Source organism: Phragmites australis, chromosome 1 (assembly GCF_958298935.1).
Source record: "Phragmites australis chromosome 1, lpPhrAust1.1, whole genome shotgun sequence".
NCBI lineage: Eukaryota > Viridiplantae > Streptophyta > Magnoliopsida > Poales > Poaceae > Phragmites > Phragmites australis.
Window position 1 is genome coordinate 19924473 of NC_084921.1, and position 72089 is coordinate 19996561.

Sequence of the window (72089 nt, forward strand, 5' to 3'; positions counted from 1 at the left end):
TCTCCCAGCAACAGTACAAGAGGAAGCCGCTAAAACCGTCTGCTCCCGGCGCTTTAGAGCTTTTTAACTCCAGTTTCAGAAAATTCCTTACGCAAGTATGAAATGCTAGCTAGTTTGGGGGAAGGCGGGCTGCGGAAGTTTAGTGCATGTAGGGTGGATCCAAGGAATGGGTGAGAGGGGAGGGGGGAGCAATTTGAGGGAGGGAAAGAAGAAAAGAGAAAGAGAGAAGAAACGAAGGAGGAAGAAGAAAAGGAAGAGAGGTGAATGACCCACCATGGCTCCTTTGCATGGGTCACTGAGTGCCTGCAACTCCCATAATATCGGTGAAGTGCTGGAAACAAAGGTTGTTTCGTGTACCTCCTCTCGGGTTGTTTTGCAACCCCCCTCATGTTGAATCTCAGTGATGAAGCTCTTCTGCAGTCGCCGGCTTTTAAGTTTTAAGTGGAAATACCCGGTCTGGGCATCTTTATCTTTCAGTGCTCGTGAGTTTGACGTGCACCACATGAACAGGATGCACGGAATCGCCTCACCCATTACGTCATTAACCGGCCTCCTCTTTTGGCGTTGCCGACCAAACCAAAACCTGAGACACATACAGGAAAGCTTGTGACGACAAGGAGGCATGCTACAACTGGCATAAACCACTTGCTTTCAACAAGTTGGCTCTTGGACGTGAGGTTGCCTCTTTTGTCCTTGGGATTCCAGTTGGGTCACGTGCTATTTAACGCGAACTCTCCCCCTCGCATTCTTTTGGGTATCAGATTCATGGTTTGTATATTTAAGGTTGTATTTGGTTAGAGTATAAGGTTAAACAAGATATGAATATTTATGTTTTATTGGATACAGGTCAATCTAATTTTCTATTTGATAGTATGATAGCATGATTAAAATTCTTATTCGATTGAACGGATAGAACTTGCATATAGGTAGCTAAAATTTGTGAGAATCGTTTGCTATATATTTATTTTTTGACAAAATATAAGCATGTTGTTTTGTTAATTTAATGGCAATAAATACAATGGTATAATCTGATTATAAATCAGATAAATGGTTTAGGAGATAATATTATTTAAAACATGCTAAAAAAAATTATATATAGACTCTATTTGACAGAGCTTCAGCTCCATGTCACATCTTGCGTTTGTAGGCTAAGATTAATTGTTTTAACTCTCTATTTTGAAACTAAAATTAAAAAAAAATAGCTCACTTAAACACACTTGATGTATCCACTTGTTCAACTCTATAAATTTTTAAAGCTAGAAACACTACTACGGAAATATGGATCACTGCCGGCTCCAAACCCCTTCATTACTGTCAGTTTTAGAATCGGTAGTAGGTTTCAGACAGTGATAGTCCTCTCAACTCGGCAGTGTTGCCCCTTCCAAAGCGCAAATAAAAGAGGAAGCGAGCCAATTCGAAATTGAGCCAGCTCGGCTGACGCCACACCGGTGCGATCCGCCGCCGCCACAGCCACCCAAAGCGCAGCCTTCCCAGGTGAAGCTCCTCGCCCTTTTGTTCACATCGAACACAAAAAATGACTCGAAAAAGAAAACTCAACACCTGAACAGATGAACCCATTCCCCTTTTGTTCACATGGAACACAGAAATTATAGAGGAGAGCATATATACAATTTATACATTATCTGTATATATACAGAGGGCAACAAGTAAACAAGAACAAGACACAATTTATATATCATATATACATATACAGAAGGCAACAAGCAAATGTGAACAAGTCTGTGTAGTTCTCTTTCTGCATCAGTGCACACCCCAGATTGCCTGCACAACAACCATGACCACAATGAATGAATCGAACAGGAGATGAGTTGAAGCTTCGATCCCCAGGAAACTACAAAAAATATGGAACTTACAAGGAGCCTAGTCGCTTCTTGCTCAAGGATGACCTAGAACTTGTGGCCCTGCGACCGCGTCGTCTGGGTCTGCTTGCCATTGAAGGCATGGCTCTAGTGGATCAGATGCAGCTTGTGCTTGAGCAGCGAGACCTGGTCATCTAGCCGCTCGCATCTCTGCGTAATTAAACAACAAGAGCGCACTCAAGTTCAGTCCCGTCTCAGATGTTCAGATGCATCAATCGAATACATACATGCGCACACAGAGTTCTGATATGCCAACACGAAGCAGTTGGAGGAGGAGGACGACGGCGAGATCCAGTTTCAGAGAGATAGAGAGGGAGGGGGGATAAGGCTCACTCGATCTGCCACAGAGAGTGGAGAGGATGAGGCTCACTTGAAAATATATCTGGCGAGCTGATCAAACGCGTGGACCTGACAAGCTAAAATTAGATTGGACGGCAATTTCGGGTTAAAAACCAGTAGTGTTGTATTATTATCGGTTTTTAATATAAGCCAGCAATGATGATCCTTATTAATGTCAGTTCATAAACTACGCTGCTTGACTTTTCTCACGTGGCTTGTGAATCAGCAGTGACACCTCAGCACTGCTAGTATATTAGGAACCGATACTGATGGACTGGTGTAAAAAATCAATTTTTGTAGTAGTGAAATACCTAATTCTTGGAGCAAGAGCTCTGCTAAACAGATAATTACCGTAATAGGACACATCAGCAGAGATAAAATTCATCCAAAATATGAATGACAACGTTCAACATTTTTTATAGGCTCATCCAAAATCTAGGATAATATTCTTTGAAGGTGGGCCCGCATCCATATATGCTCGTCAAACCATACAATTTTGAAAATTGAATGGACAGATCTCATCTAAAAATATCACTCGACTCAAACATAACCTAAGTCAACTATTTATCTATCTATATAGATAGATATATAGAGTAAGTACTATTTTGTTTTGCAGAGTATAGTTTGTGGCGTGGATATCAAGAACATCGGATGCTCACAAGGCTTGATATACCAGAAAGGTCTTGATTCAAAAGGGTGGATTATTGCTCTAGGAACATAATTCAATTCAAATTTATACAAACCTTACGGTATTGGATCCCAATCGCCCTGTACAAACAAGTCCAAGCTAACAGTTCTAAAAGGCATCAAGTTCAAAATTGCCGTATTTATATCCTGCTAGGTTCCATTGGTTACGAATGTTCTTTTTGTTTCGTTCAGAAAGTTCATATTCCTGTTTTCAGAAATTGAAATTTGGTCACACGCATTGTTACATAACACCACATATATAACATCTTATCAGTATCAATTCAGCAGTAACCGCTACTGAAAATGTATCAGTATTAGTTCAACAATAACTATCAATATCAGTACCGATTCTAACCACAAATCGGTACTAATATATCAATATCTGTTCTAATAACGAACCAGCACTGATAATTAGTATCAGTACTGATTCTAGTCATGAACCACCACTGATAGTAAATATCAATATCGATTCTATCCACGAACTGTCACTAATGATTGTTAGGTTATCTTAAAAATTCATAACTCTTTTTTACGAAGTTTGATGGGAAAAACTTTATATCAAAATTGTAGAACACGATGGGATCTACAACTTTGTAATTGAAAACTTTTTAATTTGAGCTCATTTAAATGCCTAAATTATCATAATAAAGTTTCAGCCGACCGTAGTGATCAATTGACACCTTATCTTAAAAAAATCATAACTTTTTTATACTAACTCGGATGGACAAAAACTTTATATAAAAATTATAGCTATCGACCAGATCTACAACTTTATAGTTGATTACTTTTTGATCTTAGATCATTTAGATGTCCAAAGAGTCGTTCAAACAATCGATTAGAATATGTTAAAATGATTAAGTTTGCTATTATAGTCGAGAACAAATGATAGGTGAGATGGTTAGAGGGTCACACGTGCGAGATAGGAGCTGATGTGAAGTCACGAGTTTGAGTCCTGAGAAGCGTATGCGAGCAAAAATTGTGGAGCTACTGTGAGGTTAGGTGAGCAATGACTGGGTGAGCGCCTCTAGTCGCGTTTTTTTCCTCTCAAAAATGTTGAATCGGAGACCGACTATCAGTGCTGATTAGAGTCACTCACCGATGTTGATGGGGATTTCAGTGTTAGTTCCATGACCGACACTAATAATCTGTGACTATTAATATCGAGTAATTAATGTCGTATCGGTTCAAAATCTGTCACTAATAACGATTTTAAACCGACACTGATGAGGATTCCTTCAGTAGTGATGTGGTAAATATACATTTAATTTGTGAACTACAGTTACTCAAATAGTCAAAATATTTGTTGAAGAGCATCTTTACTGACTGTACAACATTCCGTGCCAACCGGCCAACATTTAATTTTGTAAATAGAAGCAACCACATAAGGGCGGATCTACCGGTGCTAGGGGCTCAAGCCCCACTACCACTGGCAATCCCATTGGTGAGATGACGAGGACATTACTTCGTCAGATACAACCCTTATATTAATGCAATATCATATGATATGAGCTCATGCAAGTTAATTAAATCATAAGTGAGCTTGTTTCTCGTTGGTATGTTAATTTTTGTGAAAATAGGATATTATTAAATTATTATGATATTTTGATATTTATAAATATGAGGGTAGCACCTGTAACACCGCCACTAACCCGTCATTAATTATTGGCGTATCTTCTATTTGCGCCAAATCCCATCGGCTACCTCTATTGGCGCACTTCTTGAAGGACGTCATTGTCTCCTAGCAACCACAACTTCACCTGAACATCACCCCACCTATGACAAGTTAAATTGGACTCCAAGTTGCCGTCCATTCATACACCGAGTTTGGTTCAGATTCAAAAAGCATTATATTAAATTTGTCATATCTCCATTATACGAAGTCCAATTAAGATATTTGTATTCATTTAGTCAAATTCGGTGTGAAAATAGTCGAAACCTTCAAAGAAAGGTGTTGTGTGTTTTTGGCCATATTGGTCTTATAAGCATGCCGATATACAAGCCCAAGTTGTATACACCCCTTGGCCGCACATAGCCCTAGCACAACCCTCTCACGTCACTCCCTCTCATATATTCAGTAACTGCCATCTTAGACTCTTTGAGTTCTGCTTACATCTACACACTTGCTTGTGAGATTTTGCTTTTGTACCGGACCGTCTAGGCTGCTACATTGGTTTGTGGAACCCGACTTCGAGTGCTTAATTCTATTTGCAATTATTAGATTGTCTCTTCTGTATTCTTGTTTATGTTCTCGATGCGCTTGCAAAGATTTAGTCTTATTGAGAGATTAACCACGTTCGTGCATAGTTGATAACCAACATAGATGTGGTGTATTGATTGTGAGAGGATCGATATGTTCTAATCAGAGCCTTGAATCAATAATGTCGAGTTCTCCACCACCTACATATAACTATTCTACAGATGATCGAGCTAATTCTCCCATTATGAGAGGAGTTGGAGGAGTAGGAGAAGAGAAGAAAAGGAATAAAAGGGATAGGAGTGGAGAATGAAGAGTAAGAAGATCAACCCTCCCTACTTTTTAACGCTACGTTTGTCATTGGATCCATAGGACAGTCAAGAATATAATTGGTTTATCCAACTTTTATATGTTGTGGTAGTATCTCCCTACTCCCTCACTCTACTCTCGCCGCTGCAGCCAAAAGGACAGTCAATAATACAATCGTTTATCAAACTTCTGTATATTATGGTATTGTCCACTTTGGAAGGTTTTTGCCTCTCTATTTTTCTTTTTTGCGATATCGACATTATTAAAAAACTTTAGATGCTTTTGATATAGATTTTTGTATTGTATGCACATTCAATAGCGAATCATCTCCTTTTCTGAGTTTAAGTCGTACATGAACGTACATGTGGACACATCTAAACTAGATTAGATACTTAGCTTAATTTATATAGTGCATACAGGCACACACTTACCTAACACAATTAGGTGTGCATGTATTATTCCTATCCAAAGTTTAGTTTGAAAGAAAAAATAACACACAGTGAGTTTAGGACTCAAACCAAGTGAACAAGATCCAGCGGCATCCGAAACCTGACTCAGCAATGAATCATCGATCCGATGCTGAAGTGGTTGCAGCCTCAAGCGATGACGCGGTGACAACCTAAATTGACCGGGACCCTTAGCAGACGCGGTCGCACGAGTTTTGTTTAGAGGCCGACCAACCCCACTCGCAGCCCGGCAGGTGCTTGCTACACCTCGGAAGCAAACAGGCTATGCGTACAAGTGCAGAAGCAACCATTAAATTGTTCCCATTTCATTTCGTATTTTTGCAACGTCGTGAATATATCATATTCAGTACATGTACATTTTAATATCTAGGGTTCATAATTCTTTTCATATGTATTCTCTTGTTGGGTTCAAGTTTTCATGACATTTCCAACAGTAAAGAGATCATGTTCAGTTTACGTATATTTATAGCTACATATTGCAATTTATTCATATGTACTCTGTCTTGTTGTATTCCATTTTCCCTTAATGTTTGCAACTATAGCACGGAAACTTCAACAGCATGTAGAATAGAGTACTCCCTCCATTTAAAAATTCAAGGCATTTTTTGAAATAAATTATAAGAAATTTGTAGGATTTTGGTAGTAAAATATTTTAATACATACTGCAAACATGTTGCAGTGAAAATTGATAGTCAAAGATTTATTGGATATTGTGCCTTGCCAAAACTCTCTCCTAATTATAAATAGAGATAATAAATTAAGATCAATATTTCAATGAGACATTGAGTGAAAAATATCAAATACTGACGATATAATGAGAATCCTTAAATCCCCAAATGACTAAAAATGTCTAGTTGAATTAGAACGGTTGAGTACCAAAGCATGGTAGATGGCTTGAAACTACCTAATCCATGTAGTTACTTAGGCAATTAATTACTAAAATTGAAAAAATAATTATACTAAGTTAATTTGTATATCCAAAATTCACAATATAAGCCTTAACAGCATACTACTTATTCTAGGTTGTAGCTAGATAAACGATCGGAATCTCTAAATGTAGCCTACTTATTTTTTGACTAGACACCTTGAATCTTGCAATATAGCCTCTGTTGTTCCTAACTAAAACAAATAAACATTATGATGAAATTTCGACGAACACAGAAACGCAGCGACACTGTTTTGCACAGCTTACACAACGAAACAAACAAAAAAAAAACTTGACAAGAACTCGGGTACCCGAAGCAGCACGGTCTTTAGCCAGACCGACGCGAAGCTGCCCCGAACCGATCAAAGCGGGCGAGGAAGCCGTCGAAGTCCACCGCCCCGTCGGAAGCCGGAAGGCAAAGCAGGCAACGCGTTACGCGTCTACCGAATCCATTTCCCGCTAGTCCGTCCCTATAAAGACCCTTCCACCCCAAACCTGGCGAAACTGTGAGAATCGCAGCGATCATCAGCATCCAACTAACTTTCCTCCCCTCTCCTCTCCTATCCTTTTTCTTGCCTTCGCCATCGATGGCCACCGAGGTGCTGCGCGCACACAACATCATGCTGCCGCCGCAGAGGATCCGGGCGGCGCACCGTAGGCCTAGCAACCCCGGCACCAGGAGGTCTCCGCCGCCGGCCGCCGGCCGGAGGAACCAAGGCAGCAGGAAGACATCGGCTTCGGTGAGGCCCGCCGCGGAGGTGTACGCCGGGCCGGCGTTCTCGGCGTCCCCAGAGCCGAGCTCGCTGCCGATGCCACAGTTCCCCGTCAAGAAGGCCGTCGCCGTCGTCGACGACTCCGCGACGCGCGACCTCAGGCGCATCCTGCGGCTGGATATGTAGCTAGCTAGCTTGCTCGCTTGGGGATGGTGGTTGGTGGCTTTATTCGCCCGCTCTCTGTTTTAGTTTGTTGTTAGTAGTTTGCAGTATCTTAACTCTTAAGCTATCTCTAGCTACCCTAGTGGTGACTGGCGCACCGCCGCGGCGAGGCCTCCGGCTCAGTTTTATTGTGTGGCCGGCGGCGAGGCATGCGGCGGCTGTGGACTAGTCCAACCGCGACGGCGGTGTAGAGCGAACGCAGCGCAGTACGTGGCCGTGATGTAATAAGTAGAAACGTATAGGCCGGGTAATTAAGGCGTTCCTCGGTATACAAGAGAACACCGCGGGTAACAAGTCAAGAATGTAATTACGATCTCGTAATCGTCTGTGTCTTAGTTAGGTATGCTACTTTCTCGGTCTGTTCATCGATAGAAATTACATTTCTGTGTGTTCAATCATGCTGATTTGAATTTAGCAAAGCACAAAATCATGTTAAAAGTTGAATCAGTCACGCTCACACCAACCGGCAGCTCGCCCGGCCAGGGGCCAATCATCGACCTAACGCTAGCTGGACAGCATGTTTTTTGAGAGCCCGCGACACAATCATCGTAATTTATTCAAATTACCAAAGTCAAGCAGCCTTCAGGTACAGCATCATCTGATCGTCTGGCAATAGTTGTGCTGGCTCTAGTTTTAGCTTATGGAAATTAATTAAAAACTCTCCTCTAAAAAAATTCTGTCTCTAGTGAATCTTTTATGCAAGTTTCGATCGGTCTTGCACTGCTAGTTACCCCTCTGTTGCTCCGAGGTTAGGGCGTTAAGCATCATGTATCTTCCAATTTCCAGATCCTTTTGCATTGTAAGCTACCTGATTATCATTTCTGTTTCATTCCCCCTTCGCCTTCACGTCTGAGTGGATGATGATGCAAGTTAGAAGATATGCGGAAAACAATAGAGTGGTATTACCACGATTCTTGGTACTCGAACGGTGCAATGACGTTTTGAGTTAATCCGAGTGAGATGGCAGCTCTTTGCGACACCTCATGTGAAGTGTCAAAGTTTTGAGATACCTCGAGTGCTATACCCTAATTAGGGATAACCACTCATTTCTCTATCTCGACACTTTATGATACATACGATATTAAGGGTTTCTCCATAAAAACCTTGGAATATAGTGGAGATCATTAGAAAGCTATCCCTTCTCGGGAGGTATTGTACTTCAGTCTAATAAAATGCAATTCAAGCTTCTTAATCTCCGAAAGGTATGCGCCCATGGTCATGTTAGAACATCTATATTCCTTCTTAACCTAATTCGTGACTAGTTGTGAATATCCATTCACAAGAAGTTGTCAAATTCATAGCAAAACAGCTGCTCGGAGGCTAGCTAGCGATCTTTCATATTCTTGCCTCGTTGTTCGTGTCAGGAAAATCAATCTAAAGGACATACCTTAGGGTTTGCCATGTCGACGATATCAAATTACCCCAACCCCGAGCCTTCGAGTGTCAATGAGCCATCAAAATGCATTGTCCATAGTTCCTAGACTTCATGCTCGTGTTTGCAAATAGGCTAGAGTTTAACAATTCTACAACAAAGTTGACTAGCACCTGGGATTTAACCGTTGTTCGGGGAACAAAGTGAAGGTTGAACTCCTCAAGTTTTACTAACTACTTAGTTATTCTCCCGATCGCTTACTGATTATGGAAAATATCTCCCAGTGGGAAGGTAGATGCAAAAATAATCTTAAGTGATTGAAAACAATGTTTAAGCTTACGAGTAGTCATAAGAATAGCATAGAGAATTTTGTGTACCTGAGGATAACATAAAAAAAATTCCCTTACGTAATATATCGGGCTCTGAACAAGCTCCTGCTTCTCGATCATCCCCCATTTCATCACGAGAACTGCATTGACGACTTGTGGCATGGCCATGATATATGAAAACTCGACCTAAGGGGAGAGATATTCCGAAGGTATTGCATTAAGGTTGAGAAAAGACCCTGAAAGCCGGCTACAATCCGCACGCTATCGCTGAATGACCGGGCCACGACCACAAGAAACACACAACGATGGGCTTTTTTTTTGCGAGAACTAGGGTTCAAACCCTAGTTTGGTAACCTCATACCTAAGGTCTTACCATTGTGCTATCCACATGTTCATATGGCCATTATATATAGTAACATCTCTTCTCTTATATTAGGTGAGGTTAGCATAAGAGGAGAAAAAATATATCTCTTTAGGTCTTGGAATGTTGTTTCTGCTTGCTCGGTTCACATGAAACCTTCATAATTCTTTATTAAGCTTATAAAAAGGCAGTCATTTTCGCCTAACTTAAAAATAAAATGATTTATCAAAACCATGCAACCTGTTAGCCTTTGGAATTCTTTTGTTGTGCTTGGAGATTGCATATCCTCGGTAGCTTCTATCATTTTGGGTTTGGCCTTGATGCTTCGACTGGATAGTAAGAACCCGAGCAGCTTTCTCAAGGAAATTTTGAAAACACATTTCTTAGGTTTCAACATCATCTGATGTTTCTATGGTTATCTAAGGTTTCTCGCAAATCGATGAGTAGATACTCTTTGAGCTTACTTTTAATAGCTACGTCGTCAACATATGCTTCGAGATTCCTTCTGATTTGATTATCAAAAGTACTCTGAACACACATTTGGTAAATACAACCGACACTCTTTAAACCAAAAGCCATATTTACATAGCTATAAACTTCGAAAGACATGATGAAGGAGGTCTTCTCCTCATCTTCTTTACATATGCTAATTTGATGATAACCCAAGTACACACGTGGAGGTTGAGTCAACAGTCAGTAGATCCTCAATAGTGGAAAATGATCCTTCAGTCAAACCTTGTTTAGGTCGATGAAATCCGTGCACATTTTCCACTTGTTGTTTGCCTTCTTCACCATAACATTATTGGCCAAACACTCAGAGTGAATGACTTCTCATAAGTATGCATTCAAGAGCTTGCTAGTTTTCTATTGAATTGCTATCCTGTGCTTGATCACCCCTTTGGAATTTCGAGCATGTTAGATCAGTAGAGGATGCATTGACACTATAGTCATGCATTCGTCTATTGATGTATGGAAACCCTAAACCCTATGACTTGATTTTTCAAATATGTGGCTATTTGGTATCCTAGCCTTTTGAATTGGATCTTGATACTGACAAAAGTGTCTAATGTCTGGTATACACACTACGAACCTCAAATTATGGATTCTAGTTGTAGATATGGCTTTGGATATTGAGAATTGATTTATACACTTAGACACTTTGTTTCAATTTTGGCTTGTGGGAGCAGAATTTACTATCGATCCAAGATAAAAACGAAGTGACCTAAACTGAAACGAACGAAGAACTCTTATAACATAGAAAAAAATTCTATGACACCGGTGCTAGGCCTGAATTCATGCCGCATGCTATTTTCACCGGTGCCACAAATTTTTGAGAAAATTCCTTATTTGCTATCAAATGATAACCTAGTGCCCTATTTGCCACTGGAAAATTTTGAGTTTCCTTATTTGCCATTGTTTCTAACTTTCATCCCCTGCATGCCATTGCTGCTTATTTCGTCAGCTACTGTTTGCATTTTAACCCTTTGACATGTCAATTTTTTATGTTAATGGCCATACTAACCTTGCTCTCTTACACTGACTGACTGGTGGCCCCCTCCTTCCCAAACTGTTGAGAGGTAACAGCATCCAAGAAGAAAGCAAGCACAGGTGGCTGCTCCGCGAGTTCATGCCCAACAAGATCTTGGATGACCATCTGTTCAACGGAGCCCATCCTCCTCTTTCCTGGATAATGAGATTGCAGACCATGATAGGCGCTGGGTGGGGTGTGGATTAGGAGTGCCAGAAGTTCATGTTTCCTCGAACGCATTGCTCTTTTTGAACCAAGCAGAACACAATGGTGGACGCGATGGCAAGTAGCAGAAGCACGTCAGCCTTGCGCCGGTTGACCAGTCGCATCGCACGGTGCAACATCTGCATCCACTCCTCCCCATGCCACGCCCACCCCTTGGCTCTTGCCTTCCTTCCCCGTAGCCGGCGTCGCTGCCCGTGACGGACGCGAGGGAGCCATAGCTCCCAGACCATAGCCCCATAGATGTTTCGCCGAGCTGCTCATCGCTAACGCCCCCTTTCATCCCAATCTCCCAGATCGCGCCCATGCCTACCCGAGGAGCGAGATCCGCACTATGAGCACGAGATTCGATGATGACGGCCTCAGCATCGGCTAGAGGCAATCATGCAGGGGGAATCAAATCAAAAGGGAGCTGATACAGATATGGGCAGGAGGGATGCGACGCGTGGGATCAGAGGTGAGTGGGGGTTAGAAGCGTGGCGCGATGAGCGGCTACGTGATTTTGCTGGTTCAGAATTGGAGCCAAGGAGAGGGGAACATGCGCCTTACAACATAGAGGCAAATATGTTTTTTACACTACCACTTCACAGCATCTTAGGGCCAAATAGATGATAATGACATGTAAAAGATGAAAGTTAGAATCAATGTCAAATAAGGAAACACAAATTTTTCAGTGGCAAATATGACATTAGGTTATCATTTGATAGCAAATAAGAAATTTTCTCCATTTTCCCCCCTTGTAACCGTGCATTCTCATTTAAATGAAAAAAAAACACTGCTTCTCTACCCTCAGTGTCTCGTGGGCCCATGCGACAACATGTCCCACAGTCCAGACCTGCGATCAGGCCCAGTAGAGACGAGACACGAGGCCCTCCAAACCGGAATCAACCAATCGAATGGTGAGCGAGCGAGCCATGTCCACACGCTCTTGCTGCAAACCCCCCTGTCCCAACCAATCTTCCCCAGGAGAGCAAGAAAGAAAGAGGAAAAGGAGAAAACAAACATAAACTCATCCCACCCAACAGATCTCCTCGCCGCCGCAATCCTCACCAATCTCGTATCTGTCGCTGGCGCGGAGGACAAGCGCTCTCGATCCGATTCGTGCCCGCGCTTGAGATGCCGGCGGCATCGGACTAGCCGAAGGGAAGAGACAGCCGCCGTCCCGCGATGGCGCAGCGGACGGGCGGGTGCGCCGGCAGCTTCCTTCTGCCGCTGCTGCTCCTGGCAGGTGCGTTTCCTCCCTCCCCTCCGATCCGAACCCTTTGCAAAATGTCTAGCCGTGCCTGCTGAACGGGCCACTCTGTCGATTGGGGGAGGGTTGCGGACTTGCGGTGCTGCTGCGCGGTGATCAGCTAGTTGGGAATTGCTGATGCCGATAGGGCAAGATTAATAAGTTTAGTAATGTAAAATGTGTGCTAGGGAAGTCATTGACATCAGAAAATGTGTGCTAGGGAAGTCATTGACATCAGCATGCTGATGGTTCATGTTAATATGGAAAACTCGGTGCCTATTGGAGAGAGCATAATTTCTTTTGTTTTGTCACCAGTCATTCTGCAGTGATTCTTTTAGTACGCGTTGCATCAGTGTTTGGCACTTCCTGAAACATCTGTCTTGTTCTGAACATTTCCTATCCATACATGCGGCCATGTCTAGGATGTCTGCCGGAGCGAAACGTGGCAATCTATTTGTATGTTTAAAATGTATAACTTGATAACTTCTTACTGATGTGAAATGGTATGGCACACTTTACCAGCATGACACTGATGCAGCTGTGCCATGACTTCTACGTTCTAACACTACTGTGCTGAATTACTGTCACGTCATGTGACACAGTTATATTGTTGATGAGAAACTCAGAGAAACTTGGTAGATGTTGATACACATAAAACTTGGTAGATGTTGATACACGATTATATTATTGTGATATAATCATGTAATGCTCCAGGAATGACATATGTATGCACCACCATCACTGATAATCTTATTTACTTCATGCCTTCGTGGACCTCTGGAACTAGTTTCTTATCATCTGTTACTCACAAACTTGTGTTGTAGTTTTTCCATTGATCAATTGAATCTGGATGCATGAGCAGGATAGTTTCCCCCCCAAATGACATGTCAATAGGATTTGTTGTAGTTATGTGACTAAAGAGTGCAGCTCCTGAAGCCTGTTGGGAAAAAGGGGTATGGTAATACGGTGCTCAGTATGTTCAGAATACATGTCTGTTTCAATCTGTCCTGTGCTTTATTCATATGGCCAGAGAGGGGAAAATAGTATAGGTAGAACGGTACCCCCTCAGAGGTTACAACCGTAGGGGTACTTTGGGTATTTCCCATGGACTATCTCTAGGTGGAAGTGGAACGGAACACTATTTTTTTGGTCTGGTGGACTGGGTACACTACAGATCTAGGATGTGACCCATTGGGCTCCGGCCTTTATGGACTCCAGGAATGGAAGCTTTGGCAAGGACCCACATGCCAAAGTGAATGAGACCCTTTGGCTGGTTGGCCCTCATGCCCTACGGGCTCAGCATGGCTTGGGTGATGGGAATGCGATGGCCAAAGGGTGCTACGGCTGGCAACGGGTCGGGTTGGGGTTGGGTGGAGCGAGAATGCACCCGACCCGAAACCCGACACCTCAAACCCGACTCGACCCCGAAATGGTTACCGGGTCTAAAAGAAGCCCCGACCCCGACCCCGTTAGGGACCCTAGACTCGCTCGCCAGTCCGCGATGTGGGACGGCGCAAGCAAGGCGGCAACGGCGGAGCGCGGGAGGGTGATAGAGCCATGGTGGCGGCTGGTCGACCAGTGGGGGCGCGGCGCCTCGGGCTCGGGCAGTCTAGAATTGGGTTGAGCCCATGGGTCATGGCTGTCTCGAGGCTCGTGGGGCACTCACGGGTGCTGAAAATCAGCCTCGGCCCCGAACCCGGCTCGGGTCGAGGCCCCAGCTCGAAGGTCCCGCGGGGCGATTTCAACACCCGCCCCCACCCCTGCCGGGTCCGAAACCCGCAGGGCCCGACCCCACCCGGCATGTTGCTAGCCTTAAAGGGTATTGAGTGATTCTATCCCTTCGGCCTGACAACCCTCTTGACCTAATGATCCTGAGTCATTGAGGCTTCATTGTTGCTTTAGATGGCTACTTTCCTGAAGACGAGGCCTTGGATTGATGTATTTCATCCTTGTTTGTTTGTTCCCCTGCTCTGTATTATACTATAGCAATCGCAGGCTGGTCCATAAAGCTGTTTGAAGCTATCTTTCTCAAAGCACTAAAATTTGACCAGTTTTTTTTGGCACATGTTCCTATTGATCTAACCATTCACTTCACATCCATTTTTTTTGCAGCTTCTTTACTTGATTGGAGTTTGATTTGTCTAAGTAATATGATCATCCTCTTTGCTATTCGATTTGTTGCTCCAAGAAGAGGTATGGCTGTGATATCTTATTTGTGCATTCTCAAATGTCAACTTTATTTGTCCATTAAAGCTAGTCTGCTTGGTTGGGTTGATATACTATTTGAATGTCAACTTTATTTGTCCATTAAAGTTAGACTGCTTGGTTGGGTTGATATACTATTTGAAAAACTAAGTTGATTTTACCAAACTGAAATGTTTCACTGTGCTCCTTAAAACTGTGACGTAGGGTTCAACCAAGTGATTCTGGTCCCATGGTATTAAGTATTAAGTATTTAGTTAGCTGAGTTTCCATCATGTGGTATTACTTGGCTTTGCCTCTACTGTTTTTCTGAGTCTCTGTTCTACCTGGCATGAATTTGATTTCTTATCGATATTTAGGGACCATGATTTATAAACAATTAGGAGTACCGCCGTGTGTTGTTGCGGGTCCGATGGTACGGTCAAACTGTGTTTGAAAATTTCACCGGGATTTGGGGAACATTGGGGGAATTTTGGGCACAAATAGGAGAGCGAGAGATAAATTGGCTTATTGGCTAGTGGCCAGGAGGCTGGAGGCGTGACGACTGATTAGGGTTTCCCCTTCTAATAAGCTTGAATCTTTATTGATGATCCTCTTTTCTTTATATATAGAAGATTAGTAGATTCCTAAGAAAACTAACAGATTGAATCCAATCCTAACAATGTGGAATAGTCTAGAACCTCCTAATCTAATTCTATCTAACTTAATGGGCAAACAATCATGCTATGGGGGCGCGGGCTCAGCTTTTTGATGTGGATGAATATGAAGCTGAAACAAACCCTTAACTTGTTCATTAGGTCAAATGGCTATTTACTAAAATTCCGAAACCAGATAAGCTCAAGGAAATTTACTGATAGTTATTATCGTGAACTTTGCCTTAAATTTTGGAATGATTCTTATTGCAACTTATACACGAGAGATTGGTTCTCCTAGTTGTATTACTAACAATATGCACAATATTTATCAAATTATTTATGTAAATTATAAATGACTAATGTTCTTTTCTCATTTCAAAGGGTTTCGTACTTGGAGGCTGTACCTTTTGCTGTGGTGTACAATTATTTACTCTGTGCTTGCCATTTTAGCACAAATTACATTTCATATACTCTGGTACATTGAAGGAAGGGGATGGTCTGTGGCTCATTCTTGGTGGGCGAAGCTGGTTGGTTTAGCAAGGTATTTAAGTTTTATGCATCAGTGCTTTTCTTCGTATCGATTCTGTATTCTCATGTACATGCACATATCCATGCGTCCACTCATTTGTAAATGCTTCCTATGAAGGCACATCTGGATTTAACGCTAATCATGGCAGTTGATGCAGGGACCAGCCTTCGGAATCACCATCAGTTCTCTATTTTCTTGTCATACAGCTATCTGCTGCTGCTGTTGCTTTGGTTGAAGTCCTTGGAACTGGGCTTCATCAAGATTCATGTTGGCTCAACTTCTCCTTTGGGGTTGAGCAAATAGGTCAGTTTGCTATGCGCTTTGGATCAATATGGACTAGAATAAAAAAATTGTAGTTATATTCTTAGACTGAATTATTCCCTCCATTATTTTTTATTTGATAGTTTTAGATTTGTGACCACGTATTCAGAAAAGCACAAGATGACCCCATATGTGATATCCCTATTAACGTCGTGTCTCTTGCCCTTTCATTAAATTTGTTTGTCTTCTAAACATCCCATTGTGATCAACGAACAAAGAGATTGTGTCCTGTAAAAATACTGAAATGTAGATAAAACTAAATGAGTTAGGGGCACTTTAGGGAGCTGCAGAGATCATTTTTTTTGGAAACTGATAACATAAAAAAGAGAACACTTTTCGACTCCAACAACAACAACAACAATAACAACAACAACAAAGCCTTTCAGTCCCAAACAAGTTGGGGTAGGCTAGCGATGAAACCCATAAGATCTTGCAAGTCTAGTCATGGCTCTGGCACGTGGATAGCTAACTTCCACGCACCCCTGTCCATGGCTAGTTCTTTGGTGATATTCCAGTCTTTCAGATCCCTCTTTACAGACTCCTCCCATGTCAAGTTTGGTCTACCTCGACCTCTCTTGACATTATCCGCACGCTTTATTCTTCCGCTATGTACAGGCGCTTCTGAGGGCCTGTGTTGTATATGCCCAAACCATCTCAAACGATGTTGGACAAGCTTCTCTTCAATTGGTGCTACATCAACTCTATCACGTATGTCATCATTCCGAACCCGATCCTTTCTTGTGTGGCCACACATCCATCTCAGCATGCGCATCTCCGCTACACTCAACCGTTGGACATGTTGCCTTTTAGTTGGCCAACATTCTGCGCCATACAACATCAAAATAGAAAATAATTGAGGGAGTAATGCATTGAAACTGACTTGTGTAATAATTAGTTTAGACTTCAGACCACATCAAAATGAGTTATATTATGAAGGATATATTTGGAAAAAAAAGATCATTGTGAGATGATATTAGCTGTTTTTTTTTATTTAAAATTCCTGTTTGACGTGCTATATTATAGAACTCCTAATCCCCCATGCTTGTTTATGTTTGCCATACATCGTCTTGCCATAAGAACTGCTGGCACATTAGTTCAGAACTTACTATTGTATACTGTCCAATGAAAAAGTATTTACTCTGTGCAGGTTACCATTTGCGGGTAGCGTGCTGTTTGTTACTGCCTGCTGCCCAGTTAGTTGTCAGTATTAGCCATCCTTCATGGATTTCTTTACCGTTCTTTGTATTTAGCTGCATTGGCCTTGTCGATTGGTCCTTAACAAGCAACTTTCTTGGTCTTTTTCGGTAAGCTCCTTGCTGTGAACAATTGGTTTATTATCCTAGCAAACATGCTTTTTGGTGATATTTCTAAATTTATTTTCGATGTTTTGTGAAGATGGTGGAGGTTACTTGAGATATATTCGGTGTTCAGTATTCTTCTGCTTTATATCTACCAGTTGCCTGTGAAGTTTCCCTATGTTGTGCTAGCATTTGCTGACTTCATTGGGCTATTCAAAGTTTCCTCGAGATCAGAATGGCCTGAACTGTCTTCTGGTATTTCGCTTCTGGTGTATTACTTCATGGTAAGCAACTAAGCATCAATTTCTTCAGCATGCACAATGTGATTTTTTCTGGCATTCATATGGCAAAATGACCATGTGATGTGTTTTTTGAATGATGCTTATAATTGTTGCTCATATTCTGCCGTTTTCATAGGTAGTTATCCCTCACATTATGCCTCTTCGACTCGAATTTGGGTGCCTATTTCTTCTTATTTACAATGCCACGTAGTTCCTCCTAGGTTGGTCAAGTTTTTCTTTGTTTAGAGAATATGGAGGATGGAATTATCTGAACTTTTTGGGATGAGCTGTCTAGTAGCTGACTTGTGCATATTGGGATTACTATTATGTTAAAATATAACTTACTGAATTATCGTTGTTCTCTTAAGATGCTGTTGTTGCCATTAGTTCATTATGTTGGAGATTTATGCAGAAGAGTGTCTACGGGCAATCTAACAACTTCTTCATTGTCTTCACTTACTTTTCGAAAACCCAGTAGCATAATGAAAATAAAATATTATGACAACTCTGAATTGGGATCTCTAGTCATTTACATATTAGGCAGAGCTTAAAATGCTTAAAGCAAGAATGTCAAATGGAACAAATTATGTTCTTAAGATCCACTGCATTGTTGGCTATGGTAGTAATATGTGAAGGGGCATAAAACATTTCTGAATGTAATGTCAAGTGTTACCCTGAAACTAGCATCTAGTGTTCAATCATGTAAAGCAGTTGTCTTTATGTTTTTCGGTGGATGTAACGGATTGATAAATTGACCAGACTATACCGAAAGTTACATGTAATACAATATGCATCACTAGAAATATCACTGCTGACTAGCATTCCATTAGTTCGTATTCAGAATCAGTAGCAGTCAAAGTATCATCACATTTCTACCGATAATAGGGAACTTTGCTGAGTTCTGGCTTTTCAGTGGACAAAAGATCATTACCTTCTAATACTGGCTCTTTTCCACTTACTGTAGTTGTCATCAGCCAAACGAGACATACAGGAAATGGATTCGCTTATATCTCTAGAAAATGACAGCTTAACAGAAGACCTTCTGCCTTATAGGAATGCATTTTTGGTTCGCCAATCTCGGTATGCAAATGATTTTTTTTCCTGCTAAAATGTTGAACGTATCAAATTTCATTCACTGTGAAATAACTGAATGTTGTAGTTACAAAAAACTAGCTTACTAACACCGCACAAAAATGAAAATGGAGTAGCAGTGGGGATCTTGGCTGCTAAATGACATCACAATTGTTAGGAATAGCAACTTATATTCAATTGTAACCCATGGGGGCATTATATAGAGTACATGAGGAAAACCCTAGGCTATGTGATTACCATAATACGCTTGACTATTATACCCTTAACACCCCTTCAAATGCAAGACGTATGCAATAGTGTTGCATTTAAAAGAGGTGACACTCAGTAATAAACTTAGACTAATACATCAAAAAATTGTCTCTTCAAAGCCGTCGTAGAGTGGAGCTTTAGCAATCCTATCGAATCAAGCTGAAGAAGTGCAAAGCGGAGCACAAAAGTAGAGTCGTGATGATGACAACAAATGAATGCCCTTGGTCGAGAATTGCAACAAAGCGACGATGTGTAGCAAGACAACAAAAGAAGTTGTCACTAAGCTTACGAGAAGACCTAGATGACATAGTTGCGTCAATAACGACGGGAAATGATTAGCTAAACAAAGACAAATATTTAGCTAATCACAAAAGAAATTGACTAAAAGACGAAAGAATATGTGGACTCGCACGGCATATAAGAACTCAAAGAGAGACTGAGACTTGAATGGACGCAATGGAAAAGCAAAGACTAAGAAAATTAGAGATCCTAGCAACGACAATGGAAGCAACAAGACTAGCAAGAGCAATGGAAACACACGGAAATACCAAGAAGTAGCACTAGCACATCATGGATAAGAACAAAAATCTTGTAGCAAACACCATCATACGTGTAGCCAAAAGTGCTTCCAAGAACTCCTCCAAAGCGGCGAATGAAGAAGAGCACACAACAGAGCATAGCCATGCCGGTAGAGGTCTTGCAAAGAGTGGATCCTTTGGCCTCGATCCAGATCCTGATGGCAGCAACAGTGAAGATTCAGCACGATTTGGCTGCAGGCTGGAGCATCGCGATAGGCGACGTGACGTCCTATCGATGGCGTGCGGCAGCCTCCAGCCACGACAGTGGCGTCATGCAGGACGGAAGTGATGGCCCAGCCCCCCTCTCTGCCGGTGGTGTTGAGGGAGAGGCATCGTGAGTAGTGGGGCGAGCCGAGCCCAGTCCCATGTCGGCTCAGGATCCAGATCGGGCGGGTGACGACGACTCAGGATGGTGGCTCGAGATCTGGATCAGGAAAGTGGATCTGGTCGAAGAAGAGGGCCGACAACGGACCGGCGGCAGTGGGTGAGCCGAGCAGCGTCGATGACAATGGGGGAGCTGGGCGACGCATCGGGTTTAGCAACGCAGTGACGGCGGCTGACACGGGCGGACGAACGGTGGGCGTAGGCGGACGATGATTGGGCTTGGGAGGACAACAGTCGGTGAACAGGACCCAAATCAGGTGGGCAAAATGGCGGATCTGATCGGGAAACCACGGATCCGACAGACGGGCAGGGAGAGAGAGAGAGAGAGAGAGAGAGAGAGAGAGAGAGCCAACTGGGGAGGTAAGCCGGCAGGTAGAGGGAAGCCGACGGGTGGGTGGGCTAAGATCAGGACAAGTTGCGGCGTCTAAAAAGAAAAACCGTAGCTCTAATACTATGTTAGGAATAACAACTTGTATTCAATGATAGCCCTTGGGGGCAATATACAGAGTACGTGAGGGAAACCCTAGACTATGAGATTACTATAATACTCTTGACTATTATACCCTTTACAACAATCATAGTTTATCATAGAAAAAATAACATTGCTTTGGATATCCATTATAAATATGTTAAAATGGAACTTAATTTTTTAGGTGAAATAAGTCATATTTTGGTCCAATCACCGTTAATATCGTTTTTTACACTTATTTTCTTCTACATTGCTTCTCTAACAATTATGAAGCCCCTGAGATGAAAAACATCATTTTACAGTGGCATTATTATTTCTGTTTTCAACTGTTCTTATGATGTTATTAGCAGTCGTGCTCCTTTGCAGTCTTATTTATGTAGTAATTATGTTCTCTGTGATGTTACTGAGCTAATTTAGTAGTTTCGGTCCCTCTACTTGTAGGCACAGTTTGGTTCCTCTACTTTAAATTGTCGGTCTGCCAATGAGCTTTATTTGGGTTCCCTAGATGGTTTTGCTCAAACAGAACCAGTTTTGACACCTGTGAATTGCTTTCTTGTTGACATGGTTGTTCACATGAGTGGGTAAACTCCATCAGTATATTCAAACTGTTGGTTTGCGGTTGAGATATTTGCCAACTTTTATTAAAAAAAAGAATAAATATATTCAAACTGTTGGTTTGTGGTTGAGATATTTGCGAACTTTTATTAACAAAAAGATGAAAGAAAATAACTTATCATTCGCCAGGCTTGTTGAGCGCCTGAAGTAATTTTTTGGAGCGTAGAGTGATTCAAGTACCGTACTGAGAAAGCAAGATTAAATGTAGAACAGGGAATGAGAAGCAAGGTAGGTAGTTGATTCAGTTGGGATCTTGCTTCTTTTGTTGCCATTTGATTAGGGACTTTTGATAAGCACAGATGATTCCATGCGTTTTTGCTATCTCCCATTCCACACATACCCCAGAAGATTCAATTGTACGCTTATCTTATTTGCAGGCTTAACAATCTTTTCTATGCAATTGGTGCGACAATAATAGTAAGGGAGTAAGGGGAAATTAATTATTAGTGTACTGTATCACATGTGTCTGTGTCACAAAAATCACCTGGTAATGAAAGAGAAGGATCAAATTTGCTGTTTTGGAAGTAGAGGGGCCTAAGCGAATAAATTGGGAGAACTAGGGAGATGATGAAAAATACCTTTTACTCTTTGTAACTTGATAGTGTCTTAACTACTTAATTCCCGACATAATATACTCAAGTTTCTCAATCTTGATGCAGTAAGTCATCTACTTATGTTTCCATTATTTTTTTGTCAACAGAATCATGCCCTCTGCAAATGTTGTGATGAACTTTGAATGTTTTATTAGCAAGCTGCATAATTTCTGCTTTGCTTATCTGTAACTGCTACTACTCAAGAATTACTACTTTAAATTATATTTATTGCTAACTAATTTTCCTTTACATCAGAAGGCATGCTAACGTTTTACTGAGAGGATCAGTTTTCAGAACATTCAGTATTAACTTCTTCACCTACGGCTTCCCGGTATTCTTCCCAAGTTTTTGTTTTCTCACTCCATACCTTTCCATTTATTTGCTGTTAGAGTTTGGCATTCTTCTTATGCTTGGCTGGGTCAACCATGTTAGAGTTTGACATTCTTGTGCTTGGCTGGGCCAACCATTTCTCTTTGTTCCTGCCATGTTCCTGAAGTCACTGATGTACCACGCACTTGATGGCCTGTGATGATGGGAGAACATAGCCAGGAACAAAAATACAAAATAGGGACACATAAGAGCAAATCGTATATTTTAGTTTAGGATCCATTATATTCAGATGGATTGATGATCAATAATAAGACACAAGGGAAACTAGCCACCCCATGAGTCATTTTTATCAGGTGTGAATGGAGCATGAGCTGGAGACTCATGCGTTGCGGTAGCTCTGGCGTTGTGCCTGGCCCTTCCTAGTGGCACACAACTATGGTGTTGTATCCTGCAGAGCATGCACACAAGGCCGCAGAAGCGGCATGAGATGCAACAGTCTATTTGTCCAAGTATTTTGGCTTTCGTTGAGTCAACTTTGTCGAATCCTATTTTGTTTTGTTTTTAGTGAGGATAGTGTGATTTTGTAGGAAGACATATTTGTTATGTTAAAGTGATAAGTCTAGGTGCCCTTATATCTTGGGGTTCATATTGGATTCGATCATGTGAGATGTGGGTTGGAAGAACACACTGGACACAGGAGTTTTTCTAGCCACTAACTTTTGATGTATTTAGAAAACATCTAAACCATACCTCTAGGGGGGGGGGGTTCTGCCCATATACGTAGGAACCGACCTGCTTATGCTACAGTAGGCGACCTACTGTTACAAACCGACATGCTGTTGCTACAGTACCGACAGCAAAAAGATTAAGCTACACACAAGGATTATACTAACAATAAATTTCAAGGATTTTGTTAGCTGATTATGTTAGGGTATCCTCTCTATGAAAGAGGGATGTCAATCTCTTTCAAAGGCTTGCATTATAAATAAGCAAGTGTCTTATCTCTATCCCACTTCTTCTTTATGGCAATGACCCCTTCTTCTATTGTGTCTCTTTCTTCTGCTCCTATACGCTTCTATCTTCGCTGCTACAAAGCTTCGTCTCCTCCTACACAACAAATCGGTATAGGATCCACATGCACTGGCTTCCAATGCTTAGTCGAAGTTGCTTGCGCTTAATGGAGAGTGCTTTGCTGCGCTGATCACATGGTTGAGAAGATGGACGAGAGGTTTAACACCAAGCTCAATGTGCTGGAGCAGCACATGGTCGCATGTGTGGTGGAACAAGAACACATTGCAGACTTAACGTTGGTTTGTGGTTCCTGCGGTATGCTGTGCTGTGTTTCTTTTTAAGTTGCTGTACAAAAGTAGTTGTGAAAAATCTCGTAGTTTGTTTTGGAAATCAAATTAAGTTTAAATAAATTCTGTTATACAACTGCTGGTCCTCATGTACGTGTCTATAGGATATAAGAGAAGGTGTCCTATAGGATTTAAAAGGGTGATATTTGTAAGGGTATATGTTTTAGTTTGCATCAGCACTTTATATAATGTGTTTTCTGCTTCTTCGCCTTTGGCCTATTGTACATGTATATGCCTTAATCTTAATAGGCTAAAAAAAAATCGAAGGTACTTCTCATCTAACAAAAAATCTTCGATTATTGCAGGTCCTGCTGCTTGCCCTTTCCTTCTGGAGTTTCAACTTCACTAGCATTTGTGCTTTTGGTCTCCTAGCATATGTTGGATACATTTTATATGCTTTTCCATCCTTGTTCCAAATGCATCGGTTGAATGGGTCACTTCTAGTCTTCATTCTGCTATGGGCAACCAGCACATATGTCTTCAATGTGGCATTCACATTTTTCAACAAAAGATTTCAAAAGGTGTCATGTTAAGCTATGCAAGTCCACCAGAAATTACTTTATCTATCAATATTTATAAAAAGTTATCTAATCAATATTGCAGGATATGATGATTTGGGAAACTATTGGACTGTGGCACTATTCCATTCCTGGATTATTTTTACTTGCCCAATTCTGCCTTGGAGTCTTTGTAGCACTGTGTAATCTTGTAAACAATTCTGTTTTCCTTTACTTCACTTCCAAGGAAGGTCCGTCATCAAGCGATGATCAGCTCATTGATGGTATGTGTATGGTCATATGGTGTATCATACTGTCATGAAGAGCATTTTCATCTTACATTTCCATTCCTGCCATGGCTCTCAGTTGAGCAATATGATGCTCTGTTGGATAACCTATCATAAATTGAACCATGTTGGATGTCCGATGTATTTAATTATGACAGCACAAATGACAAGCTCGCAAAAAGAAACTGCTGCATCAAATTCATAGATTTTTTCTGCTTTTGTTTTTGAGTTTCGGATTCTGTTTGAAACTCATGCAGTCCGTAACTTCTCACTGTTTCATGATTATTGTTTAATGCAACAAATTGAACTAATTTTCTTCAGGTTCTCTTAAACCCATTAATAAAAAGTTATTTATGTTGTTTTCTTTGTTCTGGAGCTTGGCTGGGTTTTATGGGGCTATTTAGTGGGATTCTAGTTGAGTTTACATGCTATCTCAAGCTTACACCCCTCGAGAAAGGCGTTTATTGGGAAGCTCATGCTGTTTCCTATTTGTTTATCGTTTATGCTTATGAGACTTGGATGTGTGTTTGAGCCCCTTAAAACAGGAAATTAAGCAAGATTTTTAATTTAATCCCCTTTATTCTGGTCCGATGCTGAACTTCGGAACCATGTTCCAACCTGCTTTTACCTATTTAATATGCCTTACTCTTGAACAAACTTCTGACATGAAGGTGTCATTGTTAGCTATGTCCTTGGTTCTGATATCTCGAAACATGTCCTCATTTTGCCGGCATACCGTGACAGTTTCCGTCACATTACCTTATAACATTCTCATTATTTGATTTTTTAAAGTTTATTTCAAACAGATTACACAGGAGCTCTAGTGCCCTAATTTTGATATTGCAAACATTTTGTTATTGTATGATACTGCTAATTTACTTATGGTCTGTTCTTTGCAGAGAAGGAAGATACAATGGTTCTGATTGTAGCAACACTAGCATGGGGTCTACGCAAACTTTCACGTGCAATTACATTAACATTACTCTTTCTTCTTGTGATGAAACGTGGATTTATTCATGCTGTTTACAGTATGGTGAAACTTTTCTTCTCTATGTTGTCTTTCTTAATTCATGGTGGTTCTTATGTGTTGTCGTATAAAATGTGAAAAAGATATTTGATCCATCGAATTATGTACTTCATCTTAATTTTTTTCATTAAACTTTTCAAGGCTACGCATTTCATGAATTATTCATCTATGGACAGCTCATGTTCTGTTCTGAGTGGTGACTGGCATGCACAACATATATATTTCAACTATGATGACTCCATAGCGGATGCTCTAAGATTTATTTGTTATTCTCCCAGCCCTTTAGTACAACTTGTAAGCTCTAGGCTTTGAGCTTGCAAAATACTCCTATTCTGCTAAGTTTTTCTTAGCCTGTCTTTGATGTCCTTTCACATCATTGTCCTATTCTGTTTGTATCTTCTCATTTGATCTGACCAAGTCAGTCATGCAAAAATGAGCAATGTTCTGATTTATGTTCTTTATGTTGGTAGTTGGTTCTTTCATCTTATTAAATCACTTTGTAGCATCACAAATTTTATCTTTTTTCCCTCATTAATTTCCTAGCTCTGTACCTTTTCTAACTAACAATACTTCTGTCTCAGTGTGCTTTTTCCTGGTGTTTTTGGCGAATCATTCAATTAACAAGAGACTGCGCCAGATCTTAGTGTTATTCTGCGAGGTGCATTTTTCAATACTGTACATTCTTCAGCTTGATCTAGTATCCAGTGCTCTGGAGCGCAGTGGTTCATTAACAATGGAGGTACTCTCACAGTTAGGTGCGCACTCTTTTGTTTTGTGATCTCTCCAGTTCTCTGTAAAGGCACCTTGTTTGTCCTTCGGAACATAGATGACAACTGAGTGCTATTAAAGGACTAAAATCTGTTAAGCTAGGCCCTGGGCCGAGGCACACAGCAAGGCAATGCACCTCAAACTGCACATTAGGCGTAAGTGTGTGTGGGTGTTCTGTCCCCTGGGGAGGGATATTTGTATGCGGTCCAGTTCTTCTGTCTTTAATACAAAGGTGCATAGCTCTTCTGCGTGTTCAAGAAAAAAAACCTGCAAATTAGGCGAGGTGTTGCATTTCTGCCCAAGGAGCAAAATCTCTGCAGCATGCATCTCCAGCCAAGCACGGTTTTATACAGGAAAAAAAGGGTAAAATGTGCTAGGCCTAAATGAAGGTCCTTAACATAGTGGAGTGATCCTAAATCTCATGATCTATGGTTTTAATCATGATTCCCAAGGCGGAAAGTGCTGAGACATGAACCTCACGGCCAAGCATGGTTTAAGACAGGAAAAATGGTAAGATAGGTGCATGGCCTGAATAAAGCTCAACAACACAAATATTTTCTAGGGTTTGTTTTGTAACGCTGCAGAACAAGGTTATAAGGATCCAGATGTTGAATCGAGCCATAGGTGCTCTGACATGATTGCTGTTAGATATATATTGCTCTATGTAATATCCTCAAACTATAAGGGGTTCTTTGCATTTTATGACCTGTATATGTGTATATATATTGGCCTAGTGCCTACAGGGAATACAAGTTGGTATTCCTAACAATTGCATCTTAGGATTGAATCGTATACTCAGATCCTACCTGATTCCTCCAGAAATAATTTTTAGACCTGCCATGCATTTCAAAATGGTGCGTATATCTCACAATTAAGCAAACATGTTAATCAACATGACATGTATCAAGGGAGTTCAAAGTTCATGTCTTGAAATAATTAAACTACTCAAGTAAATTAGCTCTTCTCAGGATCTACATCTAAGAACAATTAGTCAAAATATGATAATTGATTAAATTATCTAAGAACGTAGAGTAAATTTCACAAAACTACAACTATTTGCACCTAACTATCACAAAACTACAACTTCTGGAATGAGTTTCACAAAACTGCAAGTACTTGTGCCCCCAGTAACACAAAACTACATTTTTTACGTTTCACAAAACTACAACTATTTTGCACAAAAATGTTGTAGTTTTGTGTAAAAAATATAGTTTTGTGTTACTAGGGGTATAAGTACTTGCAGTTTTGTGAAACTCGTTCCAGAAGTTGTAGTTTTGTGATAGTTAGGTGCAAATAGTTGTAGTTTTGTGAAATTTACTCAAGAACGTAAGATGTAGTTTTTGCTTAATAGATGATGCAGCAATTGCCAGCCAGTTAGAGTTTAGTTTTTGAATCTTCGTTTAAATATGCTAAAATAGCATATGGTGTTTAGTATTATGCTCTTATGCATAAGCTTGCTATTAAATGATTGTTTCAATTCCACAGGGATCTTGATTGTATATGTAATTAGGTTACCCATTGGCATGAATAGGCATTGCCTTTTTGATTTGTCCACTCCTATTGTTTTACGTGACTGTTAGTTATTTTCCCTCTTGTAATACGACTATTATGCGTGCTCTATGATGAATATGGACAGAAAAGTTGACATGCTAAACGATTTTTAAGTGAATAATTAAAGCATAATTCTCTTTGTATCATCCTAATCTGCTCTCCGATACATCTCGCAGGTCTCTCAAATAATGCTACAACAAAGGACTTCATAGAGATAGGCTCAATTGTGTGCTTCTGTGCTGTGCATAGTCATGGTTTTAAGATGCTTTTTTCACTCTCAGCGGTTCTTCGGCATACACCTTGTCCACCTGTTGGATTCACTATTCTAAAGGCTGGTTTGAACAAGTCAGTTCTACTGTCAGTTTATAGCTCACAGAATTCGCAAGATGGTCAAGCCCACCGTAATTCACATGGTATAGCCTTGTCATTGTGAACATTTCATATTTTTGATTGATAAATTAGAGCATGAGCTATGACAAGTATAGTTGACCTAGGATTAAAGTTTCACAAATGTCACTTTTCAGCTGTTAATTCCGTACCTGGTGATTGGAGATCTTTTCTTCAGTGATAGTTTTTGCAGTACCATAGTTTGTCCCTGGAATAGGCTAATGTATCGATCAAAGGAGGTTGTCCATAAGGGCCAATATAGGAGTTGATGCATCTATAATTATTCATGCATCTAAGGTTTCGTGCTGTGTCAAACTTTTCAAACAATTCATTGCATATTACATATCTTTGTTTAGCAGAGTAATCTTGGACTTTGGACTCTTTGATAACTCTACCTGTTGTGCATTCACTTTATAATATGCATGATAAATTGTATTTGCATTTCTGAAGTACTCAAATGATTGGATAGTTTGTATTTTGATGACTAAAATTCTATATTGGCCTAGTGAGGCTGCAATGTTTTCAAGAAATATTTATTGAATTTTCGGAAAATGTTTAATATTTCAGTTGCATTTAATTATTCTTGGTTCGAAAAGTCAATAAAATCAATTTGATTGTTAGACTATGTAGTACGTGTATGTCTCTGTAATGGCTTTTCTGTGTTTTTATTGTTGTATAGTTGATATTTTCTGTTGGCCCTCTATGGCATACAGGCTCTAATCCAAACAAAAAATTATGTGGGAGTACCTAGGGTGTCTGCATTTTATGCACATATTTGAATTACGCACATTTGAATATAAGGTAGGTTCCATTTGTACAAAATCCATAATATGTTATTTTCCTTTTATGATGTTTTGCAGAGAAAAAAATTGCATCATATCTCAGTAAAATCGGTCACAAGTTTCTTTCAGTGTATCGTTCATATGGAACTTATGTGGCTTTCCTCACAATTCTTTTGACTCTATACTTGGTGACACCCAATTATATATCATTTGGTTACCTGTTTTTCCTTCTATTTTGGATAATTGGAAGGCAGCTCGTGGAAAAGACAAAGAGGCGACTGTGGTTTCCACTAAAAGTATACACCGCGGTGGTTTTTATCTTTACCTACAGCCTGAGTGTTTCACCGATCTTAGCAGAATTAGTCTCAAAGTTCGTTAAACTATATCCTGATCTGGGATTTGATCCTGAAGCTTCTCTGCTTGAAAATGTTTGGCAATCATTGGCAGTTTTAATAGTAATGCAACTTTACAGCTACGAAAGAAGACAAAATAGTGAGAAGAATTTTGGTGTGTCTGATGCTTCACAATCTAGGCTTCTGGGTTTCCTAAGAAGGTTTCTAATTTGGCACAGCGAGAAGATATTATCAGTTAGTGTCTTCTATGCTTGCCTGTCATCAATCAGTTTATCTGGCCTAATTTACCTGTTAGGTCTCATTGTCTTTTCCACTTTACCAAAAGCTTCTCGAATTCCTTCGAAGGTTTACCTTGTCTACACCGGTTTACTTGCTACATCTGAATATCTATTTCAAATGGTATGCAATCCTGCACAAATGTGTCCTGGTCATCACTTCTATGGTTTGTCTGTGTTTCTCGGTCTGAAATATTATGATTCTGGGTTTTGGGGTGTCGAATATGGTCTTAGGGGAAAAGTTTTGGTGATTGTGGCTTGTACCATTCAGTATAATGTTTTCCATTGGTTAGATTTGATGCCAACATCCCTTGTACATAAGGGTAAATGGGAAGAACCCTGCCAGCTGTTTATCTCGTCCAATCCATGTTATAGTCCTGTGAGAAGCAACGAAGAAAGTCATTCATCAAATAGGTTTACTTTGTTGATTTCTAAAGTTCAAGATCTTATAGGTAGCAGCTCACGTTCATCGCTTGGTTCAGGCAACACTTACCATAAATCAGAATATGTCGATAATGTCACCAAAGACTCAGATGAGGACAAGAGATACTCGTTTGCAAAGATTTGGGGATTGTCAAAAGAAAGCCACAAATGGGACAAGAAAAGAATTATTTCTCTGAAAAGAGAGAGATTTGAGACTCAGAAGACAACATTCAAATGTTACATGAGATTCTGGATAGAAAATCTTTTCAAACTGCGAGGTCTGGAAATTAACATGATTGTGTTACTACTGGCAAGCTTTACATTGCTGAATGTGGTATCGATCTTTTATATCATGTGCCTCATCGTATGCATTGTTATGAACAGAGATCTAATCCAGAAATTGTGGCCCCTTTTTGTATTTCTATTTGCTTCTGTCTTAATACTTGAATATTTTGCTCTTTGGAATGATCGGATGCCCTGGTTTCATGATATCAATGACATTGAAGTCCATTGCCGTGAATGCTGGAAAAATTCTAGGATTTTCTTTGATTATTGTTCAAAATGCTGGCTCGGTATGTCCTTGTGCCTTTCTTTGCTATGACTCAATGCAATTCAATGTTATATTGCGTTCAGCTTAAATTATAGTATTTACCAACAATTTGTACATTAACATGATGCAGGGCTAATTGCCGATGATCCTCGAATTCTGATTAGCTACTACGTTGTGTTTATATTTTCCTCTTTTAAGTTACGCTCTGACCGCTTCTCTGGTTTCTCGGACTCGGATACATTTCGTCTGATGATGTCCCAAAGGAAAAATGCATTAGTTTGGAGGGACCTCTCACTGGAAACAAAGAGCTTCTGGACATTCCTTGACTATGTACGGCTTTATGCTTATTGCCATTTAGTAGACATAGTTTTGGCATTAATTGCTATTACCGGTACTCTAGAGTATGATGTTCTGCACCTTGGTTATCTCGGATTTGCTCTGGTTTTCTTCAGAATGAGACTTGAAATATTGAAGAAGAAGAACAAGATTTTCAAGTATCTACGGATGTATAATTTTGCTCTCATTGTTTTGTCACTTGCTTATCAATCTCCTTATGTTGGGCAGTTTAGCTCTGGCAAGTGTGATCAAATTGACTACCTGTATGAAATAATTGGATTCTACAAGTATGACTATGGTTTTAAGATAACATCACGATCGGCTTTTGTTGAGATAGTGATCTTCCTATTGGTGTCCGTTCAATCATACATCTTTAGCTCCGGTGAGTTTGATTATGTGTCAAGATACCTTGAAGCAGAGCAAATTGGTGCGATGGTCCGCGAGCAGGAAAAAAAGGCTTTAAAGAAAACCGAGCAGCTGCAGCATCTTCGCAGGTCTGAGGAGCATAAATGTCAGCGCAACATGCAAGTTGAGAGGATGAAATCTGAGATGTACAATTTACAAAGTCAGCTTGACAGAATGAACTCGTTCACACCAATAAATGATACGTCTCAAAATGAGGGCCTAAGGCGCAGGAGGAACACTAAGTTGTATAGTGATACTAATACCCCACATGAAGATAATGAGATTGAATCACCAGCCAAGCAAGATAAGATTGGAAACACAGAATCATCACAGTCCTTTGAATTTTCTGCAACAGATACACAGAAGAACATTGATTTGATGTTGCACGTCTCATCTGATATTTTGAGACCCCCAATCAGGGGCAGAAGTGAAGAACTTGTGCTGACTGATAATATTAGAAGTTCCCCAGGTTCGACACCTGAGATCACTGAGTTTGAGGAGAGTGATGACAAAGTTAATTATAATTTATCCAAAAGGGAGAAGGCAAGAGGACAACATAAGGAAAACCCGCTAAAATCAGCTGTACAATTGATTGGTGATGGTGTTTCCCATGTTCAGTCATTTGGAAACCAGGCAGTCACAAATATTGTGAGTTTCTTGAACATAGATCCTGATGAAGCACACTCCAACGAGCATCCTGCAGGTGACATTTTTGATGTTGTTGAGAGTCAGAGGGAAACACAAGACGGGCAGCTGTTGAGAACACATTCAGTTTCAGATACCTCAGGAACTAAAATGAAATCAAGCATGCCTATTGGTGTGATCTTTCGGTATATATGGTATCAGATGAGAAGTAATTATGATTATGTTTGCTATTGCTGTTTTGTTCTGGTTTTCCTGTGGAATTTTAGTTTGCTATCCATGGTCTACCTTGGGGCGCTTTTCTTATATGCTCTTTGTGTGAACTATGGGCCAAGTTACTTATTTTGGGTCATCATTTTGATCTACACTGAGCTCAACATTCTATCACAGTATATATATCAGATTATCATTCAGCACTGTGGTTTGAATATACATTTACCTCTTCTCCAGAGATTAGGTTTCCCTGACGATAAAATAAAGGCATCGTTTGTTGTCAGCATATTGCCTCTCTTTTTAGTATATATATCTACTCTCTTGCAGAGCTCTATCACTGCCAAAGATGGTGAATGGGTTCCTGTAACAGAATTCAGCTTTCTTAATGCAAGAAACAACATTGAAGAGAAACACTGTATGCCTTACAGTTGGAGAGATAGGCTAAAAAATTTGCACTTGCCTGTAATGAACCTCATAAGGATGATTGGTAGAGGCTTATCTAGATATTGGATATCATTAACACAGGGAGCAGAATCTCCTCCCTATTTTGTGCAAGTTACGATGGAAGTAAACCATTGGCCAGAAGATGGAATCCAGCCAGAGAGGATAGAGTCAGCAATAAATAGGGTGCTTGCTATTGCACATGAAGAAAGATGTCAGGCTAAATTGCCTTCTTCTTGCCACTGTTGTAGTAAAGTCCGGATTCAAAGTATTGAAAAAAGCAAAGAAAATTCTAATATGGCTCTTGCTGTACTGGAAGTTGTTTATGATGCTCATGTAGAATGCCAATCAGTAGGATGGTACAAATCACTTACTCCAGCAGCTGATGTAGAAAGGGAGATTCATGAGTCACAGAAAGCAGGACTTTTTGAAGAAATAAATTTTCCCTATCCAATTGTCTCAGTGATTGGTGGTGGTAAAAGAGAGATTGATCTTTATGCATATTATTTTGGTGCTGACTTGGCAGTTTTCTTCCTTGTTGCGATGTTCTATCAATCTGTCCTAAAAAATAAGAGCAAATTTTTGGAAGTTTACCAGCTAGAGGATCAGTTTCCCAAAGAGTTTGTTTTCATTCTAATGGTGAGCTCTCCTTTCCATTGACTTCGTTATGTTGTACTTACAAGCTAATGTACTATTTTAGTTAAGTGTCTAATATGCATTATTTTACGAGCTCTTGTACCCCTTACTTATTGTCGCAACTCTTTTGCAGGTTCTCTTTTTCTTGATAGTGGTTGACCGCATTATATACTTATGGTCCTTTGCCACTGGAAAAGTTGTTTTCTATCTTTTTAATCTTGTGCTTTTCACATATTCGGTCACTGAATATGCTTGGGGAATGGAGCTAGCTCACAGGGATGTTGGAGGACTTGTTCTACGTGCTATCTACCTTACAAAATCAATTTCCCTAGCGCTGCAGGCATTACAGATCAGATATGGTATTCCTAACAAGAGCAATTTATATAGACAGTTTTTGACTAGCAAAGTAACTCAAATAAATTACTTGGGCTTCCGGCTGTATCGCGCTTTACCATTCTTGTATGAATTGCGGTGTGTGCTTGATTGGTCTTGCACAACCACGTCATTAACAATGTATGATTGGCTTAAGGTATGTACTAGTTCTTGATATTCTTTTGCAAATACAATGCATTATTTTTTGGCATATAGGTCCTGAAGCCAACCTTAAACTATAGTAAACCACCAGATGTATCTTGGTATGCTGCGAGTGATGCACAACTAACTACATTGAACTTCAAAATTTATCATTAACGCTGATTTGTTCCAGCAGGAGAACTCTTATAATCATGTACGGAGGTTCTAGTTTTTACTGTGCTTTGACCCCTGTCACGGAAGTTGTACAACTTATTTATAGGTTCCATCATGACCCCCATCACGGAAGTTGTACACCTTATTTATAGGTTCCATCGTGTGTATACTTCAGCATTCATATTCAAAATGTCTGATGGTTTTGGAAACATGGGAAAATTTTGTTAGTGCTACTTGTTAGGAATATAGACTCTTGGATACATATTCACCAGTATAGTCCTTTTCGTATGTGCACTTATGTACTCTATATATTGCCCATGGAGCTATTAAATACAATACACGTGCTATTCATAACTTGAAACCAAAACCTGTTTAGGGTTAGGGATTTTTCTCTGTGGCGCCTACCCACCACCAAATTGTTGCCGCCGTAGTGCTCTTTATCTTGAGCACGTCGCTGATGTCTCCTCTGTTACATGTGCGTCTTGCACTGTTCGTTTTTGTTGCTCTTCATCAGCGGCCTTATCGTTCCTTCTCGATGTTGTTGTCTTGGATCTAGGCGCTTGTCATCGCCCTCTGTTCCGTGCAGGCAGCCCTTCGAGTCCTCACACGCTCGACATGCGCCCGCCAAGCTCTTCTTTCGTCGCATCACCGGGATCCTTTTCTGATTGATACCACTGAGATCCCCTGCCGTCGTTGCCACCTGCTTTGCTGTATGTTGTGGGGATCCAATTTGTTGATTCTGATCATGATCTGGATTCGGCGACTGCCACTGGGATCTCTTCCCCGTTGTTGCCGCAGACCTCAAAAGCCGTCCACTCGTCGAGAGTCGTGCCAGTGAAATCCGCCGTCTGCCAAGACCCGTCGTCAGATATCTTGGCTGCGAGCGCGGCCCCTGGCCACTCGCCACGCCACGCCCTCTCGCCTCGAATCGCCATCCAAGGTTCATCCTTAGGTCGCTGTCAGATCCGCTCGGAGGGGAGCACGCTGCCGGCCTGACGCTTGGTGGATGTCTTCTCTGCGCCGACGGTTGGTTACCAAAAATAACCTTATGTTCCATTTGTCATTAGTCAAGTTCATCATTGCCTCTACTACCCATGAGTAAGCACTACTAAGCATTTTCTACCCATACATGAAACCAACACTAATGCTATAAGGAATATTTGGGGAAATACTTGTAAACCCTAACAATAGGTCCACTACATGAGCTAGACAAACATGCAATTTTATAAACCACACAATTTATAAAACTAGATGCAAGATGTTCAAGGACACTTGCCTTCTCCGATAAGTTGCTCAAAATCCTTGAAGTCCTAGTCTTGGATGTTCTCGAATGGCTACACGTGGAGAGAACAAAACACTAAGACAATACACCAACCAAGTCTAACACAACAAACAAACGCTATGGCTAGCTAGGACACATTTTTAGAAAGATTTGGGTGCAAGAATCGCCCAAATCAGAGCTATGACATAAAAACTACGGCTAATCGAATTTTAAACAGGCTGAAAGAAGGCGAAAACTATATTTCTGGAATTTACCACAATTTATTTGAATTTATAAAAGGCCAAAACATTTATTTACAATTTTTTAGAATTATTTTATAACATAAAACTAATTACAAGATTAATTGGAATTTTTCAAGAATTTATTTACATTTTTAGGAATTAAAACAAATTTTATATGCATTAAAATAGACTAAAAACATTTATTTTTCTAAAGAAAACTTATTTAAAACATTATTAGAATTATTTTAGATTTTCTAAAACTATTTTCCTAATTAAAACATTATCCTAAATTTATTCACATTATTTTAACACTAAAAAGACATTAAATAACATCAACAGAATTAAAACATATTAATGAAATTGTTCTACTAGAAACACATTTTTAAACATTTATCTAATCTATTATCTAATTTACTAAAATTTTCTATTAAAGAAAAACCTATTTTTCGGATTTTACTATTTTTGCGAATTATTTTTTGGAGGAAAACTCTATTTTCTGTGACGTCATCTAGCTGACTAGGTTGCTGACTCGGTAAGAATGCGCTGACTGGTTTGCCACGTTAGACAAACGCTGATGTGGACGCGCTGAGTCATCTAAAGGATATTTAAATCTAAAGCGTTGAAAATTGATCGGACGGTTGAGATCATTTCGCGCGAAGGGGTATCTAACTTCTAATCTACGCCGCACGACTGAGATTGGACATTTGGGATGAGTTCTATCTCTTCTCCGGTGCGGGAAGACGTCGGTGGCGGCTCGAGACGATGAAGGACGGTTGGAGGAAGGCAGATCAACGCTGCGTGGCTTGGAGCTTGTTAGCAAATAGTGGAAGAGGAAGCAAAGGGGACGACGACATCGTTTGACAGTTCAAGCGATGTTGGGGAAGGCTGTAACGACTCAGCGATAGTGGCTTCAACGGTGAAGGTTCGACGACGTTTGGAGCTTGGCATGGCTGCTGGAACTAGACGGCTAGCGGCAGCAAACAATGAGATGAGGACGATGAACTCGGTTGCGGGCTCGAACGGCGTCGGGGAAGCTCGGAGAGGCATGGCAACGATGACGTGGTTCGACAAAGCTTTGGCGGCGTCGCGGGTGCTCTCGGGTGGTTGATTCTCTAAGGGAAATGAGGGCTTGAGCACGGTGAGGTAAAGGGAGGCTCGGCCGAGGCGGTGGGGCGGCTTAAATAGTCGAGAGTGGGAAGATTTGGAGAAGACTTGGCTACGAAGATGGCTTCGGCAAAGGCATGACGGCGTTGCAGGAGCTCTCGGGTGGCTAGATTTCGATGGGGATCTATGGCAAGGATGCGGTGAGGCAATAGGAAGCTCGGTTGAGGGGTCTTGGTGCAATTTATACCTGAGAGGGGGGAGGCTAGGGTTAATGATTGCGAGCGACGATCTCGGCTTCGGTTTCCATGTGTCGTGTCCGATATCTTTGCAGAGTTGATGACTTTCTTCAATCGAGGATAAACGATTTCCAAATCTCAATCAATCGGCCTTAATGGCGCGTGGGCTCGGTGGGATTTGAAGAAACGGGCGGCTGGTGCTATTTTTGGAAGGGAATCGGGAGGTTAGGGGAGGGTCTGACGTGTGGGTCCGGGTGTCGGCGAGAGAGAGAGAGAGAGAGAGAGATGAGCTGTTACAGTTTGCGATTCTTGATCTCAGGCATTCTTTTGTTGTCATTGCTACGACAGTACTCTTTGTTTTGCACTTCTTTGGTTTGATTCGACAAGTTACCAAGGCTCCATTCTACGACGGCTCTGAGGAAACAGATTTTGGATGTATAAATTTTATATTGTCTAAGTTTAGTATTTAGTGTCGACTCTTTTAAATGTAACGCTATTGCATACGACTTGTATATGAGTTGGGGGGGGGGTGTGTTAGGAATATAGAATCCTTTACGTGTTAGGATACGTATTCATTAGTAGAGTCCTTTTCGTATACTCACTCATTTACAATATATATTGCCCATGACAAGTGCTATTCTATTCATAACACTGCTAACCCTTAAAAGTTCCTCTTAGTGGCAAAAACCAAAAGGAACCCTTAAAACATTGCTTCTTTTGTAGCTGTACACATCCGTTATTTTTACTTGCTTTCAAATGGTTCTAGTTTTCTCTATTGACAAGCTGATTCTGTTTTACCACTGTGGACTTCTGAAGTATGAGCAAGCAGTCTTTTGGGTCCTGTTTGGCTAGTACTCCAATAACCCAACCGATGTTTGATATCAGAATTCAGCAGAAGTCCCAAAAGATCCTTGACCAATTTTCAGATTATGTAGGAATTCCAGTGAAAGGCATGCTTAACTTACCGAATTAAGCGTAAACATTATTAGTTTCTCTAACATGTGATTTGTGCACTGTTAGCTTTCTAATATCATAACAGCAAATGTACCCCTTTTTAAGGGACATGTGAAGTACAAAATTGACAATATTATCATAAGGTATCTGTATTTATGCACTGCCTAAAATCATCAGAACTTTTTTTATCGTAGTCAATGTATTTATTTATTTGTCTTCCACAGTATTGTTTTTGTTGCTACATGAAGCAAATATTGCAATCTGATACTTCTATTGATCTGAACAGTTGGAGGACATACATGCAAGCTTGTTCCTTGTGAAATGCGATGCAATTTTGAATAGGGCGAATCATCGACAAGGAGAAAAGCAAACAAAAATGACAAAATTCTGTAGTGGGATATGCCTATTCTTCGTACTTATTTGTGTTATTTGGGCTCCTATGTTGGTATGTGAATACATCAATCGTCCCCGTAGCTACGTTAATGTGTCTTTTCCAGATGCTTATCTGCATTTGCAAAAATGCTGGGCACCTTGACTCGCACAAAGAAATTGCTGTCTCTTCATCAGCCTATTTTTTCCGGTTTTCCACTCTATCAGATTTCAAAACTTTTTCACTTGATGTTTCAATGTCATGTGGGTCAATGGAATAATAATTCTCAAATGCACTTGATGAAGACCTGATGTTTCAATATCAGGTCTTCATCAGCATATTGGAGTTGCAAATCCTCAGTTTTCCCTTTTTAGTGCATTTTTGTTTTGTAAGAACGGCTGCATTTAGTGTTTGGTCAGAATTTTGCTAACCTTTTATTGCGCATGCCCTTGGGGTGCTTCTTTTCTCAGTTAGTCATTACTATGCTTTTGGAAATTAAGCTAATCTTTTTTCCTTTACAGTTATATTCACTATGGAATAATAGCTGTGTACACGTGATATTGGTTGCTTTGTAATTTGACAGTTATGATTTTAATAAACTATAGAGGATCAACCCCCATTTTGTTCCTCAAATCTGCTTTCCCTTTATGTATAATAACTTACTTTTTGTCCAATACAGAATACCTGATATGCCTTTGTAACATGCTTTCATTATTATGTGATTGCATTGTGCAAACTTATTTTGCTAATAACCAAAGCCAATGTTTTCCACCATTGATGTTTTTCCCCTTTCCCCTTAGTTCAAATGTTTACCATCTGCTTCCCTCAATTTAGTATTTTTAGTGTCATATCTCCTGTCCAACTGGTATACGCTCTTGCAATGTCTAAAGCCATTTTTCTTCTTTTCTGAAATTTCAGATTTACAGTAGCGGTAACCCTACAAATATTGCCAACCCCATTATTGATGTAAGTGTTAAGATTGATATAAAGGCTTTTGGTGGAAGGTTAACTTTTTTCGAGACTACTGCTTGTGAAAAGATACCTTGGAAGTCCTTGAAGGTCTATGATGATGTCGATCCTCTAGATTACCTAGGGGCATACAATGTCGATGACATTCAGCTGATTTGCTGCCAACCTGATGCGTCCACAATGTGGTTGATACCTCCTCCAGTCCAAAGCAGATTTATCCGATCCCTAGGGGAGACAGAAATGCTTTTTGGGAAGATGGAAGTTATTTTAAATTGGGATTTTCTCAGAGCTAGACCAAAAGGAAAGGAATTAGTGAAATATGAATCCCCTATTGAACACTGCCCGAGTGTAGATGATGTTAAACAAGTGCTTAATGGAACTGCAAACAGCTTCAGTATAATTGATGCGTACCCTCGGTACTTCAGGGTTACTGGATCAGGTGAAGTCCGACGACTAGAAGCAGCGGTATGCAGTAAATTTCTAGACTTCAATATATATTTTTTGTTAGCTTTCCTTAACAGAAGTAAAATTGTTTTATATATACATAAATGCAGATTAATTCAATAAGTGGTGAACTGCACTTGAATAATGGCACTCCTCCTTGGTGGTCATTCTATGATACAAACCCGTCAGATTTGGCAGGCTGCCAAGGGCTGAATGGTCCCATGGCCATTGTCGTGTCTGAGGAGACACCTCGTATGTATACATGGCTTCTGAATACTGATAGAGAAAATAATTATAAGTTATATTTTTTAAGATGCTGATCGTTCAATAAATGCAAATACGTAGTAATGCTTAACCTGTATTTGTCTTTGGCATTGCCCCAGAGTTGTGTCCGATATACTGAAAGCTGCATTTTTTTCTGTACTCTTTCATTGCACAACTTTTATATGAAGCGCATCTTATTTAAAACTTTAGCAATATTTCTGGACTTCCTTAGTTATAATGAGTTTGTAGTTGTGGTCTGATTTAATCTTGAGGTATAAAAACAAATTCACACAGAAAGTTCCGATGAACCAATGGTTTAGTATTGTCGGCAGAGAATTCAGAATTCGGTAACTTTCATGTTTGGTTAGTTTATTTTGTTATTTTTAACTGATTTCCAAATATCTGATGTACTTAAATATGTGCTAAACAGTTTAGTCGTAGTTCTAGCAAGAATGATATCTTGATTGAAGTTATTTGTTTACTCTTGTTAATGTTTGTTCATATTGTAGAGCTCGGAATAATTTACGGTATCAGTTTTCATCACAGTTTGTTTACGATAGGAAGGTTACTTTCAGCTGTATCACTTTGCTTCTAACAATTTTTATTTTTTTACTGTTCAGAGGGCATTATTGGTGAAACACTCAGCAAATTTAGCATATGGAGTTTGTACATTACTTTTGTCTTAGCTGTTGCAAGATTTATTAGGCTGCAATGCTCAGATTTGAGAATGAGAATACCTTTTGAGAACCTTCCATCTTGTGACAGGTATGTTAAATAGTTATCGTAATCCTCCATGCTGTGGACTTAGTAAACAACAGTAGGAATAGATCAAAATTTGAACCAAGGAATTTGAATATTTCGTGGGAACATTTGGTTTCATGTCTTTGGGAAAGAATCTATCTCTAATTCTGCCACCATATTTTTTACTGAATTGGTCGTGTGGCACTGCTTTCCAAATTACGCTAGAATATGCTGGTGTGGGGTCAACTTCTCAGAAACAATACAACTGCCCCTATGTTATGTGTCTGGGACTAGGGGAAATCGGAGAGCCAGAGAACTAGAGAGCGGAAGCAATATTAGCGTTTCGCCTTCTAATTCCTTGCTTTGATCAATACATCCCCTGCCTTTATATAGAGAGTAGAGAGTACTTGATTCCTAAGCAAATAATAGACTAAGTAGTCTTCTGAATAATCTGGATTGGTTTGGTATATAAGTTGGCGTGGCTGTACCCCTTGCTGGATTTTTTTTATATATTTTCAAATTTCAAATTTTGCAAAACTAAGCGCCTATTTGAAAATATTGTAACAATAACCTTCTATGCTGAAGGGCGACATGAATGTGCCGCTCATCCAACAGGTGACATGTTGTGGTGGCACGCCAGCGTGGCGGCTGCCTGACGTGGTGCTGCAACTGCCGCCTGTTGGACGGGTGATAGGAAGTTGTCACTCGTTGGTTGTTCGATAGGTTGCTAGGGTTTGGTGCCTGTTGGTTTACTATGGTTTCGTTGTCCGATTTTGGTTTGCGCTAGAGTTTGCATCATCCGTTGCCATTTGTTGTTTTCATAGTTTATTTTAGGAATGTATTGTTTTTGAGATAATTTTATATGTGGAATTGTTGGACAAGGACAGTTGAACAAGACAATTTTATTCGCAGAAGCAATAAACACAATGGCATGTACGGTACACTATCATTCTAACGTAGCCATATACCGCCTCTAAACTTAACATGCCTTAGTGAATATAAACAACTCGATTACAACCTCAACTCTACTGAGTGCAACATGGATACTTTCTTTTCCTCATAGCTTTCAGTCCCGCCTCATGCGCTTGGCATGCCCTCTCGTGTTTCATCTCCCTCTTCGCCTCACGGAATGGATTCTGCTCCTCGTGAATGGGTTTGCGCTCAACCTTCCTCCTCTCATCAGCTTCCATTTCATGGAATCGTCTCCATGCGGCCCGATGTTGCTCGTGCTACTCAGTATCTTGTATGAAGTCACAGAGTGGTGCCAGAGTCTACAACGGAGACAAATGATCAGTGATAAATGATAGATAAATTTGAAGTAGTTTGGCCAGAAGTGTTTATCTGGCATTAGCCATCATGGATGTTGCCCTCGGGTGGATCGTATTCGTAGTTCGGGCACATGAAGTACCTCATTCCGTAGGTGTTGGAGAAGTTGTTGGACTTCATCACTCTACAAAAATCTAAACAGTAGCACATCAGCACTTTGACCCAACAGGCGTAGTATCCGACATATTTTTTGGGGAGAGGATCGGATGCCATTTGAGTAGTTCTAGAGGTTGAAGTGACTGGTTTGGTTCTACCTGTGGCTAGCAGGTCTTTTATTTATACTAAAATTTTATGTTGGTTCATGAACTAAGTCCACTAAAATTCAACTGGTAAAAGCAATTGATTCCCTTGTATTGGTTAAAAGACTAGGTCTGAAAATGCTACTTCTGAAAAGGCTAGGTCTGAAACAGGTAGTTTGTTAATCAGACGAGTATAGTACAAGGCAGCAATTATTTTAATGCTGGGGATTGAATATGGATTTTACTTGGTGGATCGGGGATATTTCCCCTTTCTTTCACGTGCCGCATCGCGCTCAGCTTCTTTTTGCCGAAATACAGGAGCACTTAACACCTTTGAAGTTTGGCCTCCTACCTCCTTAAAATGTCCTCGGAGACGGTGTTCCTCTTCCCGTTTTTGAAGTTCCTCGGCCCATTGATAGTAGTAAACAATGAGTAAGCAAAACGATGAAAAAATTAACCGGATGTATGATAGTAGTGTAGTTATAGAAGTATGGACATTTGTTGTGTCGTTTTATGTGCTGCATTGTGGTGTCAGTTCGGTCTGAAAAGCGATTATGCATGATGTCATTTTTTTCTGATTATACATAAGACAATGCTCAAAATAGTACAAACTAAACAAATCACTAAAGTGAAACCTAAAAGCGGTCCTGTTTGAGGACAACCCCTCTGTGCTCACCCGCCCTGGGAGCCCTGCAGCCCGTGCTCTAATGTGTCAGCTGAGTATGTAAGCAGATTGGGTAGAACAATTGGTCGTGTAGGTCGTCTGGGGGCCGCTGGCGTCATGTAGTCCTCCTGGCTCAAGTGTGTCCCTACGTCTAGTGCCCCGCCTAACTGTGAATGCCTGATCTCCACAGGGCCGAAGTTGTACTCCTGAATAACTCTCACGCTTGTCCCCTCCTTTTTTAGTCCCTACACGAAATTTCATATCTATGTCGTGCAATATGTATGGGCTTCACCTGGTGTATCTTTGCCTTCTCCGTCTTGTCTACTATGTACTGAGTGATTTCGTCCTATATATCACACGCGCATCATTTGTTGCCGGCAAAGCTAATGCATAACGATCTATGAAGTATTTGCAAGTTCATTGAAAAATGAACTCTACAATCTCAACTAGAGGCATGCCTCTCACACATTTCATAACCAAGTTGTACACGTCTGCTAAATTTTTGTCATAAGTCTATACCTAGCCCCGTTGGTGTCGTAGAACAGAGCCTACTTCTCCTTTAGCACATTTTCAATTCACTCATTGAATGACCTGATAGATGACTAATGCCTCCTTGTCATTTCATCATGGTCCGTTGCCAAGGCTTCAAGAGCAATGGGTACATCCTCATGTCCCTTCACTGGCCTCCGTGCAAGCCCTTGTGTTTGTTTCTTGGTCAACTCATCTAGTATTTTTTATAGGGCATTAAACTTCCGCTGCTGGTTTTGACAACACAACCTTTTACACATGTTCATTAGGTTTGTGTTCTTGAATTACCAGAAGAAGATAACACCCAAATGCCTTATGCACTATCTACTCTACAAATCTAGCCACACATAAGCCATCCTCCGTACCATTCTGCAGTTCTTGAATTGCCTTTAGCATCACTGCATACTAGTTATGGATAATGCACACGTCTGATCGAGCACTCACAATTATCATCCTCACATGGTACAAGAATCAATGCCACTGCTGGTGTTCTCCACAATTGCAAAAGCCAACGGTAACACTCGGTTATTTCCATCAGCCCCAACAGCAATTAGTATCTGACCCCTATACATACCGGTAAGGAAGGTCCTGTCGATGCAATGGATATGACGCCATTGCTGGAAAGCTTTAGTACATGATCCGAAGGGAAAAACAGTGCGCTTCAGGACGTTCTTGCCAAGTTCAGCCACCGATGGGTAGTGATCCATGTCAAAATAAGTCCCAGGGTTCCTCTGAGCAATGATCCGAAGCAATCGTGGGAGATTATCATATGATGCTTCGTAGGTCCTGAACCTCATCTCAATTGATTTTTCTTTCACCCTCCAAGCCTTGTTGTAGCTGATAGTATACTGGTACCGCTCCTCAATTGCCCTGATTATGAATCCTGGTTTATAGTTCAGGTTGTTTACAATCTGACTATTATGACAGTAGCAACAAAGCTTGATGTAAGGTTATTGTGGTTTGTCTCAAGTTCATCAAGCATGTAAGTGCTCTACCATAATGAAGACGTGCACCCGCTACGGGCAATCATCTTTTAAGCACTTCACATCATACTCCTTGCTAAACTCCACAACGATAAACTACAATCCGTCAGGAGCTGTGTGGTACTAGAGGTACACCAAATGTGATGGTAGGGATTGCAGAGCGAGGTGTAGCCCCTCCCTGAATCGAAAAAACCACAGATATAGCTTGTTACATTGTTTTGAACTATTTAAACTATTTTAAAGTCAACAGTAGAGAATACAACTGAATACCCGCATAAGCTACTTTATGCTTAAAACTAAATCGTAAAGTCTTATCCTTAAATTACCCTTTATGCATCTATCAACACTTTAAAGTAGTATAGGGCTTGGTGAGTACCTTCCATACTTACTTTTGTTGTTATTCAGATGAGAAAGCTAAAGACAACTTCGTCGGAGGTGCAGACGAGGATGAAGAGTAGTCGTAAAAGTCGCATTCACACCCTAGCTACTTGTGGCTATGAGTCCTTGCTTTCTGCTATGTTTTGTTGGCCATCCTACTAACGATCGACAAAAACTCTGCAATTATTTTGGCTACTGACAACTATATTCGTTACATTTACAACAGAACATAAAAAAACACATATGCAATGCTACTCTGTAAACTTACGTCTAACAGTACAATAATCCTTCAAAACTAGGTCCAACATTTACTCTACATTTCTTAAAAAAAATGTCTAACAACACTACGTCTAATATCACTAAATCCTACATCTATTTGCTAACCTATGCCTAAATGCTAACCTATGTCTAAATGCTAGATTTAATTCCTAACCTATGTGTAAATGCTAGATCTAATTCCTAACCTATGTCTAAACCTAGATCTAATTCCTAACCTATGTCTAAACCTAGAACTAAATGCTAACTATATCTAAACCTAGATCTAATTGCTAAACTATGTCTAAACCTAGATCTGATGGCTACCCTAAGTGGTTTGTAAAAAAAACAAAGGAAAAAGAAATTACCTTCGTTGTTGAGAGATTTCGGCAGGACTTCCCCGCTTCCTCTGCTCTTTGCTCGCTCACTCTCTGCTCTAGGCGCAAGCGAACTAAATGAATCGAGTAAGGGCGAAGGTATTAGCACGTCCTTTATATAGGAAAAGGTCTCACCCTTTCAACAAGGCGACACCTTTTCTAGTGGGTCCGAATGCGCCCAGACTCTCCTGTCGCCCATTGGAAGGGTGACACGTGAGTTGTCACCCATCCAACGGGCGACATATGGTTATTGTTGCAATATTTTCAAATGGGTGTCTAGTTTTGCAAAATTTGAAATTTGAAAATATAAAAATAAAAAATTTCCCCTTGCTAACTGGCTGGCTGAGCCTTCTTATGTGTCACGGTTGGGCCTGTTATGGCCCATACCATAACACCTTACTTCTTTCTTCATCCGGGTCCTATTCCTCTTTCATTCTTTTGATTTAGAAACACTAAAGATGCAAAACTTTCATGCTTCTCACCAGGTGCACTCGCCTCAGTTGCAGTATGCCACATTTATCTCATTGTTGCCTCCCATGTTGGGCACAACTCTCAGTGGTGTTCTAATAAGGCGGTTGTGCTTGAGGCCAGTGGTTGTAGAGCACGAGGGCACACACGCACGGTGGTGGCAGCCGAGAGCACAATTTTGGAGGCACATCTTGGCATTGTTCACAACGGCAAGCTTTGTCTGCATGGCTGCCATGTGTTTTTAGCTGGCATGACGTTCCCACTATCTCTGTTTTCACTAGTCTTTGGGGCTGCCTTGTCTTGCTGTACCACACTTTCCCCTTGGCACTTGGGTCCACAGTTGTCGGCTTGGAGGCGACTGCAGATAGTATCTGTTCACACCTTACATCAGTATATGTTTGCTTGTAGTGGTGGCTTGAGACTAAAAGCTTGTTTGGCAGAGCTCCAGCTCCAAGGAGTTGTCATCATTAGCTCCAAAAATTCTTGGAGTTGGAGCTGTGGGTAAATTCAGGGTCTTTGGTTTAGGCATATTGTTCTTATTTTGAACTAAAAACAGATATTTAAAACCCTTTATTTTATCATACAAACTCTAAATCCTATATGGATCTCAGAGCTGGAGCTTTGCTAAATATGGTCTAATTTGCCAAAAAAGAAGTCGAAATTTGGAAGTTTTTGAAAGAATAAGCACAATTCTGAAAGCCCTAATTTTCTGTGTTATCGTTTTCCTTGGAAATTATGCTGTGGAAATGATAAAGTTGAATGCCTATCCTTTTACATTCCATTGCTATCACCTTTTCCTATCCAAACAAAGTGAACTAGCCACAACTTTAAAAGATCAGGCTGTGGTATATGTATCTTTCTCAAGCTGATTAAAAATTCAAATTGTCACAGGATAAACTAAGTAGCACTTTTTTGAAATAGATTTTGTTGTCAATGTTTGTGTTTGTGAGGATAAAGAAGGATACACCTCTCATCTGTAGGTTACTCGACATCTGTGAAGGCATTTATGCAGCGAGAGCTGAGGGCGAGTTAGAAGTGGAAGAAGTTCTCTATTGGACATTGGTAAACATTTACAGGTCACCACACATGCTGCTTGAGTACACAAAGCCCGACTAGGGCCTCCCAATCTGCGAAGGAAGCGATTTTTCAAATATTTTCTGAGTATTGTACAAGGAGACTAGCTTTTATTTTCTTTGAGACCACAGGGCGGCTAACTTGATAGTTCTCGGAGTCATCCCCTCTGCTTTCATGTGTCATAAAACAAGATCATTCAAATAGGCTTTGTACTTGTAGTTATTCACTTTTTTCAGCTAACATGTATATAAGATTGACAGTAATTATTTTTGGAAAATGTATACGTTGAAGTTTGATTGTAAAAGTTATCTCAAGCTACTAAAATGTGTCAAAAATGTTGTGGAGAAAGATGCAATCCATTCTATGAAGGTCAGCCAAACATGCAGAATGTGTTCAAATATATTTTGCTCTTTAGCTCCTAGCTCATGTACCCAGGTATGTCCACGATTTCAGAATTTTCTGTTCAATGTGCCTTGTAATTTTGCACTGATCATTATGCTGTATGTCCCTCTAATTTTACTGCTTATTTATATAATGTATTCTTTGCAAGTGCAGGCTTTTTGTTGCTCAATACTACCAGCATCAGTGGTTGGTAGGAAATGGTTTAGACTTGAGACACGGAGTGGTTGCAGCAATTTTGAAATATCAAGGATCGATGCAAGCTTCTCATACCCTAATACCAAGTGTTCAGATTAATTGATGCATGTTCTGCTCCAAGGGCCTTGTACGTACACTAAATATCTAGCAAAATGGATGTATATTCACTACCTCTTATGTATATGTTCTGTTGGACGTGGAGTTCATCCTTGTCGGGTCACTGTTCGTGTGTAAGAGTTCTGTAATTTAGCATTTAAGCTTACGATTGGTTTTAATATCCCATATTTTCCCAAAATTGCAAAAAAATTATGGATATATCTCTATTTTCTGATAAAACTTTAGTTGAATTTTGAAAACTTAAATGTATTCATTATAGTGGTTCATGTTGTGAAATTAGGCTATTGCCTATTGTGTGGACACTTGCCTAAACGTAGTAGAGTGAATCAAGGGAAGAGAAGAGTCACCGAAAAATTCCAAGGAGTTGCCACCCAACACAAGTAGTTTGTATCTCTAAGTCCAAGTCCTGTAGTTTGTTAAAGGAAAGGTTGATCCCCACCCACCTGTATGATTATGGGGTGGGGAGCCTTTTTCTACTCGCACTAGTTGAGACTAATAAAATGAGAAGGATATGGTGGGACTAAATTTCTCTCTTTGTTAGCACGCTTGAATTATTGTTCTATACATTATTGATAAGTTCATTGCAGGTTTCAAAGCTCGTTATCAGCATGACTCTTTTGGGCTAAAGGTACGTGCAAGGATCTAATCAAGTTCTGCTGTAAAAGTTTTTTATTCTAGTTTTTGCCCTAGCTAGTGTAGGTAGAAACCCCAAGAAAGGGAGCCGGCTTGAGCTGACCACACCTTCTGGGTCGACTTGCCGACAAGCCGTAGTCACTTGAACCAACCAGTGCGCTCGAGCCACCCCTCCACGGACATGCCTTGATGGGCAGAGCAGCGGATTGACAACCCCATTAGGCCATCGATGTTGGTTGGGATCCTCGCCTCCGTGGGAGCTACCATCGACACCGTCGGGGTGCTCAGATTTTCTCTAAGATTGACTTGAGGTTGGACTGTCACCAGATAAGGGTCTGACTAGAGGATATTTCAAAGATGACTTTCTCTACCTGTTACGAGCCTTATGAATTCATCGTCATATCCTTGGGTCTTACTAATGCATTGGAGTTCTTTATGTACTTGATGAACATAGTCTTTATGGAGGAACTCAACAAAATTGTTGTGGTTTTCATTGATGATATTCTCATATACTCCAAGACTGAGGAAGACTATGCAGAGCACCTCCGTGTTGTTCTTGGTCGACTTCGAGATCACCAACTCTATGCCAAGTTCAGCAAATGTGAGTTCTGACTCAACAAAATCATTTTTCTAGGTCATGTTCTATCTAAGGATGGTGTTACCGTTGATCCGAGCAAAGTGCAAGAAGTCCTCAATTGGGTTCAACCCAAGAATGTCACCGGCATCTGGAGTTTTCTCGGACTTATGGGTTATTACCGTCGGTTCATCGAGAACATCTCCAAGATTGCCAAGCCAATGACTGAGCTATTGAAGCAAGGAAGTGTATTCGAGTGATCAAGGGAATGTGAGTTAGGTTTCCAAACTTTGAAGAGACTGCTCATGACCGCTCCCGTTCTTGCTCAACCCGAAGTGGACAAGGGTTTTGACGTCTATTGCGATGCTTCGCCTCGGATGTGTTCTTATGCAAGAAGGTCAGGTTGTTGCTTATACCTCAGGCTAGTTGAAGCACCATGAGGAGAACTATCCAACCCATGACTTAAAGCTTGCGGCAGTTATGCACGCTCTGATGATTTGACGCCGCTATCTGCTAGGAAATTTGTGTCGCATCTATACAGACCACAAAAGTTTCAAATACATGTTCACTCAAGTTGATCTGAACATGAGACAGAGGAGATGACTTGAGTTAATCAAAGATTATGAGCTAGAAATGCATTATCATCCTGGCAAGGCGGATGTGGTCACCGATGCACTGAGTCAAAAGGCTCGATGCAATTGTCTTATGGTCAAGTCTGGAAATACTACACTTTGTACTGAATTTCAGAGACTTGGACTTGAAATGGTCCCGGTGGGATTTCTTGAAAACTTGAAGATGAAATCCACCCTCCTGGATAAGACCAAGGAAGCTCAAAAGGGTGACAAGGGCGTGGCCCGAATCCAAAAGAAAATGAAAGAAGGCAATGCCACATGTTTTTTTTGAATATGATAGGGTATCCTATGGTTTGAGAAGAGGCTAGTGGTTTTGAAGGTTGAGACATTGAGGAAGAAGATTCTAGACGAAGTTCATGACTTATTGCTCTCCATTCATCCAGGGAGTACCAAGATATACCAAGACCTCAAGCCAAGATTCTGGTGGATTCGAATGAAGCGAGAAATTGCTTGATATGTTGCTAAGTGTGATGTCTGCCGAAGAGTGAAGGTCGAGCACCTCAAGCCAGCCTGTATGCTCCAGCCCTTGCCTATTCCCTCCTGGAAGTGGGAGGAGATCGGAATGGGTTTTATTACCGGATTGCCAAAGACCTCTCATGGATATGACTCAATTTGGGTCATTGTGGACTAGCTAACTAAGTCCACTCATTTCTTTCCTGTCAAGACCACGTATTCGGTCAAGCAATATGTAGAGTTGTACCTCACTCGGATTGTTTGCCTTCATGGAATTTTGAAGAAGATTATCTTCGATCGAGGCACTCAGTTTACCTCACATTTCTGGAGGAGCTTTCATGAAGCTATGAGAACTGAGCTCTTCCATAGCACCGCCTACCACCCTCAAACCGAGAGGGCGAATTAGGTTCTAGAAGATATGTTGCGAGCTTGTGTCTCAAATATGGGAAAAGTGGGAAATTTGCTTGTCATTCGCTGAGTTCTCTTGCAACAACAATTATCAGTTGAGCGTTAGAATATCGCCATTTGAAGCTCTTTATAGCCAAAGATGCCGAGCACCATTAAATGTGTTTGAATCCAGCGAAAGGGCTTTCCTAGGTCAGGATTTGGTCAAAGAGGCAGAAGAGAATGTTCTGGCTATTCGCAAGTTCCTCCTCACGGCTCAGTACTGATAGAAGAGCTATGTGGATCGCCATCGACGAGAACTTGTGTTTGATATTGGGGACTTTGTATATCTCAAGATTTCTCCTCTCAAAGGAGTTCGATGCTTTCAAGTAAGAGGGAAGCTAACACCCCGATATATAGGGCCTTTCAAATTCATTATTTGGTGTGGAGAGGTGGCCTATCAATTGGATCTACCTCCATACCTCTCCGCTATCCATAACGTGTTTTATGTCTCGCAACTGAAGAAATGCCTTCAAATTCTAACCGAAGTCATTGAGGTTACAAATCAAGAATTGCAACCAAATCTCTCATATTGCGAGCGACCAATTTGAATCTTGGATGAAGTGGAACGCACGAATCGATGACACTATTAATTTCGTAAAAGTCCAATGGAGCTACTACACTGAGAATGAAGCAACTTGGGAGTGTGAGGAAAAAAATCTGCTCCGAATATCCTGAACTTTTTGAGAACTTGTAAATAATATTATTGTAATTTTGCATAATTGGAGCACCTCACATGTCTATAATTATCTCCATGTTGAATGGTGAGTTTGTTCCCAAAGGATTGCACTTAGAAACTATCCAACTGAGAGAACCATACTCGTGGTGGTCTGACCGTTGTTGGTCTGTCGGTCTGACCGCCAGAGGCGTTTAGAACCCAAAACTCTCTGTATATATTTTGGTCTAACCATCATCCCAGCGGTCTAACCGAGCTACAGTCTGATCGAGCCTAGCCGTGATCTAACCGCCAGCTCATGTGAAGGCCCAATGACTATCATTTCATTTTGTCGAGGAATTTTGATAAAATTCTTCTCCATTTGTGGGCAATTCCCTTCCACTTCATCACCATCACCTTTTCCCTGAGTATACCAAATCTCGAGTAGAGATTCTTTTTAAGGGGGGGGGGGGGAGGTTTTTCATGTTCCAAAACGCTAATAAGCATTCATAATCAGTGTGGCATTATGTTTATACATGTTCATTTGATATCTTGAGTTTAAACATATTTCAAACATACCTTGGAGATACTCTAGAACTCCTTAGGGAAGCCCTAAATATTTTGGAGAATAATAAGAATAGAAAGAGGGGCAAATTTAGGAAAACTCAGCAAAGGATCCCTCTCGCGGTCTGGACCGAATTTCTCGCGGTCTGACAGCTAGGGGGCAGCCACGTAGGCTTGCCACATGGGCTTTCTACAGTTTGATCGACCCATCCCACGGTCTGACTACCACAGCGTAGAGGCTCCACTTAAGGAAATCGGCCAACTTTGTCACACTCACTCTCTCTCACACTCTCACTCTCACTCACTCTTCACCCTCTCCAAGAGAGAGGGACAGACCACCTGACGTCCATGACGACTGGAGAACGACGGAGGGAACTTCCTCGAGCTCCGCAAATGCTTCCTCGAGCTCATCCCCTTCATCCTCATCATCAGGGGAGTTCCTCTGTGCGTTCATCCACCTTAAGCCCTACACCACCTCGGAGCCCGATCTCCAAATCAGAGCTTCCCTGGAGTGAACCCTCAAATATAAAGCTTCCCTACACTAAGGTGAGGAATCCTCTACCAATTCTCCATCATTCCTAAGCTCGAGTCAATCCCCATTTCGTTTATACCTAAGCTTAACCCTAGCCTAGGGCTTATCCATAGGGTATTTTGAGTTTAGCTCGGTGAATGTTGTCCAAATCACTTTAGAAGCACTCCACTAGTCCCATAGAGCATTTTGATATCCTTCGTGGTCGAAGGTTTCGCCGACGGCCTAGCAAAGTGGCGAAAGCAGGGTCTCATGGTTAGACCACCACTAGGGTCGGTCTGACCGCCATACGGTGGTCTGACCGCCGACATACCGTCGGTCTTCCCGCCAGGTGCCAAAAGCTTCTGTAGGCCGACAGTCAGACCACCACCTCCACGTCGGTCTGACCGCCAGTCCTTCAAGGTTGTATGTACTTAGGTTACCTTGCCCGAGGTTTCAAACTTCAGAACCCTAATCAATTGGCGGTCTTTTGCAAATATTTTTGAAACACGACGCTCTATTGTTGTCCAAGAATTCATCATTTGCACATTTTTCCATCGTTTAATTGTTTATGCTATGCATTTTTGATTCATTTAGAGAGTGTTGTGCTGCCAGTCCAAGTGGTTGAGGGTGACACCGGACCCCCAGAATTCTGTGAGTGTTGCACCGGGAGTATCAGGCAATCGCTGGAGCGGAAAGGTAAGCATATAAGCATACTCAACCTACCACTTTGATCTCGTATTGTATAACTTGATAAATTATGCTTTATGTATATTTGCATGAGTAGTGGGTCCATTATCGGGTTTTGGTGGGTAGAACCTATGCTGATGAATTGCATTACCTCTACCTTGAGTTGTTGATTGTCCATATCCTTGTAGCCTTGATAAGATTGTTGATGTCTAACTTAAGAGTTATTCGAAATGCTTAGCAATGCATAGGTCCCCAGTAGAAGTCGAGCGATGGCGCCACCATTGTTCACGAGCTTAGGGCCTACTTGTTGTTTACAAACACAATAAAAATGATGTGGGTTGTATGAGATGTGAGAATGAGACAAGATGTGGGCGGTGTTAGGGGCAACTTCTGCAATGGAGGAGTTCCTCGGTGTAGTTTGGGAGAGAAACCCAGATGCCATAGACCGCTTGCATCATTTCAGCATTGTCTGTTATTGTAGTTGGCTCTAGCACATTTCGTACTAACCATATGTTGATATAATGGTAAGATAAGCCGAATACCTCTGTAGCTGTGATCATTTGGGCTTGCACATCGATAGTGTGAGCGGGCAGGCTTGTAGAGACACTTGTGGTTGCTCTGGGAGTTAATCTAAGTGGGCTCTGCACTGAGCAATGTCTGATTCAAATGGTTGGGGCTAATTAGGAAAGGGTGGCATGCGTACCCCCTTGAGTGGGCATGTGTAGTCACTCAAACCGTATGGTCCTCGAGTCGTGTGGGTAAAGTTGTACCCCCTGTAGGGTATAAGAACAATTTGAATTGCCGCGCTCTCGGACATGAGCATGCTTCTGTCCATTTGCAGCAGTCATAGAGTTGCGAATGTGGGATGCATGGTTGGATGAGATGAGTTTGAGATGGTTCGATTTACAGTTATGTTCATGAGATGGTTCCATTTGCATTTATATGCAAGTCGAGGGTTACAGAGTAGAAAGGTATATATGGGTAAGTATAGGTGCTCACACATAGGTGTTAAGGTTGCTTAGACATGTGAATTTACTTAACCTTGTAGCCTACTCCTTGCTAATGACTCAATGCATAATCCTTAGAGTCAGGTTATTTATATGTATCCATTATGGATTAAGTCTTGTGAGTACCTTTCAGGTTCTACCGATGAGGAGGAACTCGTGTTTGGCTACTTCACGCTCGCTGATGTAGGTGGCGGAAATGAGTAGTGCAAACTACTCATGTGGTGAGGCTTTTGGGTGGAGCCAAAGGCCATATGGCTTCACCTAGTTTTTGTTGGTTCATAGATGTTAATCTTCCGCTGCATAGTTTCTAGTTTTGTTTTAGAGGTGAGCTGTTCTCCTCCTAGCTTCCTTTTGTTGTAAATTGTGTAAATAGTTAAATTCTTAATAACTTTATATAATTTAATTACTCGCTCTTTCTTAAGTTTTGTTATGATGTTATGTGTTGGAAAGGCACGTGTTTCGATATTGGACAGAAAACACGTGCTGGGACTAACGTGATGATATTCTGGTTAATTATTGTGGTCGTACTTAAGCAAATGATCATCCTGATGGTTAATTGGAACACTATTTGGTCGGTTCCTCATACTCGCTACCATCACCATAGTTGAGGATGAGTCGTTGCTAACCATACCACAGGTGCGAGTATGGCTGAGGGGGACCAAACCGCCACACCGCCGTGTCCTTGTAGCAGAGCTATGTCACCGTCGAGCTGCTATAGCCGGACCGTGCCATCGTTGCTGTCTCCTTCTCCCCGTACCGCACCCTCACTTTTTGGGTGTGTGTTCATGTGTTGTGCCACCACTGCATGGTGCATCGATGAGGATTAGGGCTAAAACTCAAATCTCCTGACTCAGGTCACATCAAGAGCTTCGTCGGCTCACGAGCCAAGCCCTGCATCAGATCAGACCCACTCAACAGACCTAGTATACCTGAGACAGGCCGTACTGGCAAATCGGTCCACCGACACTACACATGGGCCATGATGCCCAATTCGGGCCATTTTGCGATGGGAGCCCACATCTGACCATATATTTATAGAAGGCCCCTAGATTTTGTAGTTTTGCATTCCTGGACAATACGAAATAGGTTCATTGGAATTATTTTTTTATTATTTTGATGCATATTTACACATGCTTTAGTTTTGAAGTGTGGTGACCTGGCATTCCAATTCTGAGGTAGAATGTCATGTCTACAATCATTATTTTGGTAGCGGAAGATACAAAAGTATTGACACACTAGGGTACCATAGTAGAAGCAACATAGTGGAACCATAGATGAAAAGTAATAAACACTTAAGGTAACTTCATAGATGAAGTACCATAAAGTTTATTTAACATGGTTCTGGAGAACACAAGAAACAAGTTCCATACCTCAAGGGCAAGTCAAGGTTCCCATCCCATCGTAGTCTATCGCTTAATCTTTTGGTTAGACTTGATAGTACTCCTCCATGATTTGGGTATTGTATTGACCTCCATCTCCAGGGTTTCTCGCTTCCAGCTCAACTCCTTCATTCCTGTCGTGAAGATGGAAAGAGTTTAGATCTAAGCCTTGCCCCTCTATATAACAAGGAGATAGCAAGTTTGAGTACAAACATACTCAACAATTTCCATAATAGCAAACACACACTCATGATGGTCAAAGAGGGTTCACGGTGTTACCACTATATTCTCAATCATAAGCACGGTTGAATTGATGTTGACAGACTTGTGTGTGCTCTGCCACTCGTAACCTTTTTTTTTCTCCCACTCCCAGCTCACTCAGTCGATCACCGTCCTTCTCTAATCGGTCCTGAGTTTGGGAATCAACTTTGTTTATCAGTCATGTCAAGGGCTCATGCTCTGCTACTCTCACAGCAACCGCAACAATGGTAGCTAGAATTGAAACAATGGTAGCTAGTTTCAGGGAACTTATACAAAGGATAACACAATGCACTTTGCAAGAGTGTGATTCAAAAGGGTAAGTATTAAGGTGAGATTACTGGTTGAATCACCATAGGGTAGAACCAAATAGCGATTCCCTTTCCTACCTAGCATACCTTCTTAACTGGCAGAGAGTGAAAATCACATTTTAGACTTTGTCCAAAGGTGTGTTATTGTGCCACAAAATGACAATTGATCTCTATGACTCATATTCTGTGATGTGCCTAACATGATCAAAGCCAACATGGTTGTTATCAACACTTTTGGTGTTGTCTCTAGGACTAGGCTAGCAGAGCTAAGACTAGGGTGGATCAGTGACCTTGCCCTCTCATCCCTCAGAAACAGAGGAAGAAAGTCGAATGCCACAATCCCACAATAGCCCATGTATATTTACTAAGCGGCAATATGACTATAACTTCATGTTGAGCCCCATCGTGAAGCTAGTCTCCTGGAGATGGTACCAATATGTGATAAACCTAACTTAATTAGATCTATGATTAATGTGATTATGGCGCCAGGTGATCAACTCAGGGGGCTAGTGCGGCATTCAGAGCAAGAATAATAGTACAAGCATCGCCTCACTAGTACTCATTCTATGTACGAAGACCTCACATTCTATAGTCATTAGTCAGGTTTAAACATGTTCAAATTAATCATGCAGATGATCTTTTTGTTGTATTGGTTTAGCAGAACTCATGCTAAATATCTCATCAACATGAGCAAGAAATGGGACTTACCTGACACAGCTAAGCTATTAGAGAGTTGGAAAGCATACAAAGTCTCATACTTCATGACTTGTTTGTTGCCTGAAAATCGAATTGGGGGATTCAATGAGATTGTGTTCTCTTAAGGCAATCCTTGAAGAACAAGCCATTGCGTCCTAAGTTCATAACCCTGAACCACGGATAAATCATACATTGACTTTAGAAGGCTTCCTAAGCTTGTAGGAACTTAGTATTATTTTTAGAACTCGATATTGAAACAAAATACAATAAATAATATTTTCCCTATGTTCTAAGCATTTATTAATGTTAAAAAATCATTCCGGAAATTTAATAATCTTTAAACAATTTTCTAGAATTAAACAAATTATTTATACATTTTCAATGCACCTATTTCCAAAATAGAAAAATAAAAATGAAGAAAATAATATATAAAAACATATTCTTTTTGAAGCGGGCATGGTCTGGCTTTGGCCCAATGGTTGGCCCATAGCCCAACAAGACTAAGGCCCAACCATCGACCTTTCAGGCCATACATCAGATCTAGCCTGTAGGGCCCAAAATTCGATTGGCCCCCAGGATTGGGCTGGCCTGTTTAAATATCTGACTGCCTTGGCCTTTTTCCCCCACTGCCTTAACTAGGTCAGGTCAAGTCAATGGACACAATTGACCTAGTCAGTCGTCTCCTCCTCATCCCCTCCTCTCTCTCTCTCACCTGACATTGTCCCTTTTTGTCTGCTCTACTGACCTCCTCGCAGTCGAGTCCTCAATGTCGTGCCCACCAGTTGGTGCCATGGCCGTCCTCGTTGACCCCTATCGTTACGGTGGACCTCTGGAGTAGTTCCATGTCATACCCGATTTTAAGACCAAACCAAATGTAAACTATATGTATCCTAGGATCAATTTACACATACATATAGCAATGTAATTAGTGGAAAACAGACACAATGCTCATTATTACAACGTAATTTATTACAAAATGATCACACAATCTAAAGAAAAAAATACATAGCAGCGTTAATAAATAACAGCGTAGTGCCCACTCCTCAGGTAGTCGACTGGAAGCTCCACAAGCCAAGAACTCCGCACCGTCTTCATGATATTCTTCAAAAACTTCACATTCTGAAAAGCAAGCATGAGTATTTCCAATAGTCGGCAAATGGGGGAAAGTATGACATGGATGCTTAAACACAGATTTCCTATCCTCTAGGGTTCAATTTGCATAAAAGCCAATTTTTGCCTGAAGCTACGAAAAAGCAGTTTTAAAAAAGGAAAGATGTGCAAGAAATCTCCTATAACCTTCGAGAATTCAACCATTTCTTAACCAAGGAAAAACATCCACCAACTATTCATGTGAGGGTCCATGCCGCTCATAACCGTGAGCATGGCTATATATTCAGTTTGACACTCCGCAGAGGTTGTACACTTTACCCACGAGTCATGACCAACTCTTTTGCTGGTACGCGTTGGTACCTTACACACTTTCGGGGTGTGCGCCAAGAGATCACTATGAGGTTTTTCCAAAGAGTTTCCCAGTATGCACTTGCCCACTAAGGTTTCACCGCTGTACATAAGTGGAGTAACCCTCTACCCCAGAAACCCCCTCTTGTGCCAGGTAGAATCGAGAAGTACCCCTTCCTTCTTTACACATCCAACTGACTCATACATCACCGGGAGAACATCTAGTTACTTAGCAAAGCCATACCATGTAGATCTCATGGTTGTACTGTTGTCATGGGTGGTCGCTCAACAAGCTGGTCCTTAACATGGTCTGGGCAAGACCGCCAACCATCTAGCAAAGGCAATCACCAAAAAATATCAATCCAAGGATAACCATGCCTGGAACACATCAACAGGCACACACCAACATTCCCTTCTTGCCTAAACTCTAGATTCCTTATTGCAAATTCCCTTAACATCAACAAATATCATAACCTACTTTTATCTCAACTTTTAATTTCATGGCTCATGATTCATCACCTACATACTACATGTTCATCTAAAAGCATGGCTAAGCCAAAACATGACATTATTGAGAAAATAGGCATCTACAAGTGTAAAGCCTGTATATAAAGCTAGTATTTACTATACTACCTATTTCACCACAAAAACAACAAGCATATTTTGTTAAACTGACTTTAAATGAAAACTGGGCCAACAACATGGTCAAGACACTTGCCTTCATCAAGGTGATGCATGGTTCCTTCAAAGTCTTCTTTCTGGAAATTCCCGAACTGCTCTTGAATTGATTCGTCTACATGAGAACACAATTAAACACAAGAGCAGTGCACCAAACAGTACTAAAACTTCGTAAAAACCCTATAAAAATATTCTACACGTCTCTACGAAAATTTGAGCAGAAAGTTTGCCTAAATCGGAGTTACGAGCAAAAAGTTATGAGCGTTCGGAGTTCTAGGTTTTTTTTTTTGCAAAAACACCAAATTATAGTGTTTTTTTATACTGGAAACTAATTATTGTGCAAGGCATTACTGATGCTGATGTCATAAATCAAAAAAATATTTTAAAAGGGAAAAGGGTGTGGGTCTATGTGGTTGTGGACCGAGAAGAGGCTTCAGTCCACGAGTCCATGGTGGACCGGAGCGGCCGGCGGCGGCACTATGCGACGGAGAGTGGCCTGAGTTCGCCAAAATAGGGGCTTTGGTGGTTGAGTTTTCACCGACGAGTGGCAGAAAAGAGAGAGGGAGGGCTGGCGATCTTACCTCGAGCGTCCATGGGGTCGGAGCGGTGGCGAGGTGGTGAGGTGAGGTGGTGAGGCGATGAGGACAAGTAGCAGAGATGTTTGGAGTGTGCTGGGTAGATGGTTCCAGTGGCCAATCAAGGGGCGAGGACCTTCGGACTCACCTCCAGAGTTCCCTGCGATGTCGAAGGGGCGGTTGGTGAGGTCGGAGATGGCATGGCTGCACGAAATGGAGGTGGTGGCGGCACAACTCATTAGAGATGACAACGACGGCAAACTGGGTGAGGAGAGGGCGGAAAGGTTGGAAGGGGTGCATGGAAGAATAGCGAACTCGATGGCATAGAATTTATAGAGGCGAAGGGAGAGGGAGAGATGCACGGTCCAGCCGGACTTCATCGCTGGAGATAAACCTGTGTGGGCGGAAATGACAATGGACGACCATTTCATGCGTTTGAAGAGGGGAAATGAAGGGGAAAGGGCGCGTGTGCGCGACGGTTCGATGCTCGGGCAGGGGGCAAAAGGAGGTGGCTCCGATTGGAAACAGCAGCGGTAGCGGCACGGGAGCGGGGAGGCGAGCGGCCAGAGGAGGAAGATGAGCCGGAGCTCGGCTCGGCTCGGTGGCTTGACAGTGGCTTCTCGGCGGCTCGACAGTGGCTCGGCATCTTGAGTTGGGCTTGCAAAGTAGAGAGGGTGGGGCGGCAGCCGGCTTGGAGAGACTGGCTCTGCCGGATGGGCTCGGCCCAAACCAAGAGAAAGAGAGGGAGGGCGGACGGGCCTCAGCCTAGGAGAGAGAGGGAGAGGGGAGAGGTGTTTTGGGCCAGATTTTAAAGGAGTTTTGGCCCGGGTTGAGTTTCTTTTATTTCTCTTTTTATTTCCTTTCTATTTCCAAATCTAATTCGAACCTAAAGCGAATTCAAACGAGTTTTTGAAACAATTTTCACCCAAAAAATTCATAGAGGGAGAAAAAGGGGCCTAATGTGACTACAGAGCCAGCATGAATGGAACAAATCAAAATATAACCTAAGTTATTTATTTGATTTATGAAAATAATATTTTATTACGATGCTAGTGGTTATGCTATCAACTAATTTGTGGGAATTTTTTTAATAATTGACAAAGCAAAAAATTAGGGTGTTACAAACCTACGCCCCTTAGGATGAATCTCACCCTCGAGATTCAGGTTGATCCTCGAATAGCTGCGAAAACTCTGCTTTCAGGTCATCTTCTTGCCCCGAGGTGGCGTTGTCTTCTGAGTTGTGTCGCCACTGAACTTTGCACATTCTAATAGCCTTTCTTCTTGTTGTTCGCTCTGTAGTATCCAAAATTCTAATCGAATATTCCGCATAGGTAAGATCTTCTTTTGGGTCCACTTGTTCTAGAGATAATTGTTCCTCTGGCACTCTTAAACATTTACTTAGTTGAGATATATGAAAGACGTCATGCACATCGGCCAGTGAAGATGGTAGCTCCAATTGATATGATACTTCCCCACGTCTGGCAATTATCTTGAATGGTCTAATATACCTAGGTGTCAATTTCCCTTTAACCTTGAATCTACGAAGACCTCTAACAGGCGAGACTTTCAAGTACACCATATCTCCAACTTCAAAGGTTAATTCTCTTTGTCGATTATCCGCGTAACTCTTCTGTTGAGACTGTGCAATTTTCAAGTTTTCTCGTATGGTCTGAACCTGCTCTTCTGCTCATCTTAAAACTTCCGGTCCAAACACTTGGTTTTCTCCACTCTTATTCTAGTATAACAGAGTTCTACACTTTCTTCCATGTAAAACTTCAAATGGAGACATTTTAAGGCTGTCTTGATAGCTGTTATTGTAGGAAAACTTTGCATATGGTAAGTTTTTATCCCAACTTTGTTTGTACTTCAAGGTACATGCTCTCAATATATCTTCTAATACTTGATTGGTCCTCTCTATCTGCCCATCGGTTAGGGTGATATGCAGAATTGAAGTTCAACTTAGTATCCAAGGATTCATGCAGCTTCTGCCAAAAATGAGAGCTAAGTTGGGTGCCTCAATCTGACGTGATCTTTTTGGGTACACCATGTAGACACACAATTCTTGATATATACAGCTCGGCAAGTTTTCACTTGAATATGTTGTATTAATTGGGATAAAGTGCGCAACTTCCGTTAGGCGATCCACTACTACCCAGATGGAATCATAACCTATTTGGGTACGGGGTAGCCCAACAATGAAATCCATACCGATTTCTTCCCACTTCCACTTGGGAATCTTTAAGGGTTGCAATAATCCTACTGGCATTTGGTGTTCCACTTTTACCCTTTGACAAGTGTCACATAGGGCGACATATTCTATGACATCTCTCTTCATACCATACCACGAGTAATATTCTTTCAAATCCCGATACATCTTAGTACTTCTAGGGTGAATGGAATATGCAGAGTCATGGGCTTCTCGCAAGATCAAATCCTTCAAAGCTTTCTAGTATGGTACACAAATTCTTTTTCCAAACCACACCGTACCTTGATTGTCCTCCTAAAATCCTAGGACTTTATTTATTTTAATAAGTTCTTTGATTTCTTTTATTTTCTCATCCTCCAATTGCCCTTTTCGGATTTCTTGTTCCAACGATGACTTTATTTCTACTGTGGTTGCGTCCATATTAGCAATGAAACCCAAATTTAACTTTTCAAAATCCTTACATAATTCTGGCTAGCTTCCTCGCAACATAACCATATTGCAATAACCCTTTCTACTCAGGGCATCTGCTACTACATTTTCTTTACCAGGGTGGTAATGTATTCCCACATCGTAATCCTTGATCAATTCTAGCCATTTATGTCGCCGAAGATTAAGATCTGGTTAGGTGTAAATATATTTTAGACTTTTATGATCTGTATATATTTCATACTAGTTGCCGATGAGGTAGTGCCTCCAATTTTTCAGAGCATGAACCACTATGGCTAACTCTAAATCATGGGTCGAGTAATTTTCCTCATGTGTCCTTAACTGCCTGGACGCATACGCTACCACATGACCCTCTTGTATGAGCACACATCCTAACCCTTATCGAGACACGTCGCAATACACTGAGAATGGCTTCTGGGTATCTGGCATAATTAGTACCGGAGCTGAGGTTAACCTTTTCTTCAACTCATTGAAACTAGATTCTCGAGTGGCTTCCACTTGAACTCTGCTCCTTTCTCTAGCAATTCTGTCATTCACTTTGCTATCTTAGAGAAACCTTCTATGACCTGATGATAATATATATCTGGTTAGACCCAAGAAACTGCGGATCTTGGAAACATTCTGCGGTGGTTTCTAGTTCAAAACATACCTCACTTTGGATGGGTCCACAGATACTCCTCCTGCTGAAATATGACCGAAGAAGGGTACTTCCTTCAACCAGAACTCAAACTTACTCAACTTGGCATATAGCTAGTTCTCATGAGTTTCTGCAATACCAACCTTAGGTGTTCCTTGTGCTCTTCCTCATTCTTGGAGAAGACCAGGATATCGTTGATGAATACCACGATGAACTTGTCCGACAACTCCATGAATACCTTATTCATCAGATACATGAAGGAAGCTGGGGCATTTGTCAATCCAAATGGCATTATTGTATACTCATACAGACCATACCGAGTAACGAACATGATCTCTGGAATATTTGAGGTGCGAATTTTCAACTGATGATACCTGGACCGAAGATCAATCTTGGAGAACATGTATGCTCCTTTCAGCTGGTCAAATAGATCTTCAATGCCATACATGGGACTTGTTCTTGATGGTTAATTCATTAAGGGCTCGATAGTCCATACACATCCTTGTGTTCCATCCTTCTTTGGTACAAAGATGACTAGGGCTCCCCAGGGTGAAGAACTGGGGTAGCTAAACCCTTTGTTTCATAGCTCTTGGATTTGCTCCTTGAGCTCAGCCAGCTGATTGGCATCCATTCTATAGGTTCTCTTATATATAGGAGCAGTTCTAGGTACTAACAAACTCTATTTCACGATCTGGCGGCATACCTGGAAGGTCATCGGGAAAGACGTCCATGAATTCGTTCACCACGTTAATCTGTTCCATAGGAATACCCTTTATTTGATTGAGCATTTCTCTGTTGAGTGAAAAGTTGCAACGAACGCTACTTGTGTGCCTTCTTCGTTGGTCATTTGAACTACTCTTCTGATGTAGTCTATAATTCCCTTGTATTTTGCTAGCCAGTCCATCCCCAAAATAACATCAATACCACTGGATTTCATAACTATAAGGCTTGCTAAAAAGTCTACCCCCTTATATTAAGGCTTAGCTTTGGTCATATATAATTTGCCTTCATCTCCCCTCTAGGAGAGCTAACTATCATTTGCTGATTCATAAGCACAATTGGTAGATTATATTTTGCAACATATCGTGTGGTGATGAAAGAATGCGATGCTCCTGAATAAAATAAAATGATGCTAGATTTGAGTTGACAAAGAACATACCAAGCACCACATCTAGTGCATATTGGGCTTCTTCTGCAGTGACATGGTTGACTCTTTCACGCGTGTAATTCTATTGAGCATGGTTGTTTGGAGCTGTTGCCTGATTTCCATTGTGGCTTGGAGCTTGATAGTGACCTGGCCTTGGAGCATTTCCACTACCATTCTGCTTTAGGGTGTTGTTTGGTTGCTTCTTCGGGCATTTATTTGCATAATGACCTTCTTCACCACAAGTGAAATACACCCTTCCGGTGGAGGGTGCTTGATTGCCATTCTTCTGCTGGGGTGCCGGTGGTGGTGCTTGACGAGGGGCCTGTTAGTTTGGACGCGGGACTTGTATATGAGGCTTATTTTAGTTCTGTTGGCAGAACATTTGTTCTTGCTAAGGCGGGTTATAGCGGGGACGAGGGTGACTGCTTGGACCTTGGTCTTAAGAATACATCTTCCTTTTATGATCCATCTAGTGGTGTTTATGTTCCACTACCAATGCTTTGTTCACCATAGCTTGGAAGCTAACAAAGTCCTGAGGAAGCAATATATACTAAATCCCATCATTTAGTCCTTCCAATAAGTGCTCCTGCTTCTTCTCATATGTATACACATCTTTTGGGGCATACCTTGACAGTTGAGTGAATTTAGCCACATATTCACTCATAGACATTGATCCTTGCTTTAGCTCATGGAATTCCTTCTTCTTGATCTTCATGGCTCCAGCAGGTATATGATGAATACGGAAGCTGTTTCTAAACTCTGCCCAAGTGATGGCTTGGGGATCTCCATGAGCATCAGTATAAGCATCCCACCAATCTGCTACTGGTCCAGAGAGTTGATGTGAAGCGAACAAGACCTTTTCTCTGTCATTGCACTGAGATATCCAAAGTTTCTTCTCTGTAGCCTTTAACCAATCATCTGCATCCATCGGTTCCACGCTTTGAGAGAACATATATGGCTTAGTTCTCATAAATTCCCCCAACCTATTCTGCGGTGGAGGAGGAGCTTGCATCTGTGCAGGGGTCTGTTGCATATTTGCCATGGTCTGAGCTAAATCCTATGGGATATGCATCTGCATGGCCATCATTTGTTCCATGTTAAACTGAGGTGGTGGATGTGGATGCGGTAGTTGCTAGTTATTGTTGGTGTTGTTGTTGCCCTCATTGTGGAGATTACTTCTGGTGTTTACCATCTGTAGGTAGCCAAGATATGAGTGGGGAACATAAGGATATAGCAAAGGTAGAAAGAACATGAGAATATATGACAAGAAAAAATAGAACAAGAGAAAAAGGACTCCCAACTAATATTATATTATTATAGGAAAATTGATGCAATGTGGAGGAGGAACTTCCACATTAAATCAACAATCATATAAAGATCCAACTCATAACAATGTTCACACCACAGACACAACCATCAACCACAAATGACACAAAACAACTCAAACAAACTGTCTAAAAGATTTATTCTTTGGGGAAACATCCACCTAATCTCGATATTACTCCTAGCCTGCTGGACCTGCTGCAGCCTCCAGACGAAGCCTCTTGCACGGAGGGGAATGGGGTGGTGCAGTCATGGGTCTCTGGGGGGCCTCCTTTAGAACCTGGTCGGGGTCCTCTAGTAGCATCTGAAGCTCACGGATGCTCTGCTTCTGCTTCCTATGACACTGGTGCAAATCCTTAAGCTCGTCGAGGGCTTATTAAGCTCGGTGTACAGTGCAGCGGTGAGGAAGACCTGCTCTCTTAGACAGCCATCTGGTTCATCATTGACAGGTGCAAAGATGACCTCAAGACTGCAAGTCGGGCGCTGTGGAAACTTGCTAAACTGGGTGAAGTGGAGAACCTGCTTGTTCTCTTTGCAGAGAACAGCCAGAGCCTAGCGGGCGACGTCCTCGATCCCAGCCTCAAAGGTAGCTCTGGGGCGATGGCGGAGTGAACACGGTGGACCCGTCGGGTGCTGTCATTAGTAGCTTTCTCGAACATCGTGATCTCCACCGTCTAAGAGTAGTCACAGTCACCAAGGTGAATCCTGACCCCCTTGTAGACTAGAGCATCTTGGAAGCCTAGTCCCTGGAGTAGGTACCACAAAGTGTGGGAGAAGTAGCCGGCATGCTGTCCATCATAGAGAAACTCAGCAGGAGCTTGATGCGCCCAAACAACACCAGCAGGAACCTCTTGAGTGGGGACCAGAAAATGCTTGCGCGGGGTGATCATCGTGCGGGCCATCTACAGGTTGAAAACAAGAGAGTATCAGTAAAACATTTTCAATAAATAATAAAAAGAAAGCTCAAGGGTAAGCAAAATTTTTGAAATATAGTTTTTATAAATTAAACCCTTAACACGCGACCATTTCTAGCTAGGTTTTGTGTTCTACGGTCAACATAACTCTGATACCACTTCTGTCACACCCGGTGTTAAGACCAAACCAAATGTAAACTATATGTATGTCAGGATCAATTTACACATCCATATAGCAATGTAATTAGTGGAAAACAGACACAATGCTTATTATTACAACATTATTTATTACAAAATGACCACACTGTCTAAAGAAAAAAATACATAGCAGTGAAAATAAATAACAGTGCGGTGTCCACTCCTCAGGCAGTCGACCGGAAGCTCCACAAGCCTAGAACTCTACACCATCTTCAGAATATTTTTCAAAAACTTCACCTTCTGAAAAGCAAGAGTCAATATTTCCAATACTCAGCAAATGGGGGAAAGTATGGCATGGATGCTTAAACCAAGATTTCCTATCCTCTAGGGTTCAATTTGCATAAAAGCCAATTTTTTCGTGAAGCTACGGAATAGCATTTTTTCAAAAGGAAAGATGTGCAAGAGATCTCCTTTAACCTCCGAGAATTCAACCATTTCTTAACCAAGTTAAACCCAACTATTCATGTGAGGGTCCATGCCGCTCAGAACCGTATATTCAGTTTGACACTCTGCAGAGGTTGTACACTTTACCCATGAGTTGTGACCAGCTATTTTGCCGATACCCATCGGTACCTTAGACACTTCTGAGGTGTGCACCAAGAGATCACTACGAGGTTTTTCTAAAGAGTTTCCTAGTATGCACTTGCCCACTGAGGTTTCACCACTGTATATAAGTGGAGTAACCCTCTACCCCATAAGCCATCTCTTATGCCAGGTAGAATTGGGAAGTACCCCTTCCTTCTCTACACATCGAACTGGCTCATACATCACTTGGAGAACATCTAGTTACTTAGCCAAGCCGTACCATGTAGGTCTCATAGTTTTACTATTGTCATGGGTGGTTGCTCCATGAATTGGTTCTTAACATGGTTTGGGCAAGACCACCAACCATCTAGCAAGGGTAATCACCGAAAAATATCAAGCCCCGATAAACATGCCAGGAACACATCAACAGGCACACACCAATATTCCCTTCTTGCCCAAACCCTAGATTCCTTGTTGCTGATTCCCCTTAACAACAACAAATATCATAACCTACTTTTATCTCAACTTTTAATTTCATAGCTCATGATTCATCACCTACAAACTACATGTTCATCTAAAAGCATGGCTAAGCCGAAACATGACATTATTGAGAAAATAAGCACATACAAGTGTAAAACCTGTATATAAAAGTTAGTGTTTGCTATACTGCCCATTTCACCACAAAAATAGCATGCATGTTTTGTGAAACCGACTTTAAATAAAAATTAGGCTCATAACATGGTCAAGACACATGCCTTCGTCAAGGTGATGCAAAGTTCCTTCAAAGTCTTCTTCCTGGAAATTCCCGAACTGGTCTTGAACTAATTCGTCTACATGAGCACATAATCAAACATAACAGTACACCAAACAGTACTAAAACTTTGTAAAAATCATATAAAAATATTCTACATGTCGCTACAAGAATTTGAGCACAAAGTCCACACCCTTTTTCCCTTTTAAAATAATTTTTGATTTATGATGTCAGCATCAATAATTTTTGATTTATTTATGGGTCTATATGGCTGTGGACCGAGAAGAGGCTTCGGTCCACGGGTCCATGGTGGACCGGAGCGACCGGCGGCGGGGCTATGCTGTGGAGAGTTGCCGGAGTTGGTCGGAACTATGGATCTGGTGTCCGAGTTTCACCGACGAGTGGCGGAAAAGAGAGAGGGAGGGCCGGCGATCTGACCTGAGCATCGATGGGGTCGGAGCGGAGGCGAGGTGGCCGGGCGACGAGGACAAGAGACGGAGATGGTCGGAGTGTGCCAGGGAGAAGGTTCTGGTGGCCAATCAGGAATGAGGACCTTCATACTCACCTTTGGAGTTCCCTGCGAAGCTGAAGGGGTGGTTAGTGAGGCCGGAGATGGCATGGCGGTGCGAAATGGCGGTGGATGGGCTTGGCCCAAACCTAGAGAAAGAGAGGGAGGGCGGACGGGCCTTGGCCCAGGAGAGAGAGGGAGAGGGGAGAGGGGTTTTGGGCTGGATTTTAAAGGAGTTTTGGCCTGGGTTGAGTTTCTTTTATTTCTCTTTTTATTTCATTTCTATTTCCAAATCTAATTCGAATCTGAAGCAAATTCAAAAGAGTTTCTGAAACAATTTTCACCCAAAAAATTCAGAGAGGGAGAAAAAGGGGCCTACTGTTACTACAGAGCCAACATGAATGCAACAGATCAAAAATATAACCTAAGTTATTTATTTGATTTATGAAAATACTATTTTATTCTGATTCTAGTGGTGATGTTGTCAACTAATATGTGGGAATTTTTTTAATAATTGACAAAGACAAAAATTAGGGTGTTACATTCCATTCCTGTCTGTTCCTTCTCCACTATCTCGCACTTGGTGGGGTGGCTGAGCCCTAGGGCTTGCTAGCAGCACCGTCTTTATTCGTGTCTCAAGTTATGATGACTGTAGTGGAGCTCAAGGAACTCCTCTGGCCCCATTTTATGCCTCACCACCTTCTCCCCCTTCCTTGGTTTGGTGGTGCTCCTCTGCCATAAGGCCTTGAAACCGTTGCCACCTCTGACAGTCGGCTTCCTGAGTGACAGTGATCGCAGTGGAGATCAAGGAGCTCCTCTATGCCCTGTGCTCGACCTCTCCAGCCACTTCCTCTACCTTGTCAGCCAACTATGGAGGGGGCTCAGCCTTAGGGGCCTTGCACTGCCACCATGCTGGTGATGGCTCAGCTACCTTGACGTTGTTGTCGTGTGATGGTGAGGGCTTAGCCCTATGCCACTTCGGCGACTATGGTATTTGTCGACGATGGAGCTTGGTTGCTCCTCTAGTTTGGTCTCTTTTGTCCTTAACTAAACCAAATTTAATCTTTATGATAATCTAGCCCCAAACTAGCTAAATCACACTGAAATGATGCATGATGCTGATCTAGATTCTCTTTTGTCCTTAACTAAACTGAGTAATTTGGCACAAAACTAAAGTTTGCACGCCAATCTCCCAAAGGAGAGCGGGAAACCTATGTGCACCCTCGGCACGAGTAGCCAATACCAACTCATATCTTGGCATCCTTAACCTATTAAGAAAAAGAGGATTTATATGCCAATATTAAGCATATTAACACATCATAAGGAAAGAGATATCTCTAAGAAAATGCAAGGAATAAAATAGAGTACATACTTTGAATATGAAATTAAACTTTCATGAGCTAAATTAGTGAGATTGACATATTTTACTTAACCCATATCCTAAACAATTTAGGTTATTTTATTATACCTTGCTCTGATAGCCCACGATGTGAGAACATTCCAAATCGTATTCGAATTAATCAAATAGGCCGACCATCCATTAAGATGAGAGCTGGCACATACCCGTCTTACGATTAAAACAACTCTGATTTCGGTAGTCCTGTTATGTGTTTAGAAGTCCAAGATCATAACACATACCTTCACAACAAGCATGCAATATCAAGTCATAATAGAGCGAGTAATTTAAAGAAATTATAAGTCTTTAAAAGTTATTACAAGTTCATAGATTTAAATTGCTAAAATATGAAAATAAATAGTCCAGAGCTAATTATACATGCCCAAGCTCTCAACAAGACATTAACAAATGCTAGCATAAACAAAATACAACAAGTTCATACCCTAGCATGCTAACATCTATGCGTAGCGGAATAACATCGAAAAAGAACAAAAGGAGGAGGTGACATTTTCTCTAAGGTACTATTGAAGTAGTCTCAATTAGCACATCGCTACTGTTGCCCTTCATTGGCATCGGTGGGCACAAAGTAGCCATAAACTAATTCTTCCTCTGCAAAAACTCAACAATAGCACCATGTGTACGAAGATACTCGCAAGACTTACTCCTAGGGTATATATATATTCCTGATCTGAAGGGTAATGCATTTGGATGAATAACAAGGAATGGGCCACAAGGTTAAATTGAATTATGCAAAAAGAAATTTAGCAACATAAATATGTGAGCATCTACATAATTCAATCACTTAGGCTATCCTAGCATGACTATAAGAACATAACCATAGACAACTTATGAATATGATTATCTCAACATAGAATATAAATGAACCATCTCATCTCATCCCACATATAACTACATATGTTCTTCTCAACATAAGACATAAAGAACCACCTCATTTCATCCCACAGATAACCACATTGCTCTTCTCAACATAAGACATAAATAACCACCTCATTTCATCCCACACACAACCACATACACCCAAAAACATCGAAACTCTATGATTGATGTGGATGGACATTAAGCATGCTCATATCTGAGGGCGTGGCAATTCAAATTAATTTTATACCTTGCAGGGGAGTTTTTCTTTACCCACATGACACGAGGTTATAAAACTCATGCAACCGATCGAACTGCAAGAGTGGGTACACGTGATAAATATTCCCAATTAAACCCCGACTGTTTGGAGCATGTACCTTTTAGTGCGAAGGCTACTTAGGTTCACTCCCGGAGTAACCTCTAGTGCCTCTACAAGCCCACCTGCTCACACTACAGACGTTCAAGACAAAGGGTCACAACAAGAAAAGGTATTCAGCTTATCTTTACCATATCCGGATATGTGAAAAGTACTGACAAGTGCTTAAGCCAACGACACCAACGATCGGTGCTTAATCGAAGCAAGTGGTATATCGCACCTAGGTCCCTCTCCTGACTTACCCCTAAAACCGCCTGCATCTCACCCCATTCACATGACTCCTCATCCAACATGATTAATTTAGTGAAACATGATTAAGCCCTAAGGTTTGCGACTGATGGACAATCCACTGTTTGACTTCTACTAGTGAACTAAGTATTGCTAAGCATATCACATCCATTTTAATTTACACAATTACATGGTGATACCCAGGTTACAAGGATCAAGATATTCACAATTTCAAGGTAGAGACAAATGTAGCAAGATATGTTCTACCCATAATCCCAACATCGACTTGCTAAGACATGCATATAAGACATATAGCGATAACTTATCAAAATTAACCAACAACAATTCACTAAAATATGGGGGAAGTATGCATAGATGCTTGCCTTGTTGCTCGGCTTCACAATCAACATCAACAAACTCTGGATCACCCTCAATCACGCCCGTATCGCTCTATGGCTCTTCCTTCTCTAAAGAAAGAGCGCATACAATGCAATGAGTATGAATAAAATGCTATGAGATGTGATCCAAATGCTATGAAAATGTACATGAGCGTAGTTCATGAAGTAATGAACATGATAAAACAAGAATCATGTAAAGTAATGAACATATGTTCATGGGATAAATGGAAAAGCGAGGAGCTATAAAAAAGGACTAAATAAAATAAAAGACGCACATTTAAACAAAGATGACATTCAAAAAAACACCTAACATGCCATTAACTATGTTTCATACATAGCGATACTCTAATAAGGGATTTTAGAAGTGATCTCACCCCTAATTTGTTTTATTCTTTTTTGTACAAGTTTTAGAAGCTAATAAAGTGATAACAACATGTGTTAAAACAATGGGACAAACAACTCTAACATGCTGAACAATATTTTTCAATAAAATTAATCTATTTTACAATATTATTAGAACCTTGTTTACTAATTTTGGATAAACCATGATTTAATAGTGAATTATACAAGATGGAACACAATAAAATCAATTCAGAAATTAAACAGCAATTTATGTGACTACCAATATTTTTATACTATACATTATGATCATAGAAGCCTAAAAAAGTTTACTATGCAATTTTTGGAGCAATATTATATTTTATATGTATTTGTGAAGGTTCTGCAGAATTAACCATGCATCAATAGCTCCTTTTCTCATATTCCATTTTACACCTAATTAAATAATAAACCTTAAACCCTATAACCCTAAAACTCAAACCCTAAACCCTTCCTCGGCTAGCGGGCTTGGTCGGGGAGTGGCCGGTGGCGAGTGCTTGGATGCAACAGTGCTTGGCTCCTGTGGGGAGCCAGCGGGGGCCGAGGTTGAGGCGGCGTGCACTACAACATGCGCGGGTGAGGATATCACTGCGAGTTCCGATGCCAGGAAGATACGCTAGCGCCGACCAGTAGCTCAAATGTGGAGTTGGTGAAGGCGCACGTTGGAGCTGGGGATGAAGACAGCGCATGGCTCGACGTAGG

General features: G+C 41.2%; 2 protein-coding genes across 8 annotated transcripts; both read left to right on the forward strand.

The window, feature by feature from the left end:
- Positions 1-7288: 7288 nt before the first annotated feature.
- LOC133912393 (uncharacterized) lies at positions 7289-8134 on the forward strand. The gene has a single exon (XM_062355099.1). The coding sequence runs from the start codon at positions 7389-7391 to the stop codon at positions 7698-7700; it is 312 nt and encodes a 103-aa protein (XP_062211083.1). The 5' UTR covers positions 7289-7388; the 3' UTR covers positions 7701-8134.
- Positions 8135-12465: 4331 nt separating this feature from the next.
- On the forward strand, positions 12466-47722 carry LOC133912402 (piezo-type mechanosensitive ion channel homolog). Of its 7 annotated transcripts, none has more exons than XR_009908797.1 (22): positions 12468-12776; positions 14892-14972; positions 15998-16157; positions 16303-16448; positions 17614-17770; positions 17862-18048; positions 19010-19125; positions 22281-22356; positions 24019-24234; positions 24317-24494; positions 25397-25525; positions 26106-26279; positions 28020-28256; positions 29091-30635; positions 30744-33289; positions 33420-33815; positions 38057-38215; positions 39059-39574; positions 39664-39805; positions 40438-40582; positions 46757-47285; positions 47406-47722. XR_009908797.1 is itself a non-coding variant. In XM_062355123.1 (21 exons), exons 1-21 carry the CDS (start codon positions 12716-12718, stop codon positions 45873-45875), a joined length of 7449 nt encoding a protein of 2482 aa, XP_062211107.1. In that variant the 5' UTR covers positions 12467-12715; the 3' UTR covers positions 45876-46750. The 7 variants fall into 7 exon arrangements, 2 of the variants coding, with proteins under 2 accessions (XP_062211107.1, XP_062211094.1); XR_009908798.1 differs by having other exon boundaries at positions 22284-22356; XM_062355123.1 differs by lacking the exons at positions 46757-47285; positions 47406-47722 and adding an exon at positions 45794-46750 and having other exon boundaries at positions 12467-12776.
- The last annotated feature ends 24367 nt before the right edge of the window (positions 47723-72089 follow it).

Bases quoted from the DNA above. Each gene is read 5' to 3' on its own strand.
- LOC133912402 (XM_062355110.1), top strand. From the start codon at position 12,716: ATGGCGCAGCGGACGGGCGGGTGCGCCGGCAGCTTCCTTCTGCCGCTG. The intron at 12,777-14,891 runs GTGCGTTTCCTC...TTTTTTTTGCAG, and splicing joins GCCGCTGCTGCTCCTGGCAG to CTTCTTTACTTGATTGGAGT. The intron at 39,806-40,437 runs GTATGTATACAT...TTTACTGTTCAG, and splicing joins CGTGTCTGAGGAGACACCTC to AGGGCATTATTGGTGAAACA.
- LOC133912393 (XM_062355099.1), top strand. From the start codon at position 7,389: ATGGCCACCGAGGTGCTGCGCGCACACAACATCATGCTGCCGCCGCAG.